Below are 72,089 nucleotides of genomic sequence, written 5' to 3'. Positions count from 1 at the left end.
AATAAAAACACACTGCTGTGCAATCGGTTATGGTGAGCGAATCAATGATTCTTCAAGCTGCGAGAAAGAGCCAATGGAAAATTACCTTCCCAGGCCTCCCACTACAAAGTCACCTCTGAATTTAATCTTTATTAGCTGAGTCAGATGAGGAGATGCTGAGGAGGCAGAGAGGGAATTCAAGGCTCGTCTTCCTCGGCTGCATCTCCAGCAAACACACCCTTTCACTCTGTGCCAGTTGTGGGGTACTTAAGTCTTTAAGGCATCTATAAAAGGTTTAAAAAGCAGCGTGTGGTAGTAGTTTCCCCTTTTTTTTTATTTCTACGATGTTCTACTTAATAGTATTGTGTAGTAAAGCCGGTGGCTCAGGACTCACGATGTAAGTAACTTTCAGAACGAGGGGAGATCGGTTTTAATTGACCCGATGAAATGAAGCGTGAATTCTTGGCATTTGACTAATCAATTAAACTATCATTTAGCTCTAAAATAATATTCTATACAGTATACCGCACATCACACTGTGCACGCAGGATAGAGCATGACTAACAGCTTTCACACAACAGGTATTTTGTAATATATTGCAGGAAAATCACAGGTGTAACAGATTACATTTATGACGGCTCTGTTCCATGAAGCCAGCAAGAAAATGTCTTTATACGTTGAATAAGAGTGAACATCTTGTATAAGGGAAGTGTGTGTTTGGAGGTTAATCTCAGGAGGTAATGATGTGCAAAAGAGTAATCTGAAGGTTTATATTATCCAATTAAAATGCCTTAATGTTGTATTATTTGATTGTTTTTAAACATGTCCTTTTGGTGGATATGTTGTTTGTATTAAATATTAACATAGATACAGCTTTCATTGCGTCTTTAAAGGGAATTCATTTGGAGAACCACCGATGTGTAATTATTCCATCATTCTTCAATCTGTCTCTTTCAGTTGTTAAGTTTTCATCAGAAAGACAACTACAATCGTGGGAGAAGTTTAATAAATCTTTACTTTTATCAGCATCTTAAATCTGCACAGACGCCGTATTCCCCATAACGCCATAACGTGTTTATTTAATATTTTCTCAGGTCACTTGCAGCCCAGACATGACCGTAGTCTGAACCGACGCTTGAGGAGTCCCATCTGCAGCGACGTTCAGGTCACGCGTTCAATCCCCCATGCCACTCTGAGGAGGAATCGCTCACCCGGAGTACGAGTTCGGCCCCCTTGTGTTTCCCCTTCTCTTTCTCGCCATGGGGGGAGCCGTGAGCGCCGGGGAGGACAACGACGACCTCATTGATAATCTGAAGGAGGCCCAGTATATTCGCACGGAGAAAGTCGAGCAGGCTTTCCGGGCCATAGACCGCGGCGACTACTACCTGGACGGCTACCGGGACAGTGCATACAAAGACTTGGCGTGGAAGCACGGAAACATCCACCTGTCTGCTCCGTGTATATACTCTGAGGTGATGGAGGCTCTCAAGCTGCAGCCTGGACTCTCTTTCCTCAATCTGGGCAGTGGGACTGGCTACCTGAGCACAATGGTTGGCCTTATCATAGGTAAGCATAGTGGGCCCAGCTGGGCTTTGTCTCATGTGTGGGAAGTGCTCAGATGTTCTGTAAAATCTAGGTTGAACAAATGTACTACAAAAATACACCGTGTGCCTGAAAAATCAGTACATCAGTGATAATAGGACTGCAGTTTTTATTTTCTGTTATTTGAATTTTTATTTGGTTAAAGATGTACACCAGTTTCCTAAAGCCTCAGGGAGCCTCTACAAACTGCTTGTTTAAAACTCAATATTCAGTTTATTTTCACATAAGACAAAGAAAACAAGCAAATTTTGTATTTTTGGAAGAAAAAAAACTATGAGATTATCAAAAGAGGTGCAGATTAATGTAATGTTTCCATCACTAAAAAACAGTTAACTTTTTTAACATGAAGTTACAATAGGTAGTAGGTAATTCTGTGTTTATGATTGTTTTAAAGATAATATTGTTCCTTTTGTGTTTTGTTTTTTTCGCTAAGGGCCATTTGGTGTGAACCATGGAGTTGAGCTCCATAAGGACGTGGTTGAATATGCCAGAGAGAAACTGGATGATTTCATAAAGAATAGTGACAGCTTTGATAGGTAAGTTCTTGCTTTTAAAAAGGGAACATTTCATTTTGGCAAATACGCCAATTTGATTTCTTGCAGAGAATAAGAAGAAAAGATTGATTTCACTCTTTAATCTGAAGGTAAATTCCTCGGGTTCTGAAAAGCGAAGCCAATGTGGAAGTGACTTAAACTTGCATTCTCTTTAATGTCCAGCAGGGGCGACTCCTCTGGTTGCAAAAATAAGTCTGACGTATAGAAGGCCATGAGAAAATGACCCTACTCCTCACTTTTATTACCTCAGTAAACATGAGTTTATTAAGAATGTCTTGTTCAGCGTTTTGTTGTACTTAGCTCCACCTCCTTTTGTCACTTCTGGTTGCAAAAAATCCAAGATGGCGACAGCCAAAAACCAAGACTATAACAGCCAAAAAACCACTTAAAGCTTTTTATTGGCAGTCCAATAACCAATTGTTGACGTCGCAGGGATACTATAACATGTTAATCAGTAAGCGTGTGATTAGATTATGATCCTTTTAACAAAAACTTTGTTTGTTGAAACCAAAAGGCACTGGTATCAGTTTTACATGCCAGTTCTGCTCCCATTAGACTTTGTCTTGCAAATCTTCTAATCTGCAGCATTCTGTCAGAGCTCACACATGAGATGAGCCATTGTTTTTTTTTATGTATTTTATCCACTAAACTTGTCATTATTTTTTCACAGGTTTGAGTTCTGTGAACCCGTCTTCGTGGTGGGGAATTGCCTCGAAATCTCAACAGACAGTCACCAATACGATCGCATCTACTGCGGCGCCGGAGTGCAGAAAGACCATGAAAATTACATGAAAGTACTGCTGAAAATTGGAGGCATTCTGGTGATGCCTATAGAGGATCAGGTAAGTGCTACAAGCCTTCTGATACTGAAGCAACACATAATGATTGCTATTCAAATCGCTAGCTCATGAGGGAAAACAGGTAAAATAGCTTTGACCTACAAGACTGGTTATGCAATTTTTTACATGCATTATTGAGCAGCGACCGCCCCTGGATTAAGGAGCACACACACGGCTGTATTAATAAATGTTTTATTTAAAAGGTGGATGTGTGAGTGTGGACAGACTGTTGGGCATGTGAGAGGGCATTTCAAATATTTTTGGGTTGGTGGAGAAAATGGTTCCAGTAAGGAGGGGGAACGCTTGACTAACATTAGATATTGTGACCTGAGATTGTATGTTGTCCGATATTTAAGGCATGAGTTCAGAGAGTGCAATATACTTATAAGAAATCAATCAGATGTCATGCTGTGTTTTTAAAGAAGGTAGAAGGCTTTAGAGAGAACGGAAACAGCCTCCAAAGGCTTATGAATCATGATGGGGAAAATAATTACACATCATTTTGATCATCTAACCAGCATAAAACCACTACAACCCATGTCTGCTCAGAACAGGTCCACACTAATGCCAATCATTTTCAAAACATCTCCTTTTTTTTTTTTTTTTTTCCCCCTCTCTTTGTTGCAGTGCTTTAATCAGATCCAAGTGGCCTCTTTCCTCCCTCCAAAATAAAAACACAAAAAATACTCTCCACAGTGGACAGCTATGAAACACGTAGCATTAGAAGAACTGAGCTTTTTTGCAAATGCTGTGGTATTGTATGATTTGAGTATCTTCAAAGACATGGCGGGGCACTTATGTGACGAAGCTTTTCCCCCCCTCATCTTGTATGTCATAGTTGAATATAATGAACTGTACGCTATAGAGGACATCTCAAACATAATCTATATTAATGTTTATGTTGCTAGGCGCTCTCAAAAGCATGAAGGGATCTCAATGCATATGCTCAGGAATAACTGTCATTTATGAGCATTCATCAATCAATCAATCTGAATCTAAATCGCCTTTTAAGTATGTTAACATTTGCATGGCTCTGAATGTATACAGAAAAAGACATAACCGTTAGGATCTAAGACAACAAAGCCTGATAAATAAGTTAAAGAGGTAAAGAATAGACAGGACTAATGTGCACACTTAATATATATAAAAATAATTAGAATAAAACATCTACGCACAAGTCAAGTAACTCAGCAGTTGGCGGGTGTAGTTCATTTGAAAGAAAATAGTCCCTACAGGAAACCGCTCAAAACAAGGTCTGTGGATTATCTTGAATAACCGGGTCATCATTTGTGGAAAGAGACACTGCTGTTAAGTTTTTCAAATATATTTTTGGGCCGCTTTGTAAACCAAAAGCGGAGCGTAAAGTCCCATAATATTGGTGAGAGGGCAGAATTCTCTACAGCTGATGTCTGAAAAAACTAGACAACTCACAGTAAAAAAAATAATTCTAGATTGATAAATAACTCTTAAAGTGAAAGGAAAAATATATATATATATATATATATATATATCTCATAGAGAGCTGCACTCTGACAGTGAGCATTATTGTGTTGAATGAAGTACATTAAAAATGTCTCTGAATGAATGAAACATACATTTGCCTTCAGGGCATCTTCAGCATCTGCTGGAGTTAATGGACCTGTATGTTCCCCTGAAACCATTACAGCTCCCATTAAGCTATACCCTCCTTTATTATCATGCATGAGGAGTCCTCACGGGGCGGCTGTGGCACATGAGGTAGAGCGCTTGTCCCGTAACCACAAGGTTGGTGGTTCAAGCCCCTCTACCGGCAACATGCCGAGGTGTCCTTGAGCAAGACACCTAACCCCAAGTTGCTCCCCGGGCGCTTCATTGCAGCCCGCTGCTCCTCCGGGATGGGTTAAATGCAGAGAAATAATTTCCCCATTGTGGGACTAATAAAGGATTGATTATTATTATTATTATTAATAGGTGTTTTGATAACTGTCAATACTGTGGACTGGTAATTACTTGTTATGAACTGAGCCACTGTCTAACTCCTCACACCAACAGATATTCTAATAATGTGTCTGATAGGTGTGATGTAGACATATTTATACAATAACTGCAGCAATCAGACAAATAATTATTCAGTGATAGACTAAATGAATTGGCTACTCTTTTTGATTGAAGTATCTTTCAAGCAAAAATGACAAACATTCGGTATCTCCAGCTTCTCAGATGTCAGTGCTTTTCTTTGTTTTATATTATAGTAAAGTAAATATCTTTGAAGTTTGGGCTCTTGGTCTGACAGAAACAAGACATTTGAAGGAAATGTGAAGTTTATTGATCAAACAATCCATCAATTCAATTGAGAACATCATTTTGCAGATTGTTTATGGAAAAAATCATTAGCAGCAGCTACTGTTTATACCACGTTAGCTACTCTTTTAATACATGTGTTAGTTCTTCCCAATTGTGGTCAGTATTGCATATATTATGATTTTAAAAAGGACTTAACCCATCCCATTGGATACATTTTTAACTATTCATTTGGAGCCTTTTTAAAGATTAAAAACTGATTAAATAAAGATAATCTTCATAATTATCTTGTGCGATCTGGCATCAGTTTGATAAAGTATTTCAATTTGTCCAAAACAGATGTCTCTGTTCTATGCTGTTACAATTTCTCAATTGATTTTCTGAAAAATAAAGACACATAACAGTATTGAGATCATTGCCTTTGAAAAACAACTTCACTATCTTATTGATGTTCAGGTCTGATCGTTCTTTAAGCCCACTGGCAGTAATTTGCTCACGCACAAACCAAGTGTGTTTAATTTTTCATGCACCTATTTGTTACAGCAGCATGTATGCAAATGGGGGAAAAAGGAGCTCATCTCTTCTCCTGGGGCAAAGCTGATCTTTGGTTACACCGTGTATGTACATCTGCCAAACCATAACGAACAGGTTCAATTTGGAGTGAGATCATTAGATGTGTGAATGTTTAATAAGCAAACACTGTATTTTACAGAGATGATTGCAGACGTGTATCCGTAGAGAATCAAACGGAGAGACATGAATCTTCTATATTCAGGTGGCAAACCAACAATAAGCAAAAAAGTAATTTTGCAGAAACTGTGCTTCTTGCTCCCTGGTGTCACACAACATTTTCTATATTTTATAAGTGTTGAGTTCAGGTTTTTGCCTCTTTATGAAGCTGACCCAGATAACCAGGACTGGCCAGTGCACATGGGACAGCAAAAACATCTTGGCGGTGTCCTTTGCCCCCTTGGTCCAGCAGAGCATAGCTGATGGAGAGAAGCCCGACGCTGTCCAGCTGCGTAAGTTCTCCAGCCTCACAAAAAAGAAATAAAAAAAACAAAACTCCTTTTTGTGTTTTATTATGCCTAACTGGTCTTGAAGTGTAAAACAGGCGATGTTTCAAAGTCAGACAGTGCATTCAAAGTGATGTGACGCTCGCCCTGCAGCTGCTCCGTTCAGCCAGTAGAAAATCCTTTTCCTTGAAAAAAATAAATAAATACTCGACACAGTTCTCTCTTGTTGATGCTGGCCCAGTTGAAGGACCAGTGCTAGTTGTATGGATGTATTGTGGTCCACTGCCCCCTGAAGGTCTGTCATCTCTGTTTGTCCTCAGCCCCGGTGACCGTCCGCAGCCTCCAGGATCTGTCTCGGATCTACATACGCCGCACTCTGAGGAACCTGACCAACGAGGACAGTCTGGGGAAGGGAACCGTGCAGAGGGTTCCCCAGAAACGCAAACGCAGGCGTTGCCGCCGGCGACGCATCAACACCTACGTGTTCGTGGGCAATCAGCTGATCCCACAGATGGTGGAGAGCGAGGAGGAGGAGCACGCCGAGGAGGAGCACAAGGAAGTGGAGGAGGAGGAGGAAAGAGACATTGGCGACATTGAAATCCTCAAGCAAGTGAACGTGTTGAGAGACCAAATAATGTCTTTACCGCTGCCGGAGTCACTGAAGGCATATTTGCTGTATTACAGAGAGAAATGACTGATTTAATAACATCCACTCTTTGTGGGTGCAGCGCCTGCTGAAATTCTTTTTTCTCCACCCTTTTTTTCAGTACAAATGTAGCATTATTTCCATTAAATCGTAATGGCAAAAACTGTAATAGAAAGAGATGTCATAGATATTGGATAATAATGTTACCATTGTAAGCAATTGTATGAATTTGTATATCAAAAACAAAAAATGTATAAAGTAGACTAAATGGACAGTTTTCAGAAAACCCATTTTGAGATTCAGATTTTATCACAACGGCAGGATTTCTGCAGAAATGTGCAGATTAAAAAAAAATAATTGTATATGAGAAAAAAAAAGTTCTTATTATATTTGTCCAAATATGATCATGCTATGATGAAAGACTTTTATTGCAGCTTTTATAGAAGCTTTAACTTACTGTCAGGGTCTGGTGATTTATTGATCTCCAGAAAAAGAGAAAGCTAAAGACACTGAAAGTTAGAATGAGGCCACATACTCCCCTTTTTTTGAGTTTCTTTCATAATCATGAATGGGGAACTTGTGTCATTACTCGTATTGAGATTTCGTGTTTTGTACCTTCCTGTTCCAAGAGATCATTGAGAGACTTTATGGGTTTCATCATTTTTTCTACAGGGCACCTTTTTGATGTAACTTTTTCTACCGGGTGCTTGTGTTTCCTCACTTTGCATTTGAATAGCCGACATCCTACTTGATATGATAAGGTGTCGTCGGCCGCTCTCCTCTCCATGGTTTCCCCATTGGTGATGCAAATAGTATCATTAATCATATCAGAGGTTGGGAATAATTATAAACTGATGACGGGTGTTCAGTGGTGGTTGTTCACATTTTTAGCTTTGTTTTCAAGGGGTCTGGTAAAGGGGAGATGATATTCAATAATGCATGAATATACTGTCAACGTGTTGGGTGTTCCTGACTTTACTTCACATCTTACGATTGGTCACTGGAGGTGATGTCCCAAGTGATCAAGACTGGAAATGAGTTTAAAAAAAAAAAAAAAAAAAAAAAAAAAGGATTTAAAGAATATTAATCAATTAGATGGCCTTGAGACAAATCTCAAATCCTGTATAGTAATGCTTTTTTTTTGGTTTTGTTTTTTAAAATCGACAGCAATGCAAATCAGAATCGCTGAGGATTTTGAAGCCTTTTGTATCCTGGACTGTAGACGCGTCCTACGAAGCACCTTTAGTCTGCCGCCCTCAAGTGAGAAAGAAATGAATCATTTGTATTGCGGACTGGACTTGTTGTGATGTAAATCCTGTTTAATCAAAGTACAATTCGCTTGCAGAACTTCCCTGATAGTGGTGGCTTCATAAGTGCCAACATGCTGCATCACTTTAGGACTTCTGTGAGTTTTCTGGCACAGGAAATTAACCTTAAAAAAAAAATATATATATATAAAAAGGTATATTTCTACAAAAAAACATTCCACGGTGAAAAAAATATGAAGACAACCACACATCACTGATTGATGTCACACTTTTTTCTTCATGCTTTACAGTCAGACTTTGGAGATTTGGTTCATCTTACTTTGAATGCATCGTTTAGTATTCCAAAAGCTGAGTTGAATGTTGTTGATATTAATTCTATTCAATATAAAAAAAAAAGTGATGTATGTGTGTATTGTTATCATATGATTCTGCATAAAGTTTGATTTGGTTTGTCGTAGCGCCCTTTTGCTGTACTGTATCTTGACACTGGGAACTCTGTAGATCAAAACTCCACTGCTGTCTGTTTCAATAGATAAGATATAATAGTGCTTTAGATATTCATTTTTGTTCTGGTGTAATGAAAAATATTTTGTTTGAAAAAAAACGGGAGTGATTATTCTATTAGTAGTTTGTGTGTGCAGAGGTAACAATTATTTTCTGTAAGGTTTTTTTTTTTTTTTTTTTTTTATACATTCATTGAAAAAGCTTTGCAAGTAAGCAATAATGGAATAATTTCTCATCTTATAATTACCAATAACATCATAGTCCCATTTTGATTTGCATAGTGTCCATTAAAATCCTCATGACCAATTACTGGCATGCAATGGTTTATATACCATTATCTAAAACATAATTGCTAATCAGAGAGCACATTACGTATTGAAAGCAGGGGACCTACAACCTCGACTCTCAGGTCACGCCTTGCACCAAAGTTAATGGGACTGCTGTGATCACGTCTGATGTGGACGACATTCGACTACAAAAAAAGAAAAGCACCCGGTAAAAGAGCCAGTCATAACCAATTCTGTGCTTTTATATTAAGTTCATTTGTTAAGAGCCAAAAACAGTTGTGTCGCTGTTTATCAGGCCCAGGTTGATTTTATCATAGTGCGTGCAGTTCATTTTTTGAAAATGTGATGTTTCTCCGTAAATGTTTGGCACAAAAATAAAAAGGTCACAATCACGTTATGCCTCTTCTGCTCATTGAAACTGCTCCTTTTGTTTCTCATTTGTTTGATTTGTTAGATGTTTTTCTAGAGTGTGTCTGATGTTTTCAAGGAGTCAATTAGTTGCAAGCAGATATGAAGTAGAAATAAGTGCCAAACAGAATCCTTGAAAAGCTTGTGATAATATTTACATTTTTTTTATTTTTTTGCACAACAGATTTTTAGTAAAAATGTACTTGATGTTTTGCAGAAGTCGCCTAACTTTCTCTGGAGGAAACAGAGGTAAAGCGCAAGATGAACGAATTCTTGGACCTCACTGTACATAGGCTTAAAAATGTAATTCCATTTGCTAGAGTATGACACAAATAGAAAACTTAAAGCTTGTGTTGATCCAACAATAAGAAGAGTTAATAGAATTAGTGACAGGCAGTGGCAGTGTAATGTCAAATAAACAATTACAATTACTTCTGTTGTTACTTGATGCAGTGCAAGAACATTTAACAGGCTCTTGTCTTAAAAAACCCAACACAGTGTATGTGATACAAATCTATAGTGGAATATTATGGTGACATTAAGTTAATATACAGTCTGTATGATATACATCCCTGCTTTGCATGTAGGAAAAGTAAAGTTAACATGAGTGCAAGATGTATGTTTCCATAGAGACTAGTTGGATTGTAAAATCACCTTTTGAACCTTTAATTCATTGTAAAATATTAACATTTCTTAAATACTACTTTGCTTAATGCAAAGAGGTACTCAAAATTGGAACAGCAGAGATATGTCTTGATTGTAATCTCTAGAATGGGTCAAACTACACAGGAGTTGGGTACTCTTATTCTTATAAAGCATAGCAACTTTAATAAAATTCAAGTTTCCTGCTTAAAACTCTCCAAAGTCCCATGCAGGCTGAGATAACTACATGTGTAAATGATCAACTGTTAGGCAGGAATGGAAAGAGTTATAGAGTATTTTACACAAGGAAAAGATTTCTACTTCAAAAAAGATATTTTATTCATGTTTCTGTAAAAAAATGTACTTGAGTTACATTTAAAAAAAGGAAGAAGATCAGAGGAAGGGTAAAGAAAAAATTGTTTATGATGATGATGCTTTATGATTGTCTATTAAATTAAAGAATGTCTTTATAAAATAAAATAGAGTACATTAACAAAACAACCAGGCTACACATCACACCACAGAGCCTCTCTGACCAAACCAAAAAATGTACTCCTTTAAAGACGAAACTTGCAAACAACTGATGACCAGAAAAGAGGACAAAAATAAAAATGGACACCACGGCGGGTGCAACGAAAATATTCAGCCAAAGCAACATCGGACCAGACACGTGCAACTTTAACTACAGAGCGACAGCAGCCACAAAAACACACTGCATGCACACGACACCACGTTGCCTAGCGACAACCATGACAACCATCGCGATGGGTGCGTTGATGATGTACTCACCTGTCTGATGACGATCGTGCACCAGGAAGTTCTCCACAACTCGTCTGCTCCTTCACTCTCAATGCAGAACATAACCAGTCCACACAGTCTCTCTGTCCCAGTATAACCAGTCCACTCAAGTCTCTCTGTCCCAGTATAACCAGTCCACTCAAGTCTCTCTGTCCCAGTATAACCAGTCCACTCAAGTCTCTCTGTCCCAGTATAACCAGTCCACTCAGTCTCTCTGTCCCAGTATAACCAGTCCACTCAGTCTCTCTGTCCCAGTATAACCAGTCCACTCAGTCTCTCTGTCCCAGTATAACCAGTCCACTCAAGTCTCTCTGTCCCAGTATAACCAGTCCACTCAAGTCTCTCTGTCCCAGTATAACCAGTCCACTCAAGTCTCTCTGTCCCAGTATAACCAGTCCACTCAAGTCTCTCTGTCCCAGTATAACCAGTCCACACAGTCTCTCTGTCCCAGTATAACCAGTCCACTCAAGTCTCTCTGTCCCAGTATAACCAGTCCACACAGTCTCTCTGTCCCAGTATAACCAGTCCACTGTCCCAGTATAACCAGTCTCTCTGTCCCAGTATAACCAGTCCACTCAGTCTCTCTGTCCCCCAGTATAAGTCAGTCTCTGTCCCAGTCCAGTCCACAAGTCTCTCTGTCCCAGTATAACCAGTCCACTCAAGTCTCTCTTGCCCACTGAGGTCTGCTGACTCAGGCTCTGCAGATAAACACCAGGAAGTCCTCACACACCTCACTGAAGGTCAAAGTTCCTCAGTACATTTTTAGAAATCCCTGCTGGAGGAACATTCTGGCATTTAGCAATTAGCAATTAGCCAGACAGACGAAGTTCACCTGTTGATGACGCAACACATGGGTGTGTTTGAGTTGGGTCGCTCAACGTGCTCGCTGGGTGGTGCATTACACTAATGACTAATTAAGGCAGATGCAACATTCTTAAGAACTATGCCAAGTTACATGTATGCTCACCATAACCCATAATGATGTAATTGACACACCTGGATCCTCAAACAGACAGGTGAACAGAACAAACACACCTGGTGGAGCTTCTTGTCTGCTGCAGCTGCTGATTCGTTTCATTTTCTTTTGTTCCATTCTCAGTGTGTCAGGACTGTTCATGTGATTTTAGTTTTTACTGTTTAACAGACTTAAAATGAAGCAAATTACATCAGAAAAAATAAACATACATAAAAATTCTAGATTAAGAAAAATACCTCAAAAACAAAAAAGGACACAAATACAACTTGGGTACAGTAACGAGAAAAAAGTTATTTGTTACTTTCATCACTGCATATAGTCGACCAAACTGAAATGCACTTAACTGTTTTCTCATTAAACCCCCTAAATTGTATTTAACCTCACTTATTTTTGCTATAACTATGGACCATTTCTTTAAATTTGTAAATATCTTGACTGAAATATCGATTTGAGTAAATTAAGATCTATTTTAAGTATTTTAATATTGAGTACAAAAGTGTTTTTCAATAGACTTCATAATTAAATGGTGTCTCAAAAGTCAGTCGAGTGCACCCAAGTGTAATCAGGTATACAGTATATTTTTAAGTTGTACTACTTACATGTCATTAAAAGAAATAGTTCAAAACTTATTCCACTTTCTTCCCAGAGTATAAATCTTCTCATCTAACTCTGTGCAAGACGTCAAAATGTCAATTTCTTTAAGTGTAGTGAAGTATATTAAAAGCTGTACTACTTACAAGAAAATAGCAACATTTAAGAACAGAAAGCATAACTCACTTTTAAATGAAATTAAATCAAATTTATTTGCAAATGAACAACTGAAAAACATGTAAAATTGTGATTTCAGTTCTCTTCACGAGATGTGAACTGAACTTCATGTGTTAAAACCGTGAAAACCCCCATTCGTGAAAAATAAAACCCAGCACAAGTGAGCCATGTTATAAAAGGTCTTATTTATTAATTTATCACACAGAATATTTGTTAATAAAACATCTGCAAAAAATAAAATAAACCTCACTCTCTAGATCCTGCGACATGAGTGTGTGCAGCCGAGATCATTTTTAAAGCACAGAAGCATCGCTCAGACTTTCTTTGCATAGACTGCACCGCCATTAGTCTCCCTCAGACACTCATGTCAGCTTAACAAGCCCCGCGCTGTGCAAAGCACTCCACTGACCCCGCTTAATTTGCTATCCTCTAGAGTTTACTTACCCATGGGCCTCTTCTGTTCGGAGTCTGCTTTGTAAATGGAAGGTAAGAGCATGACTAATTGCGCTAATTGACCTGAACTCTTCTTTCGAGTATGATAGGTTAGTTGTCACTCTGCTGCATTTATAAACAGTTTAACAAAGAGAGAAGTTTAAAGGGGCATCTCAAACCTTTTGGAGGCCACAACGCTACATATCTCTGTCCCTCACGGTGTTATTTTTTTCTTTAATAGTCAATGCAAAGTTGTCATATTTACAAGCTGGAGTTAAAAGAAAATATTCCAAAAAAGACACCATAGTGGATTTTATTCTCCTGGTCGATTGAGAAGATGATGAAAAGAGGTTTCCACCTGGTCGTCTGTCGTGCACATCAAATTAACAAATGCCATAATCCCTACACGTAATCCCAAAATTCATAATTCTTTGAGTTCATCTGAATGTCAGTGTTTATTTACATAATAGAGTTTTGTGGTCTAAATGCAAAAAAACATTATAAAAGGTGTTTTCTAATCATGTTAAGAGTCGTATTGTCGGATTATAGTTGTGTGGTCTGTGATTGTTTCATCCATACAATAAAAACTACGCCTTCATTCAGCCTTCTGACCTCAGCTTGTGGGTTTATGTCTATACATAGAGAAAAATAAAAGGAGGTTACTCGGTATATTCGCACACAAATACATGTAAAGCATTCATTTCATCTGACCAAAAGGTGCCAGCAAACATCCGTGTAAATGTATCTAAACTCTTAAATCAGATTTATGTTTTAGCTTTTAGTTGGGCTCTCATTACACTCCAGAGAAATGTAATATCTAATTAATTCAAGTATGAATGTAGGTTAAAGTTTTCACCTCAAGAACACACAAAGAAATGAAATATAGAAAGCATCATCATATCATTGTCCAGGCAAATCCTCACAGAAGTTCAAGTGATTTACTGTCCGATGTGAAACAAAAAAGGCTAAACTCTGTTTTTAACTCTCCAAATCTTGAATGAAATAACATTAAAAAAGCAGGCTACCGTGGGAAAAGAACTGCATTTTTCTTTGAGATGTGTTGCTCATAAGGACGTCCAAGGATCAAGAGGACGACTTTAAAATTTAAAAACATATTAGAATCGCACATTTTGTGTCCAAAGTCTCTTCGTGAAGCGTCTCAAAGTAGAGGTTCATGTTTAAGTCAACGAGTATTCCAGAAATCTGAAACGTCTTCCACAATATCAAGTATATCACTCTCAAAGAGGTCTTTTATAGTAATCTCATAATGTAATTTCAGTTCTCCTGTCCTCCTTTTTAGGCCACAGTCACAACTTCAATGCAGCATCCTTTTATAGTGAGTGAGGGGAGGGCGGCAGCTGGTCAGGTGGCGTATTTGAGTTTAGGAGTCTGTGAATTACACGAGATGCTGCAAAGAGAAGGAAACCCAGCGGTCGACGCGCTGCCTTGGCTCTCCACAAAAATCGGGTCAAGGCAAGCGACTTTGGCAGCAAAGAAAGCGTGAATACAATGAAGCACGGCGAAGAGGTTTGAGAACTCCAGCTCCTGAGAGACAGAGAGGAAAAAAAAGGAAAAATAAACATAAGCAAGTCATGTATTTTTTATAACTTTGTTGCTCCGATTGTCTTGTTGGATAACCGTTTCCGTGACATGCAGCATTAAAAGTTCCCTCAAAGTGAATTACCTTTGCTTCAATAGATTTGGAGTCTTGATTTTGGAATAAAAACTTGATCTTGCTTTTTCCATCATCAGACGATCCTTTTAGTTGGGAGAACTTGTATCTCCACAGGACTGCCTAAAAGAATAGAGTCAAACTTTAACTAAAACAGCAAAACAAATACTGATATCCTCTTTATTTCACTATTTTATGAATAAGATACATTTAAGCCAGTGAGAAATGGAGCATGTCAGCAGCTAGAAGCTGTTCTGAGATAGAAACTTGTTATTTCTGCCATTAGGACATTTAACAAGCCACAGCTATTCACCTGAAATAGCTTTGGCTTCAGTGATTCAATTAGTGTTGAACTGAATAAACAAAAGCTGCACAGTGAGCCAGTCAGTTTCCAGACCGACTCCTCAGGTAGACAGCCGGCTACGCTCTCACATGAATATGTATCTGTAACTGTTCCTGCCACTGTAATTACTACTGTGACACAGCAATCGGATTAATTACGGCACAAGAATTAATGTTTAACATGCCGTACACAAGAAGTCTCACTGTGATATTAGGCATAGAAAAAAGATCTTTCAAAATCAGAGCCAATATTCATGAGACGTCAGAGTGTAACAGGAAGATTGTCACCTCTCCAGTTTTCCTTTAAATCCCCACTCTGACTCTGACAGAGGTGACGATATCAAACTCCCTCATGTCAATCACAAGCACTGACTGTAATATAATATCTGTATTGTCGCCTACGGCACATGGAAATATTCTGTCTTAGTTCTGTTTCCTCATAGGATTCAATTCTCAAGAGATTCTGCTCAGATGTATTTGAGTTAAAGTAGGAGTTACGCTATCTTATATTTCTACTTTCCTATATTTTAAAAGGAGATTTTGTACTCTATATTTCACTTTATCTGACAGCTGCAGATAATTCTTATTAGGATTTCACATAAAATGATTATTGCTGAATTGCCAAGATTAAATCAGCCAACAGTATAAATGATATAATTTAGCTTGCTTCAGTCAGCTACACTAACCTCTTTAAAGTCATTTATGAAGCAGTAAGAATTCAATATAATAAGATATAATGATAGAACACTGACAGTGGTCGTCCTCCTGCATAATGAGTATGTTTTCATTAGATATCATAAGAGCTCCTTTTTTCATTTGAGTATTTGATTAGTTCGAGATATTTTACAAGTATTAAGTTAGATATTCTATGTTCTCTTGCTTGGTATATGTTTAGATTATCATGTTTTGTAAGAATTAGCAGCGCTACTATGGACACCAGGCTCAGGTTTTTATAAAGGTAGGCAGGTACAGGACCAGCATGCACCTGGGAGGGCTGATGCTTTTTTTAACCAGAGCAAGAGAGGATTTTTTTGTTCTTTGTTTGCTAAATAAAGCATAAAAATGCCGAAAATATTTGAATCAACAGTGGATATATTTGCCTGTGTTCAAAATATTACTATGATGCATAAGTGGCCTTTGCTTTCAAATTGGATTTTGATTAGAAACAAAAGCCATCCAGCAAAAATGTGAATGCTGGTCTTTTACAGGGTTCCCACTGCTTTCTAGAGATCATTTTCCAGAACGCAATACACTAATGTTCCTCTCTGCAGAAGTCTGATTTAAAAGATGTGGCTATAACGGATCTATTAAATCATCTCTTACATGCTTAGAAATTGCGCAACCATTTTAGCAACCAAATTATTAACCGTTTGAAAGTTTGGAAGAAAGCAACGTTATGTAAATGCCATCCAACCTGGAAGTGCGACCATGTGACCAGACTTGGGGATGTGTTCACAGCGTTTCCACAACACAACCAAGAGTAGCCAGTTTAAAATACTCCGGTCCATAAACTACTAATTGAACCTTGATAAGTTCTTGAACATAACTTTAGTAGTTTATTCTCAGCTAGAGGAAACTTGAATTATGTGTTCCAGGTTTTCCAGGACACGTGGGAACCCTGTTTGTTTTGTAAGTATGCATAGATTTCCAATAATGCAGTTACAGCATGGGATGATCTGTCATTTCTGAGTTTCAACATGCAACTCAACATGGAAAGACCACAGTCAGCTGGCAGGTTCAAACTGAAAGCTGTTAATATTCTAAATAACTGTGAAATACATGTCTGATAATACAGTCATCCTTGTTCTATATGGGTTTTTTTAAGTAAAGCTTTTTAAGTAAAGCTGCAGCTTTGGATTTAAAAAAAACAAACAACCAGAGCCATGGTAAAACATCTCACTGGGCATTGAGTCAGCAGATACAGCTCAACTTGTCGAACAGTTATATTCATTCTGTTTTTTTGATTGAAACTAATTCTAACATGCTCTTTGAAGTTTGCCAATAGAAGCTTTTTAATTACAAGGTAATCCCACCCAGTGCTTTGTCTGCGATTGCAGTTTACATATGGATTGTGTTTTGTGCATTTCTCTCCATAAACAATACGCTGGCAACATTTTTATTGTCCTTGGGGGACATTGTTGCTTCACATTGCAGGAACTTGGGCCAAAATCTTGGAAGAACAATATGGCAGTGCTCGTGTCCTGCTCTTCCACATAATGTGCACCAGTGGAGCAGTCTGCACAGCTCTCAGACCTGGGGAAAGGCCAAAATGAACTGCAGGAGGGAGTGAGAGGTTTGAGCCGGGGAGGGGAACCAGCCGTCAAAACAAATGTGCTCAAACTCCCAAAATGCACACAGTGCAGAATAAGTTAGTAGCACTAAAAAAAGAAAAAGAGAGGCTGAGGCATCGTGATTTCCTCACACTGTGTGCAATACAACTGTCATTCTCCCACTGAACGATTCTCTCTTCTGTATTTTTATTGATGATAAAGTCTCACACTCACCTTTGAAGCTGCATCAAAGCACACAAAGCCCATGCTGAAGTCAACGGTTAGTCCCATAAGGTGGCTCTCCATGATACAGGCGTACGTTTTACACTACAGAATAGAAGAACTAGATGTTACCCAAAAGAGCTACACAAGGACACAAAAGCCTGCTTTATTTTTTTCCTGCTGAAAATGTCATTTGAGCGTTATCAATCAACAACAGCTGAGCTGGAACCGTGCGATGGATTAAAATCGTCACAATTCCCTCCACGTTGCCTACTGTTCAGTTGCCGACCTGTATCCTCTCCACCTCCAGGAACGTGGCCATCTGAAAAGCCTTTTCCCAGATCAGCAGCTCGCACTCCAGTTCCACGCTGAAGAACATGTCCTCGCCGCTCTCCGTCTGGACGCTGAAGCAGTGCTTCCTCTTGTCCAGAAGGTCATTATCCTAAGATAAGACAGTACGGCTGCCATGCTGATCAGGTACAGATGGGCAGAGTGACGTGGAGATAAGACAAAGCAACAGCAATGCAGTTTTCCTGAAGCTGAACGGAGGTTTATTTACTCTAAAGGCTGCAGACTGTGGCTTTAAGAGCACTAGAATTATTTTAACAACGCAATGTTTGACCCTTTTGTATCTTTTATAACTATATTTTACTCAAATAGCATTGTGTAACTGGTATGGCGGAGTAGGTGAACATCTATCTGATTCAATTTGTGAATCTCTATGAATCAAATTTGCCATCCTGAGTTTCGAGATAATAAATTGCAGATACATTCTCACAATCAAATGCAGAGTGACCTCCAACCTGCAGAGAATGAACAATGAAATCTGACTCTTGAGTGTCTGTGGGATTGAAGTAGAACACATGCAAATAAATTGGTGGGTTATATAAGTGTGTTCCTCAGTTTTTCTACTTTATATTCTCTCAATGTGTGAGGGGTTTGCTTCTCTGAATGCTCAAGAAAATGAAACCAAAGCGGCTGCCTTACCTTTGAAATCTTGCACATTATTTCGTACACGGTAAAGCTTTTCTCTGCTCTGGTCCAGTCCCATGTTGTCACCTGAAAAATGTCACATACATTTTGTGTTTGATTAGAAAAAGGGCTCTGTTAAAAAGGGGAAGAAAGCAGAAAAACTGTCCCTTCAAGTGAACTGATGGAAATTCTTTTAAATGACATTACGGTTGACCATTTGCTAAACTCCACCAACCTTGTAAACTGTTGCTAAACATGTCAAGCTCTCCATCGTACAGTTCAAAACGATCATTTTGGCAGATTTCACACTTCATTTCTGCAAACATGGTTCTTCGATTTCACAAAGAAGTACATAAAAGCAGGCTCGTCATTTCTAGCAGACGACAGTTGATTTTGCTGGCTGAATAACAGGCAGCAGCTTTTGTCATCTGTAGTTAGCTTAAAGGTAAATGTTAAGGCTAAAGCTCTGTGAGTTGTGCCAGACATTGACATTTAGGAATAGCACTGTTTGTGTATTGCAGAGAAGAGAAGTAAAGTTACCACCCTCCATACAGAGTATCGCTCTCACTATAGTTTCATGCACATCCGTTCAGCATGTGCAGAAATCCAAAACGATACCAGCGTTGCCAGATGAGATTGACAGTTTCCAGCCCAATCACAACCTCTAACTCGCCCACTTCAATACAAAACTAGCCCAAATTATTACCTTGCCAGAATCATGTGGAAAACAGTTACACACAATAGAAAACACATAATAAGCATACAAATGTTTTATATCTGCATTAAATATCCAATGATTAATGGTAGATAAATAAGCTATCGCAACCCAGATGGCTGTCAGACAACCAAATACACAAAGGAATAAAACTCATGTCAAACAAATATTTCTCAAAATAAATAAATTAATAATATGAAGTTTAGTATCTGTGGTTTTTAACAATGAAATCACAGCTTGTTTAGTAATAATGTTTTCACCAAATTTGTTTTTAAAACCCCACCAAATGTACAAAAAAGCAGCCAAATTTCATTTACCATTAAGACTCTATTTTTCCCATCTAAACTTAGTCAAAAGTAGCCCAACTGGGCAAAAACCAGCTCAATCTGGCAACCTGCCAATCACTATCTGGGGGCGGGGTTTAGCCAACGGTCAACTATTGATTAATGCTATAGGTTTCAAAACTGTCCTCCTGCTATTTGAGGGGAAATATTGCTCAAACTGTAGGTAACTAGTCTTCAGTGATGAAGAATGTCGTCACATCGTCTGAACGAGCTTCTTCATTCCACCATCCACTCACATTAGCATATTCCATTTATATGAGCACATTCAAGTTGAGCAGGCAATTCTAGTTTTCTATCAATCTTTTCTCATCTCCAGCACCATCAACAGCTTATCCTTCTTGTCATAATCACTTAAGTGGCTGGCAGAATGTAAACAGATTTAATGATCATCATCAATCAGGAGGAAGATCAATGCAGCACACAAAGGACTATGAGTGAGCTGCAGGAAAACATATTCTCCTTCAACAATACATTAACGTGAAATGAAGAATCTCCCATAGAGTTGAACTACATTAAATTCAAACACGTACGTTTGATGTTTTAAAGGGGAAGTTAGTATAAAACAAATTAGTGAAACATGTGAAAACTTACAGGAGGTGCTGAAAACTTAAAGAGTGAGGAGCCACGCAGAGCGAGGAACTTTGGTGAATACATTCGGTCATGAACGGAGTCCTGCTCCTTCTCGTCGACCCAGCCCATGTAGATAATCTATCAAACAGGGAAGAAGAGACGTGAGGTCATGAGGGATGTGGAAGGTATAACAGGGTCCATATGTTCATGTCTCTTCTGCCAGTTTTGTTAAGAGGTGACTGGATCCATACCTAGAGAATCGATACAGCTGACACTAAGCTTTTCTTTTGCCAATACTGCATCAATAGGATACAATTCTTTTAATTAATCAATAATGTGAAGTTTAGGATCTGTGTTTTTTACAATAAAATGACAGCTTGTTTAGTAATGTTCTCACAAGATTTCCCAAACCCCACCAAATGTTGACAAAGGCATCCAAATTTCATCTACCAGTATAATGCTATATTTCCCATCTCAACTTAATCAAAAGTAGCCAAACTGGGCGGAAACCAGCTCAATCTGGCAACTTGCTGCTCTCTGCCATGAACGACACCAATTATAATGCATGGTGTCGCGTTGGATCAAGTATTTGGCTAATGAGTACTCTTCTTAGTTGATACATGTGGTTTTAAGCATGCATGCGTGCAGCAATCATGTCATTGGTTCAAAGGATTTACAAAAAATAAATGTATATGATTAATTAATTTACTTAATTTTTTAGCAATAACTTTTCCATATATCGTCACCCTGGGTTTTTCGTTATTTAACATGAGATTTTTGTATTTCAGTTTCTTCACGTTGCTTAGTTGGATAAAACGATAAATCATAAAATACTAAACAATGTATAAAATATTGAACAATATTTGTACATTGCAAGGATCAAACCACACTCCCAGAGTTTAATAGTTTTAAACTCTTAAAAAATAAATAAGAGAGGGGTACTTAAGACATATATAAACAGAATAAAAGTATGTTTCACAAAATTTCTTGTCATATTGCCCTCATGTAAAGCAACACTTAAGATTAAGTATTCAGGAGAAAGCAGAAGGGAAGAAAAAGAGCAAGAAAGTAAAGCAAATGTTTTGAGACATGATTTCAAAAATCAAGTGTATCTCAACATCAGCACTCATTAAATTCTGGGTGATTGCAACTAAAGTAAAATGTTTACTTGATTTTCTGTTTTGAGTTGACAGCAAAACAAGCGAGTGAAAGATTCAGGACAAGTTGTCTCGTCTCATGCCGCTTTACTTCTTAAAAGAATTGTCAAGTGAATTCACATGTTTTTGTGCAGCACAGACCAAAATAAATTAGTAACAAAAAAGAATCCCCACTGTCGCACTAACTCCCCATGTTAAGACTGAGAGATGACACTGTAAATTAACTCACTGAAGGCACTCGAGTTGTTTTCTGATCATTTCTCAGTGGAAGGGTTTTAATGATGCAAACATTCTACTTGTGTTGAAATAGTTGGCAAGATTTCACTGTGCCCTTTCTGTGACTGACTGACCTGATTATATTTACTTGTGATTTTACAAGATGAGGATAAAAATTAAAGCCAAAGCAAAAAGAAAGTCTAAACAAGCAGCAGGAGTTCAGCTGCTGCCTGGTGAAACATCTTACCTGCTGGTTAACTGGAAAATTTCGGTTAATCTTCTTCACCTGTTAAATTTAACAAGAACATCAATTAGTCATTAAAATATCTTCTGCTCACAATCAGACACCAATCACTGGCAGAATATCAAATAGTTGTGGGACCCCCGTGGGGACTCACAATCCGCAATGCGTCTAAGAAACAAATAAACTATGAATCACAGTGTCTGTGCTAACATGTTAACCACAGCGCTGAATGAATACTGTTAGAGCTACTTCATTTAGTCAATGCATGCAAATTACAAAATGAGATAGATAGTCATTTCCACAAGGACCCGAGGCTCTTCCTTAAAAAAAAAAAAAAATCCATTTAAAAAAATCCATTCTCTCTGTGATAATAAAAGCGGGGGAACTACCAGAGAGAGCAGTCAGGCTTTAAATGAAAACATTCTGCTTAGATCACAGGTATCACTCGCTGCTAATCCTATACTATACTATCAATAGAACTCTTTCTGAGGAGCACCAGTTTAAGCCGTCCAGACCTGAACCCGTCCTCCTATAGAGGCGAGTCACAGCTGCTTGTTTTGAAATGTTTGGGCTGAGGCAGGAAACACAACTCTTTATTTCAAGTGGAGGAACTGAAACGAACACAGCCAGATAACTGTCAAGATGTGAGCCAGGTTTGGTTGTATTTGAGGGCAGAGACTGTGGGTTTGTTCAGATTCAGCTGTTGGTTGTTGTGACCAGTCACAGTGACAGCAGGCCTAACTTGCCGCTGACACAAACAAGGAAAAGGCTCAGGCGACCGGTTCTTTAAGATATACAACAAATCATGCAGCTCACAGTCAGTCCAAAAATACACACGGGAGAACTTTCACTGGAGGTGAAAAGAACCTTAAGTAATTAAGGAATACACAGTTACTTGAGTCCATGTACTTTTTCTGAGTAAATTGTCAGAGTAATTCTAATGCGGTATATTTTTTATTCCGTCACATTTGGATGTATTCATCGCTTTACTTTTATCTATTTATTATTTATTGTCCATTAAGAGGCAGGTGTTCAGCCTGTTCCCTCCAGCACTGACAGAAAAACCAAGATAAACTGCTTTTATTTCATGCAGACATGGCTGATATGTTTCAGCCACAGATTGGTCTTCCTAAGGTCAAAGTTAAGAAGTGAACACGCCTGTATTTAACACATAATTAATGAGGAAACATCACAGCATTATCTCCTAATTGGCCTAACTGAGTCCTCTGACAAGAGACATTTTCAGAAAGATGAGAGACTGATTTGGCCTCTGTTATTGATGTGCTCTCTGGCTGTCTGTGATGGGAACTGGGACTTAATAACAGTCTATTATGCACATGATTTGCTGATTTATTTGCCAAATCATAATATATTATAGGTGAAAACAAGCAAAGCGTAAAATCGTGTATATCTGTGTATAATATTAATTTAATATTTTGTGATCACACTTGACAAATACAGGCTGGGAATATTGTCTGGTGTATATGTTGAAGGTTATCTAATCAGGAGACAATGACTTGTAAAGAACTACAGGTGCTGGTACGTGACTTATGTATTTCAGTTTTGATAGACTTTATATTTTGAATACACTGAATTTTAGAGATATATTGTATTTCACTCCACTACATTAATGTGAAAGCTGCAGTTATTGTGATATACATGCATCTCCTTATACAATATAATATATAATCAACATCAACCTCAATCCACTGCAGTTAACTACCATACTGTTTCATCATATGCAGGGCTCAACACTATAAAGTGGTTGCCAGGCTGGCATGTATATAGTCACCTTATATTTTGAGTAATTAAGATACAATGCAGTTAAATGTCAGCTTAATAATGATGACAGATATACATATTATATTTATAGTGTGTTGTACATGCTTTGCAGTATAACTTTCTGTCCAGCTCGATGATGCAAAGATGTCCCTACGGTTTATAATGCTAAAAAGTGGTTACTACTGATAACACTCAATGGCCAAGAACTGGTTGCCAATGGCAACCTGGCAACCAATACAATTGAGCCCTGAGATTCATACGCTACTTTCAGTGTGATGCATCTGTTATTTTAACCTTTGTTTAATATGGTCCGCCACACTTCTAATAAGATCTCATGACACATGTAAAATAATGAAAGACATAAAAACATTTAAAACAGAAGATTAAAGAAAGTTTAAAGAAAAATAGCCATTACTTAGTTGAAACAAGTACATTTCAACAATAGAGAGTGAGAGTTCCTAAAATGCCCCAAGGGTTCCATACTGAGGATTTTTAAAGGGCAATGTAAATGTAATGTATATCACAAATTTGTTATGCTAGTGATCTGTATCACTATAACACTGATGCACCTTTCTGTCCAGTGACAGTAAGAGTAACAGCAAACAGCTCAGTAAAATTGTATGAGAGCTATCAAAGAAAGATGAGCCGTCTCTTAATTATGTCCCTGGTATTCATATATTTTTAGGTGTTTGTGCTATTTTTGTCCTTTTTTACATCTCATTTGTAAGGTTTCCTATTTTAATAAGTGGGGCCCAATCATTCTATTTCTTTAAAAAAAAAAAAAAGTCTATGAATATTCATTTTGACTTTGAAAAAGAGGTGAACACTTGATAAAACAAGCCCCTGACGTTTTCTCTAGTTTATTGTTTGTTTTAAGGTCTTTGTGGGACTCAGCCTAATAAATCAATCGATAAAATCACTTTATTCGTCCCAATGGGGAGATTGGTTGTGCAGCAGGGAAATGAAAACAAAAAGCACACATAATAACCAAAAGACAGCTTATATAACAAAAACAAGAGTGCATAAGAGACAAAAATTAAAAAATAAATTAAAATTGGATTATAAAATATGAAATAATAAAAAGATATATATAATCGACCCCCCTGATTGAGGCAATTAAGTTGAATGATAGTGAATAAAAGTTATTCTTATATCTGAAGAACTTTGCAAGAAGAAATTGTTTTTTTTAGCTTTAGATCTGTCTGTTGTTCTGCCACTTTGGTTTTGACTAAATATCTCAAAAACTACTGGACATTTATGATCACAGCAAGAAAAATCCGACATTACTTTTCTTTTAATGCCACCATGAGGCTATTTTTCCAGCACACAAGGACATTCATGCATGAAATATATTAATATATTTTCATCTTGGGATAAAATCTATACTTCACCAATACTTTGGTTTATGACTAAATACCTTCAGAACTAATGACGTTCTCATCAGCCTAAGTTGCACTTTGTGTTTAATGCTAATAGGCAATTGTAAGCATGCTAAAACACTCTAACCTAAGATGGTAGTCATGGCAAACTTTACAGTATGTTAGCATGCTGACGTTAGCATTTAGCTCAAAGCACCATGGTGTCTCTGTAAGTACACAATAACCAATCTCATATTTAAAAGTAATCCAGGTCATTAATAAACGACTCCATTGATGGTTCAGCAGTATCTTAATCATTTTCAAATTAGACATCTATTTTTATTCAGCAGAGTTCTTTATGTCCTACATCCATCTAGGTTGCTAGCTCACTCACACACCTCAGTGAAAGCAAAGGCCAGAGAATGAGAAATGCACTCCAACCATTGTTGAGGCCATTCTGGCAATGAGTGATCAGTGTAATGTTCAGTATGTCCCTCCCTTCATGCACTCCAATTAACCAGCCCTCCATTATTCCCTGTAGACTCTCTCTCTCTCTATCTCACACTCAAAGCCTCGCCAGTGGACACATGATAATTACAAATCCCAGTTTTTCACTGCTGCTCACTCCGTGTTGCATTCATCATCATGTGGAGAGCCAACACTATACTGACTGGGTACATTTTTCTAGATCGCAGCTTAACAGACTCTCTACAAAATGTAACTTAAAGTATGCTGATTGGAAATACACCTAAATGTGCTAAGAAATGTGTCAAAAATTTGACATTTCTTCTCAGGTTTTATATGTGACACTGCGCATGGTGGAGCTTGTTAGCAGTATTTGTATTTGCCCCCCCATTTCGCTGAGCATCATCACCCATCCGGAAACACGCTTTGTTTTTTTCCCCCCAACAATATGCTCAGAACAAGAGAGAGAAACAACACTGTTGTTATTTCCGTGTTTCTTGCTGCCTCTTGCTATCATTATAGTTTAACGTATTATGTTGAATTATAGATAATAAGTGCACCGGTTTGGCTGGAGGGAGTTAGTGAAGTACAGCGCAACTGCTGTTTTTGTGACCTCATGCTCGTGGAAATAAGTGTGTACTTTACTCTGAGCGTTAAAACACATTCGTATGTGTTTCCATAATGCTGTGACATTTGCAAAGGGACTCTAAGACGATCCGCAAATTGAAACTCTTTTGCATTAACTCCGAACCCAACATGTAATGGTTTACATCGGGGACAGCGAGAGGCGGCAGAGCTAACAAGTGTTATTATTTCATACTCACATTGTGCTTGGTGAGACAGGAAATGTTACTCGCTATTGCCTGAAGCCAGTCCAAGCAGTCCTCAGCTGTGGAGAACTGGATGACGCCGCTGCAGACTCCGTCCACAGCTATGACCTGGAAAGCATTTTTCCTGAAAGAATTAAGAGAAAAACATAAGATTATGGTGGGATTTAGCATTGATAAGATACAAAAAACATTTTAGTTGATTTAGTATGCTCAACGAAGACGTGACTTTCCATTAACAGTATGGGATTAGAAAGTTACTTGCGATATGTAATTTCTTCAACTTTAATTTTTGGGTGGTTAAAGCATTTATTCCATTCCATTTCATCCAAGCATGTAAATCTCTGTGCAGGCTCTTTGAAAATTCACACAAAACACTTTGTTTAACTATTACTTTAAACCTCCACTTGGGGGAATTGGAAGCAAGATGTGTGAACACAACACTGACACGTTATCCCCTTTTCAGTTGTTAACGCAGACTTGTCTGCAACCTTTAGACTTCCAGCAGGTGGAGTCATGTGTGACAAATGTTAACTCTCTTTTAGCTCCGCTTTTGGTTTCTACCCTCTCCTGAGCGAAATATTTGTCTTTTTTGCTGATATATACTCTAACTGCTGTCTGGTGCAGAGCAGGTAATGTATAATAGGGCTTTTTTAAAACAGTTTAGTTGTAGCCGGACAGCTAAACAATCAACGGAAACTGGATAAAGCTCCAGAAATTCAATGGGAGCTGCAAATTCCAGTGATAATTATAAGAAGGTTCTCACTGCGACCCCTTTCACAGTGTTACTTGATACATTGTAATCATAAAGATATTGATTAAAGCTGCTTTTTACGTATTAACACGTTTTCAAAACAGCCTACTCACAATTCGATAACAAAAAATAACAAAGGAAACTATTTTCACTCTGATATGTTTTAAGCCTGATTTGCTATAAGATGTTAAGTTGATCTTCATTTTGTCCTTAAATAAAGTGAACCCATTGCCCACTACATGTCTAATCAATCTAAAAATGTATAAGACCCATATGCAATTTCAGTTAATGGGCTAAAACATGCCAAACCACAAGTGTGGTCCATTGAGAGTCAATCCACAAGATTGCCGTTTCCATCATCCACAGTGTAGCAAAATGAAAATGTATTTATTGACAGCATCATGGTTTATTAAGTCAAGCATCCACTATTCAGTATCTGTCCAACTGCAGACTATATGTTGCTTGTCTAATTGTGTTTAAAGGGAAGAGACTAAATAGCAAAAAAATAACATTTTTTTACAGATGAAGTATGGCCTTCTGCTCCGTTTGAAAACCCCCAAGCACTTAACAAGTAGGAGCTCTTCGCCCTGCGAGCCTGCAGAGCCTGCAGAGCCTAACAGGGAGATAGCAGCTCTGCAGGTGAGAACAGACACCACTGAGCCTTCAAGATGAAGTCCCGCAGCTCACCTGCAGACGTCAGAGCCCGGGTTGTACTGCGACAGGCGTGAGTGAAGCAGTGGAATAAGGCGCAGGTCCAACCATCTCTTCTCCCAGCGAAGCCCCGGGGACGTGGGCCAGGATGAGCAGGAGAGCGTGTCCTGCAGAAGTGTGAAGCGTAATTTAGAGGAGCTTGTCGTTTCCCACCTCGCACATTTCAAACAAACGACATACAAGAGGTCTGCTGCTGTTATTGTTGCTGCTGCTGCTCAGGCAGGCCCAACTGGCGCGAGCTGTAGAGGAAAGCTGATTCCCCCTCCTCCAAAGATAAAGATAGATCATCCCTGTCATTATCAGCGAGCAGTGGTAGTTGCATGGTAACAACTTTCTGGCACCAGGTCCGCTGCTGCATCGTTACAGAGGGACAGTTAAAGAATCAGTCAGTCAAATGAGAAGCTAATGAAAAAAGTACCGTGTTGTTAGGATGGTAGTTTAAGTGCAGGCCGCTATCGCACAGAGGAGAGGAAGTCCCGCTACTCTGGTCGCTGGGGATGCCTGAATGTACAGCAGAGACACACACAAAAAAAGAGCCAATAAACCATCCAAACTCAAAGCAACACCATCGAATTCAAGGTTTCCAACTGCAGTGAATCACGGATACCAACAAAAGTGTGTTACTTTGTTCTCCTCCAGTGTCGGCTCCTGCTTTGTGCCAATTTGTATTCAGTTGTCTGGTTGGATGGCCAGTCAACCTGGCCTGTTTACGCGTATGAAAGGGTTTTATGAAGGCTTTCATGTCTGATGACGAGACTGAAGCTTTGCCATACAAGAGCAATCAATTGCACCACAATGAGCGATGTCATTTCTTTCAGTTTAGTCTTCAGTCCGCCTCGCTCCATATCTAAAGCAAAGTGAAGCAACTGAATATTTGTTTTTTTTATTGTCAAAGTGGCTCTTCATTGCAGTGTATTGTCACCAAGACAACCAATCCTATCCAGAAATGAATACCAGCTATAAATACTCTTGGTTAATTATTTTGCAGTGCGGTAATGGCAATTAAAGGCCAATACTTGAATTAAAAGAGTGTGTGTAGAGGTTTCTTACATGTGCAGTCTTCACACAGGGGCAGTTTCAGAAAGGCAGGGGTCTTCTTTAGGAAAGAGACGGTAAGAGTCACTTCCTCACCAGCATTTCTCAAAACCTGGACCTGGAATGTAAAAAGCAGCGGGAGATCTTTTTTTGCAGAAGCTGTAAACCTCAAGGTTTTTCGCAGATTGCTTGCTGCAATGAAACAACGCTGCGCTAACGTCTCACTAAGAGTGGAAAGCCAAGATAAGAGATTTACACAGACTTACACACATATTTCTTGCAGTTACATTTTATAAAAAGCATGAAACAGTAACAATTGGCTTTACATGTCAAAAAGATACAAATCCTTAAGTGAGACAAGATAAGCTGTCGAAAGAGCTGTTGCAGTGCGCTGTTGTAAAATATGAGATACAAGATGACAGCTTACCACTTCCTCGTGGCGATAACTCCTAACGTTTATTCCATTTATCTGGAAACAACAGTAACAGGGTTATCAGAAAGAATATTGCATGCATCACATCACTGTAACTCTATCTTCAAAATTATTAATGAGGAAATCATAATAACTGTTATGACATCTGCGCTAAAAATTGTAAACAAGAGAGTCACATCCGCTCTGAATACAGAGCGCCTTTGGCTGGCTTGTAAATGTTTCTGCTGCATCAGATGCGCTGAGAGGGGATTTCTTTTTTTTTTTTGTGGATTACATGTAACAAATGAAAGTTTTGGGATGTGACATTTACCTGTGGGGATGCAGCTTTGTGGACATGTGGCACATGAATTATTAAAGATACAGTGTGTTATTTTGCAGGGTAGGATGAGGTGTACAAACAAGAGCTCTGGCATTTTACCTGAAGGATGCCATCTCCGATGAAAAGCAGCCCGGAGAGTTCAGCTGGAAGTAAAAAATAAATAACTTTAGTAAAAATAAACTAGGGGAAGGAAATGGATTTTTTCCAAAAACAACAATATACCTTTTTGTTCTTTTGATATCTTGGATATCACAACAGGGATTTTATGCTCTGCTCCACCCTAAGGACAAATTAAACTACATTGAATTACAAAAGAACCACAAACACTCGAGAGCAACTCAATTTTCCGCGAATCCCTCAGCTAACGCTGTTATTTCAGATTGACAAGAAAATGATCAATAACGCTTGTTCTGACTTAATTTAAAGCAGCTGGGACAAGCAGCCTAATCAGATGGGATCTAAATTACCTTGATGCTCAGGCCAAACCCTCCAATTGTCTGCCTCCTGATCGTTACAGTCCTCTCCTGGAAGAGATTCAGTTAGAGTCGAGAAATGAGTTCAGACTGATACTGAGCCTGTGGGAGCTCCTACAACAGGTTGCTTTTAATCATAATCAAATCAAACGGAGGACAATAAAAACCTAAAAAATGAAGTTATACATCTATATTTGTTTTTGTAAGGTACATAAAAAAACAGTAAAGCATATTTTCAATAATAATCGTGCATAAAGTAGGAAGCAGTGATAATGCGATATCATCATTTTTTACCTTTCTTGTTTGTTTGTACAAATTCATGAATTTGAGCAACATTTACTCACAATCATTATTAAACACAGTTCATTGATTTTGACTGAAGTTGTGTGGTTTTGCATACATTTGCAATATAATGATATATTGTGGAAAAATGCCAAGCCAGAGCTAAACAGTACAGTACATGGATGTTACTCATTACCATTAACACTATTAATATATATCCAGGAGTATGGAAGACAGTTTTGACAAAGCAGGGGTGGGTAAATGTAAAATGACAAAAAGAAAGTGGATTGTTTGTATTAAAAAGGTAATGTTTCGTTCATACAGTAGACCTTCACTAGGCAGAGAATTCCCAAAGTGTAAAAACAACATCTTTATATTTGAGCCACAGGCTTCAACAACCAGTCAAAAAAGTAAAAACTCACAAAAACCTGAAACAATAACAACATATCAAGACTTATTAATAAGTCTGGATGTGAGATTTTTACTGGTTGTTGTCCAATCCTCTTCCCCTTCTCTATTTGAACTTCTCTTATTCATGAAAGATAATTCATTTAAGTCTATGGCTCTTAAGAGAAATTGTCTCATATCAGTGATGTTTTTTTTATTTGCTGTTTTTTTACAATTATTGATTCTGTAATCGTCACAGGTGAGGTCATTTGACTCCTTTTTTTCTAGTGGTTGTTTTGGCCTGTAGCTCTATAATAAAGATGTTGTTGTATCCTTTTGGGAAGTTGGTGCCTGACCATACATTTCAACATATTTAGTGCTGACAGTGTGCAGGAAGTCAACGCTTTCCTTTAGATGTATAAGTGTAAATTGGTCACCGCGGCTAAGAAAGTCTTCACTAGGAGTACCTGATATGCTAATGTGGTATTACTGTAGCATGTGGTATTACTGTAGCGTGTCTTCTTGCTTTACGTTAATTAGTCATCATGTTTCAGAGGACATAAGCGCTTCCTCTTTAAATCTTTGAAGTCTTTTACAGTAACATTACTGAATAATAATTCCCTTTTGAGAGGGGAAATGGACTCGGGCCTCAGTGGAGTTTTTTCAAAGAGTGAATTTATTAATGCGAAGAAAAAGTTGTCAGACGTGATGACGAGCGCGGCTTAATTATTAGGCTACACTCTATACACCATGATCCAGCAGGTTAATCACTATTTAATAGCTACATTTGATTTATGAGGAATAGATTACATGACGTAGATTTGTCATTCTCAGTATCTTTGTGCTGTAACCCTCATGTATTGTGCAGTAAATGTTACTGATTTCAACATGCAAGCGCAGGGCCTAGTTTCTCAAATGAGCCTGTTTTGATACTTGCAGCTTTCTAAAGAACCGCGAAACAATGCACCTGCCATGACACTATTAATCTAGTATATGCGACATCATTTGGGTGAATGAGCTCACTCAATCATTTTTTGGCCTCAAAAAGTAATAAATATCTCCCATGGATTTCCAGTCTCTCTTTTTTCATCTGTTCCTTGAATGTACTGTAGCCACGTATCCTCATGCAACAGTTCGAATATTGTATTGCAAAAAAGTTATTCCTTATTTTTGTGCGTTCTCCTAAGAAAACCAGCAACATGTGTCCATTTTCGCTTGTTACATGCATTCAGTCTCTTCAAAATTAAATCCCTTCTTTACCGGAAATAACTTACTTAGGTTAAGTCAACTAAACGACTTAGTTAGGTTTAGCAAAGCCAGCCCCATTTCAAAATGACAGTACATTATTTTTTTAGGTATAACTACAATTGGTGGATGAGCACAGCCTGGGTGTAGCTAGGACGGTGGTGTAACACTTAATGGGGGTCCCCACTCAGTGCAATACGCAGTGTTTGTAGCTTACATAACGCAATAATAATAAATATGTCACATAGATCTCAAGGGCTCACACTCAATCCTGCACTTTGTGGGGTTCTTAGCAATTCACGCCAAGTGTGAAGTGGATCGGATGAACGGTTGTTGAGAAAATCAAAGAACAGACACACAGACAGACAGAGAGTCCTTACAGTTTAGTTAGATGAGCATGTGAAGTGTGGCACAGCGGCATTTAGTGATTATGAGACGGACTGGGTTACTTACACTTGAATAAAAAGGCTCTCCTGACACACAGATGACATCTTGTTCTTGAATGGTCAGAATATCTTTGGCCAAGTGCAGTCGAATATTAAACGGCTCCTCATTACCTTCTTGCATCAAATAAATCCCAGTCTTTGTCTGCGAACAGTCAGAGAGATAAAATCATTCATCATCCCTCCATGACTAAATTAACTGGCCATGAAATGAAATGTTGTTGAGAATACTCACTGCAGGAGGAACATGGAAATTAGGATATAGAGCTTTGGTTATTTTCTTTTTTTACTACTTTCCTTGTTAATGCTAATGTTGGAACAAATAACCAGTTTCAGCACTCTGAGTAATACACACACATTTATTTATATAAATACATATATAAAAACATAGGACAACTTCTGATTTATGTTGTTATGCCCTCTGAGAAGCAGCTTTTTGTGAGTCGTGTGCTTTGAATACATACACGCTGAGAGAAAAAAAATTATATCATCTAATTTGTTCTACGTGTAACGCTGATGAGGATGATGGCAAATTAAGAACCTGTGAAATTAAGTGGCTGGAACCAAGCTCGCCCTCCACATTTGAATTTCCCTGCTTCACACAAGCAACTGTTTCCAATGATCCATTTAAAACGTGCTAATCCGCATAAATTTGCATTCTGCGTATCCTTCCTCCTCCCTGGCTAATTGCAATGCCTGCCCTGTCCTTGACTTAAAAAAGGTCTAAATAAAAGAAGCACCTTCACCTGACAAGACTACTAATCGAAAATAAAAAGACACCAGTGTCAGCGTCCTTGTCACCTGGGATACGCCGCTCATCAGTTAACAAGACAGTTGGTTGCTATTCTTAGACAGAGTATCTCAACCGCGGGTCAAGTTTGAATCAAAGCCAGTTTATAGAGCATATTATCTTACGCCCGTAATTAGGAATGTGAAGAAATTAGCCTCAGTCTGCAGCTGCAGCGCTAGAAACTAAATGAGGGGCACATTAATTCACATTATTTTAAGTAATGTGTGTGCGAGAGTCATTAGCCGAGCAAAATGAGGGCAGTAGTGCCATAATTGTATATAGGGTCAGACTGCATCTCACGTGGTTGAGCGTTGTTTGACCTGTTGTAGCACTTGCATTGCACATAATTAGCCTTATCTGTGATCCTAATGTATGTTCATCTATCACTCTCCCCTCCAAACCCCCCACCCCCAATTATTATCTGCACTATCGTCTCTAATCTGATAGCGTGCACATGAGAATTTCCAATGCAGGATATGCAACAAGGACATCGCTTTCTAACACAGGGGTGTAGAAGTGAGGGGGGTAGTGGAACTAATTGCCAAGGGCCACAAATGGGGTGGCCCCTAAAATAAAGCCAGATGTTAAAAGTTTACAGTTTTTAGTTATGAGCATTTTTAGAAAACGATTGCTTTTTGCTATCTAAGAAGTCTGTCAGATTATTTTTTTGGTATATACCGTATTTTCCGCACTATAAGGCGCACTTAAAAGCCTTTAATTTTCTCAAAAAACGACAGTGCGCCTTATAATCCGGAGCGCTTTATATATGGATTAATTCTGGTTGTGCTTACTGACCTCGAAGCGATTTTGTGTGGTACACGGCGCTCTGTCAACATGTTTTAGTAGACTTAGACAAAGCCGCACCGCAGCAGCATCACGGCCACCGTAGTCAGGAGCGTCGCGGAGTAATACATACTGTGCTTCACCATCATATTACAGTGTGTGTGTATAAGGACCCAACATGGCTCCGGTCAAGAGACACGCTTACGACGCGGACTTCAAACTCAAGGCTGTCAGTCACGCAGGAGAACATGGGAATAGAGCAGCTGCGAGAGAATTCAACGTTAATGAATCAATGGTACGGAAGTGGAGGAAGTTTGACTGACTGACTGTTTTGTTTCGCTTAATGCGCCTTATAGTCCGGTGCGCCTTATATATGAAAAAAGATCGAAAATAGACCATTCATTGACAGTGCGCCTTATAATCCAGTGCGCCCTATAGTGCGGAAAATACGGTAAATCAATATTCGACCTTGGTAGTTTTGCTGATGCTTAGGACTTAGGTGAACTTTGAAGCCGTTATGTCTTTTAAAAACAAAATTGAAAGTTTAAAATCTGGATACCAAAAGACAAAAATGAGCCAGGAGCAAGAAAGAAAAGAATCAAAGAGGGGAGCAACTTGCTGGCAGTGTTCTCTTGCTGATAAATGAAGCAGCACTGGCCTCAGTTTGACAAACAGCCACAAAAAGTGGATCAATTGCAGGTCCATCATCCTCCCGTTACTGAGAACTTGAGTTCATAAAGCGGCTACTAAAAGTCGCTTCAATCTCTAAATTACTGCATTTTATACTGATAGGAGACAAGTAGTAAGAAAGTTTCATCAAGAAGCCTGTTTTTTTTTGTTTTTTTACATGGTGATTTTTAACAAGTGGTAAAATACTGTAGACATATTATGAACACAAAAAAAGTGGCAATCCAAAATAAAGAAAAGAAAAGATCAAAAAGGATTTTTTTTTTTTTTTTAAATAGCACGCTATTTGATGTGCGTTTGTAAAAATAAAAAACTAACTTGCAGGACAAAGAGCTTTATCAAACAAGAATGGCTAATTATGACTTTTTCCTTTTTACGGCGCAGCGGGTAATTGGATTTTCCCTTTAATAAGCCTGTTTCATTGTATGTGTTTGCTTGTTGATTGAGTTATTTAGCAGGTGTAACAATGGATGTATTAAAAGGGGAGCTGGAGCCTCTGAGGCTACTTATGCACAGGGCCCCAGATTTATGTGCTGTCTAGCCGCATGCTTTCAGGCACTTGAAAATGCCAAGGCTGTTTCTATAATCAGTCAATTTACTGTCAAAATATTACATTGATTGAATCGTACCAACCTCTTCATTTGAAGTCTTGAAATCCATGTGCTACTACGCAGTGAGGGATACTGCAACCGTGAAAAACAAGATGAGTTAGTACGTGGAGAAAAATGCTTTAACAACACTTCCAACTCGCTGCAGCAAAAACGTACAGCGGATTCAAACTAGCATTCTTAGCAGGACATCTACTTTCATTAAAGTTCTGCCTTTCTCATGTGGAACTCCTAGATATGTGCCTTTTTCTAACTCAACTTTAAAAAATCCCCATTGAGCAATCCCCGGGGAATACCGGAAACCATTAAGCGTTAATGAATAATTCATTAGCAAAAAGGTGAGAACCCAGGTATCCTAATAAATGTTTCAATATTGAATCCAGCGCTCCCAGAAATGAACTGTGTTGCTCTATCTGAAGCCTTGTCAGAGAGAAAACTGGGCCACTGCAGGAGAAAATACCACAGTTTAAGTACTACAACCTGACACCTATGCTGTTTTTAAAGAAAAGAGCGACAGAACCATTACCTGCCACATACTTCTTAAATTATCCTACCTGCTATATACAGAGAAATACACAAGTATACAGCCTTGAAGAAATGTTATGCCTCATTTAAATAAACCAGTTCCACTCAGTTTTAATCAGACACGACTGCCACTTGACTCAACAAAATGAGTATAGAACAAAAATGGCTCACATTTGAATTATAGAACCTGTGCCGCAGAGGGAGTTGGAGACGTACCTCAGTAGAAAGGCCCCCAGTGCTTTGTATGGTGAGATCTAGCCATCAAGCGGTGAGTTGATCCCTGATCTGAGCCGCAGCAGAGGGCCTCCCCGGATCATGGCTGTCAGACTCGGAGAGCAGTGCTGTCAGCTCTCCTGGCCGGCTGTGGGTGTTGAACAGCAGAATGAGGGCTACAGTGTGGGGAGGTTTCACTCTTAGCGGTCCCTGATCGGTGGTCGTGCTGCAGTAACAGAAGGAAGATGTAGTTAAAGTATCAATTTGATACTAAACAATGTTTAGTATCAAAAACAGTCTTAAAAGAAAACTCAAAAAGAAAACTGAATATTGTTGATTGAATGCTTCTGGCTATGACTGAATAGATGTAATCTTCGGTTGCCAGCAACACAGATGAGTGTGATGTCAATATAGCATAACTGCATGCATTTGAGATGTTGAATCAGAAGCATCTCAAAGCTTTGTTCCCTAAAAAAGCATCTGGTGCAACAAAAGGAGATTCAAAAGCAAACTCAGAACTGCAAATTCCCATTCGTCATCCTATCATGAAGGATCCTCGTAAACACCTCACTCGTAAAGAAAAAAAACACCTGTGGATTTCGTGTGCACGAATGCCAAAACGCAATTAACTCATGGTTTTCCATCTTTTTTATGACAAGCACAAATTACTGTGTTTATTTATCTCCAATATCACAGCCTTGAGCAATCCTTAGTTTGTGTTGTTGGCTCAATGCCACCTTTTAGTTGAGCCGCTGCATTGTTCTACAGCAGGGATCTTCAACCTTTTTTTACTCTAAAAGCTCATTGAACAAAATCAAAGTGGCCGAGGGCTATTTATAACACCAAGTTGTACATCGCCAACAGCAGACATCTTTTTTCGTCTGACTTTTATGGGTCTTTAATAACGATTTTCAGCCCCCACAGTCATCGCCTCGATTATAATCCAGCCATAGACGAAGAGCAGTTTGTGGTCCGTTAGGATATGCGCCACAAAACGAAACCTCTGTTGCTAGCTTGGTTTTCTTTGTCAGTTTGTTAAACAGAGACTGTTGTCTTTTAAATTATGTCATGCATGTACATTTGTTTGCCAGGCTGGTTTTTGCGGTCATTGTAAAGTCTGCTATGCACTTGCTAATACGCTAACGGCTGACATTCTAGTAGGCTAACGGCCGACAGCGTCAAAGCGGCAAAGCGGGTTCAAAGCTTTGACAGCTGATTGGCTGATTGTGTCAGAAGGGGGCGGGATGTCTGTGATTTTGATTGGATATACATTTTATCACGTTTGCAAAGCATTCAGCATCTGCTGAGTGTGTAAGGAGTAAATGAGAAACTGTTAGCTAACAAGTAACTAGACAAACATATTAAGGAGCAATATTCATAACAGATGAAAGACTGTTTCTGTGCATTCCATTTTTCAAAAGAGCCTTTATTTTGCTCGCGAGCTACTTGTTAAAAACCCAAGTTTAAATCCACAGGATTCAAAAACTTCCAAGAGGCTTTTTTCATTTCAAGATACATTTCATGCATAAATCATTGACTCTTGGTTATACAGAAACAGAAATCTTCTAGATGATGTGATAAAAGATTAATTTAGTATATTTCCTTCATGTAAAATTTGAAAAATACATTTTGACTCTTTATTAGTGCTTTTCAAACTTACATTCTAATTAAATGAGTTATTTTATTAATTTTAATGTTTAAGATGTATCCTTTGGCACTTTAAGTTACATTATAGGTTTTATTTATGTGATATATTATTATAATTAAGGCTGTCTTGAATGTTGTTCTGTCACCCGGGCTCTATAAGGTCTAAACAACATTGTTCATAATAGCAAAAAGTAAATCAAGTCAACACAGGATCTAATTATGTACATGACGTATTCTGCTTATTATAATAACAACAGTTCAATTAATTCTACCCTCATGAGGGTTTTAATGTTTAGTTTGTGATAGATGTTGATTCAACTTCATAATCATTGTGGAGGCCGTAGTTTTATGGTGCTGTTGAACTCTATTGTGTTATACAGAGAGATATTTCTAATAGTTTGTCCACCCCATATACACTGGTGAAATAAGATGCAACAGACTGCATTCATTACACCTAATAAACTGGCAGCCGAGTCCACATTTAATGTTATTTTCAATGTAGTGAGGAATATATCATATTAAAGAAATGATACAAAAGATGATAATAGAGCTGTGGCAATTACTTGATTCATGATTCATTGATTGACAGACAGTTAATGTGATTGATAATCAATTTATAGTTCAAGCCATCTTGAGAAAAATGCCAAAAAACTGTCCACCTCCATTGGAGTTCAGACAAAACAATCAACAAGCGCTGGATGAATGTGGTGACATGTTATAGATCAAACAACTCACCCATCAATCAACTTATTGGCAAAAAAATGTTTAATCCATAATTAAAACGATCATTAGTTGTGGCTCCAGTTTATATTTACATGTATATGAATAAAAAAGATTATGCACATTCTGCAATATTACTGAAGAAACTATGGGATATGCATTTCAAAATAAATGTAGAGTCGTTCCATGTGTTTTTAATTGATAATATTTTTTTCTATAAATGTAAACGATCGCGTGTTGCACAGATGTATGACTGAAGATTTATTGACTTTAGACGTTCAATCTGAAATACAAGATCACAGGGTTTTTTCCCGCCTGCCACCACACGCCCCTCATCGAGCTGTCGGAGACAAGCCAGCTCTGTAATGGATGTAAGTAGAAATCCTGACATCATTTGCGAACCTGCTTTTAAAATGAATGTCTTCACGTGGTGAAAAATGAGGTTTGCGGCTCTGAGACGAGCACTTTGTCTTAGCAGGTGCCCTCCTGTACACCCTGCCAGGCTCCAGCCCTTCTTTCTCCTTTAATGTTTTTCTGTAAGAATCCACAGATTAAATAAACCGAACCTTTTGTGCCTTTAAGTCGAGTCAGCGTCAGTCCTTTTTTTTACAACCACGCCATCAGATATTTCCTGTCCCACCAATTTGCAGAGCAATGTTTTTCAAATAATGCTCTTGTCTTTGACACAAAGGCGAGAGGAGCCGAGTTAGATTGCCTGGATGATGTGGAGATTGCAGCGTGACATCTCCGTCTCTTAAAACCTGAGGACAGCTGTGGCCCTTTTGCGAGATGATGAACGGCCGTTTGTGAACGCAGGAGAAGCAGCTGCCCGCAGAGTGCTCCAGCAAATGTGGTTTTATTACCGGAGATGGGCTTCACTTACTGTACCGTTCACCTGCTCTGTGACCCGACACATGCGGCGCCTGAGAGTGCAGCTTTTTAATTTGACGATGATAATAGATATCATGTTCTTCAAATTGTATGGCATCATAAAAACAGTCATGCTCAACATCAACGGCGTTGCGCTGACAACATTTCACAGAATCTGCTTGTTTTATGTCAGAAAATATGACGACTTTTATGTTGCAAGCTTCCAGCCTCCTCTGATGTTAATGATCACCTTCCTGTGTCGAGTCTGTACCTCTTAAATCTTCAATATTTTACACACAATGAAGAATTATGATTATTATCTATTTTTTTTTACTTCTTTTTGTTATCTTGAGAGGAACAAACTCACTCAACATTTGAGTTATTTCTTGATTAATTATCAGGATTGTTGCCATCCAAGAAATTAACTCTTGGGAGACAGAACTGTGTGATTATTTTTGAAAATTTTTGGGCTACTTTTCATTCGTATTTATGAGGACTGGTAGATTTTTCTAAATCTGGAGGGGGTGCAGACTGGTTTGAAAGATTTTGTTTAAGGTTCCAGATCTAGTTGGTTTCTGCTCTCGGTGTGACAACAGAATTATTTTTAGCGTGTTTGCGTGTCATGTTATCTACTGTTACTGTGGTTTCTTTATACTTATTTTGAAAAGAGTGTTGCTGAACTGTTGTGGGGCCTTGTAGAAACGTTATGGAAGTGTGAAGGCTTGTTTGTGTCTCAAACTTGAGAGCTGTAGCTTTGTTTGTCTGGTGGGTTTGTTTTAGGTACAGTAGGTGTATAATTGGAACAGATAGAAGTAAAAGTTTTATATGACATATACTCCAAAATGGTTCAAAGACAATTAATATACCATCGTAGAATAAAAACAGCAAATATTTACATTTTACAGTGAATTTTTTGGCATTTCTGTCTTTAAAAAGTACATTTCTGTAGGGCTTTCAGGAAATTATAGGGCTCAAATGATAAAGATTATTTTCATTTTTAATTAAATTGTCTGTTATTTTCTCCCTTAATTGTTTGGTCTGTAAAATGTTGGAAAATGCCGCAAAAAAGTCCACCAAAAAGCGAAGCAACATCTTTAAATGTGGCGTTTTGTCTGAGCTGCGCTCCTAAACCCAACAATATTCTATTAACAGGGAAATATTCTCATATTTAAGCAGCTGGAACCAAAGTATGTTTAATGTTTTTACTTAAAAAGAATGACTTTTTTCCTATGGTCGACTATTCATTTCAGCTCTCCATGACTTTAGTCTGAGGAACAGTGTGTTAACTTGTGTGTGCAGGCTCCTCCTCACCTGACACATTAATAAACTGAACTGTCTCCCACAGTGAAAGGCTCGTGTAAAGAAGCAGCTGTTTGAACAGTTTTGTATTTACAGAGCACATCTCGTTTTCATCTGGGCCTGTTTTGTGAGCCGCTAGAGGTGCTACATCTCCTTCTTTGCTTTCAGATTAAATTCAAGATGGATCATTCACACAAGATAGAAAAGAGTATCTCGATGTGCTTTCAGTTCATTTCGAGCATTTGTCAAAAAAAATAGAGTCTGTAATTTCCTCATAAGTCAACACCTGAGCCCCGGCAACAGCCAGTTGGAGCTCTGTGGACCAGATGCTCATGAATGATAGGCAGAGGGGTAAATTAGTGATGGACACATTTATAGACCGAGCTCTTGACCTTCCTGACTATGATGTATGTTTTTTGGCAACAGGGAGCCTCCAGATATCGGATGGGTGCCATCTTAAATCAGTAAGAATCATTTTAACTGTGATATCGCCGGATATCAGAGCGGAACATACTCAGGATATTAAACTGTGCAGTTAGAAGACACTGTTCCTGCAGCATGCTTGATACTGATGGGCTGTTTAATTGGATAGGATTTTTAATTTTTTTATTTAACATGTGATTAGTGGTGCAACGTCTGTGGATAAATGGATTGGGGCAAGTCAAGCATGTTATCTTACATGAAGGTCTTAATTAGGCTCAACAAGCAACCTTTATACTACACTGAATAACCTAATTCAATCTTTTAATTACACTATGTATGTATAGATGTATAGCTGTTTCCTATATTTCAACCATCGAGGACCGAGCAGCCTTGGAGGGGGGGAGACTCGGGGGCCTGGAAATGGCAACATGCTGTGTGTGGAGTACATGAAAGGATTAAAAAGCTCAGCATATTGCCGAAGGCCGGGCTACGTCGAAAGGCAGCCACACAGTCGAGGGACACATCTGCTCATTTACTAAATATAAAGTAAGGAAATACAGACGTGTCTCTCAATTGCTCAGGCAAATTATTTATGGATTCAAACTGCCTGACATGAAACTAATGACTGTCTGAGGGATATAAATTAAGTTATGTAGGATTAAATAGTAGTAAGCTTAACTGGAGATAAAAGCATCCATTAGAAACTAATGAAGATCGTGTGTTTACTTTACTTCCTGGAAGAGTTGCACGATTCACTTAAGGGTATTTTACAGAGGCGAAACCTTACGTAAATCTGAAAACTGCCTCAGATATGACTACATATACGAAGGACTGCACTTTTCTCATTAAAGGTTGAATAATTAAGTCTATATAATATGAAAAGAATATTGACAAATGCCCAGCACATTTTTCAAGAGCCCAAAGCAAAGTCTTCAAAATGACTTTTTTTCTTGAATCCAAAGATCAAAATGCAAATTTGAATCAACCTATGATACAAAACAGAGAAAAAAGGATAAATTGAAGATATCAGCCATAGAGTCTACAGCCAATACCTCCAACAACTACACTGATTTATAGCACTACATGCAATAGGGGAAATATGTATTTTACATATTTCCGGGTATACTTTCCCTTTAAATAATATTTCTGTTGCTCTGCTACTTGTTTCAACCACTAAATGCTTAACTGCTGGTGGTGTGTTCACAACTGTTAAGTAAACAGAAACTGTGACAGCCATGCAGTCTGTTTTTGCCATCATAAGCAAAAACTGTGAAGTGGGTTAATTGCTGCTCTGGGCTATTTTACTATTCGCAGGTTGAATGAATTGCAAATGTTCCGAGGAAACACAATAATTCAATTTACAGTGTACACGAAGCCCGAGCTGCCACTGCTCGTCAAGGCAGCAGAGCTTAACCAATAAGACTCTCCACATTAATCAAATGTGACCTAAAATTGTCCAGGCTGGGCTATTTACATGCTTACAAAGCATACAGGAATGAAGAGAAATGCAGTGTTGGAGGTATAGATATTATCTCTGCAGGGTTTTTTTTGTCACTTGTATGTGAAGCAGCGCGCTGGTATCGTAAATCATTATGTGTAATCTCACCCCTTATTGCTTTACTTCGGGCAGTTATCACTTTCGTGTGGCTCTCAGTGCGCTGGTCTGTGTTGCAGTCCTGAACCTCTAAATCAGATGGGCTGGTATATGAGGCGCATATAAATGAGAGTTGTGTCTTCTGTCTTCCCCGCCATGAGACTTTGGTGTGCATTCGCTTCATTAGCCATCAGTCTCCGCCAAGACAGCCTAATGGTTTTCTTGTTGCATGACAGGCAGTGACTTTGTGGCACGGACCCTAGTATTTATTTTCCTGCACTCTGTCTGAGAGAGATATCTAGCGTTTCTTTTATTTGTGCTGCTCATATATCACACCGCAATAAAAAATAAACAAAAAGCATATGGCTTCTACCGGTGAATTCAACATCTGGAGCAGTTTGCACGGATGGTCGAGCAAACGGTTGCTATAAAAGCCCCACGGAAACATCAGGTGTGATACATTTTCCTCTCTGCTGCCGGGCTCTGGGGCTAGATCGTAATGAAGATGTCCAGCCTCACAGTGACATACTGTAGGCTCTGTCAGCTGCCCTTTGGATGGAACAATCGCGGCATGAAAACGTTAAAGGATTGCTCTATTTTGAAGGAACTGTTTCTGGATGAAATGCCCAGAAATCTGCAACATCATGGTTTAGTATCTTACTCCCCCCCCCCCCCCCCAAACTCCCTGCTACTTTTTCCTTTTTTTCCTTTTTCGGACAGCCTTGTCAAGTTTTTTTTTATGCATCATTTTCAGCACAGCGCTCCTTTTAACGATCAAAATAGGTCAGTGAATAAAACCACATGGCATTAAAAAAAGGAATTTATGCTCCACTCCGAGCCCTGAAAGACTAACCCCTTGAATATTCAGAACAACACTGCTACAAATCAAGCTGCTGGGGGTGGGGGGTGGGGGGGGGGGGGGAGTGTTGCAACATTTTGAATGTGTAAACACACACACAGTTGATGTCACTGTGTACATCCATCCACTGCTTCCAGTAAGGCCTTAGGACAAGCTGTCCCACTTGTATGTTTTCGAGACGTTTAACTGGTCCGGATTCTTAAACGACCCGATGGGATTCAGCTGCAGGAGAAACAGCAGATTATTGATTACTTAAGTAGGGAAGATAAAGTGTGGAGGAACTCCTTGTTGTGCACTGTAGACATTGTTTCCAGATCATGATCGATGCCGGCGTCCTTCAGATCAGGATTGTGTCCGGTAAAACTTTGTGACAGTGTCAATTTTTTCCACCCAATTATCAGCGGATCCAGACCGCGACACAGTATGAGGGATTCAAACAACTTGTCCCTTGCTCTCTTACCCTCTCTCTCTCTCTCTCTCTTTCTCCCTCTCTCCCGCCTGACATATTGACCGGACATGGCTGACACTATTTCAATCAGGCCAGATTTTCTTCCAGTGTACCTCTGTCACTTGGCCAAACTGCTTTATGATTTAGGACATAAGCAGAAATAGAGGGGGAGGGGGGGTGGGTGTGCACTGTCTGTAGGAAGTGAGACCTCCAGTACATCAAACAGATTGCTCCTGACCTATGACCAGCCAATGGACCGGCTCTGCTCAGCTCAGCTCAGCTCAGCATGCTTGCATAGACACAGAAACCATCCATGTGAGGTCTGATTTCTGCATCTCAGTGGGCTTCTAGCTACAAAACCTGCACTGATTGTCTGTCACTGTGCAGCCTTTAATGAGGAAAAAAAAAAGGCAAGCCTGTCTATAGTGCACACTGCCCATCAGTTTACAGTTAAAAGAAGAAGCACCATAAATTTAGTGAAACACTGGAGGATTCAGGAGGCTTTTTGTGAAGGCCAATAAAACACACTGGACCAGCAGCAGCAGAAACACTCCTCAGGTTCATCACAGATGGACGTTGCCTTGATGCTTGATTCTTTCCAAAAAAAAGCTGCAGATGAGCGATGTGTGAATAGTGACGTTTGAGAAATAAAATGGCCTATTTTGTTCAAAGAAATAAAAGTAGCTTTGTTGTCCATTATTGGCATCCAGTGCACTATGGGTGAAAAGAGGTCTGCTGCCTCTGCACTGGCTGGAGGAAACTGCGGGTGCTGCTCGTACCTGCACTGAGGCAATGTGAAGGTTTTTGGTTTTTTTTGCAAGCCCACATATCCCCCTGCAAATCATACAATAATGAAAGGGTGTTTCATCACGAGGCCCATTATAAGTGAAGTGTTCCGCTTGGTGCATCACACACACACACACACACACACACACACACACACACACACACACACACACACACACACACACACACACTCAAATGTGACTAATAAGAGCATGGGATGCTTTATTATGCATCGCATCATATAGGTGATTGGCACATAAATCTCGGTGCGCAGCATTGAGGCAGATCACATCTCGAAAAAAAGTACATTGTCAACGGATTAATGATTCGTTTCATGGGTGTTTGTCATAATAATCACACGTCCACTGTATTAGGAGACACTGTAAATGTAAAAAAAAAAAAAAAAAAAAAACCAAAAAGAAAAAAGGTCTGTGAGGCTTACCTGATTGTCTAGTAACAGGTGGTGATGTCTTATTAGATCCCTTTGGACTCCAATCCCTCTTGTGATTCCGCTTTTGCTTATTTTTTTTAATTTTTTTTTAATATATGCAATGGTTGCTAAAACATCTCAGCGAAATCACAATGTATCCCCTTGTGGCAGCATCGCCCACACGGCATCCTGGTCCACTACAGCCTGCTCTGTGGCGATGTGCGAATACAAAAAAATAATAATAAACCAGCCCGCACTCGCACATAAGAGCAGATTTCTGTCCATATTTCCTGGGCAGAGGCGGTTTCAGGGATTCCTCTTCTCCATCGACATCCTCATCATCCTCATCCTCATCCTCCAGGTCCAGGCTTCACAGCTCCGTGTCCGTCTCTCTGTCGCGCATCGTGATGCCAAAATGACTTGAAGCTGGAAAAATCACATGCGGCTGGTTTAACGCGCGCGTCGATCCACTTGTTTTACCGGGAGGCACACCGCACAACTCTGGCTCCATCAATATTACATGGCTCTACTTTTTTCACACTGTTTCTAGGTAGGCTGTACGTCTGCTGCTGATGCTGATGCTGATGCTGCTGCTGCTCTGTCCCACAGTACACCCCCCAAACCAAAGACGCACAAACATCTCACAAACCGATTTCTCACCCTTTCCCCCCCCTTTGCCAATTACATTTGCGTGCACTGCGGTCCTCTAGTGTGTGTGTGTGTGTGTGTGTGTGTGTGTGTGTGTGTGTGTGTGTGTGTGTGTGTGTGTGTGTCCCTTCAAGAGAAAGATATCTGCGTCAAAGAGCCAAAAGCCAAAGATGAAGAATATTTTTTATTTGCCCATACGTCAAAGTTAATTCCACATTAAAGGCCATTGTGTGAACGCATGTTTCAACTTCCCTGAGCTAAATGGCATTAAAAAGAGAAAATAAAGCAGAGGTGGGTGGATTTTTCTCAGCCTTTGCACAGTCAGATACTCGTGAATGACTCAGTTTGTGTTGTCAATGAACACACACACACATACACACACACACACACACACACACACACACACACACACACATGCAATGTTGGCCTACACATGCAGTCACTCGATAGTATTTGTTCAGCTTCCCCGAGGCCCTTGCGTGAACAGCTGCACGAGTTGACCAGGTGTACCTCATTGCTGTCATCATGCCAGCTGAGGAGTCTGTTTCCCCAACATGATGCAAGCTGACTGCTCTGACGTTTCGTGCTCCCATACCACCATAGGCAACACGCCATTGACTGTTCTTAATCAAACAAACTGAGGAGCACGTGCAGCATTTCGTTCTGAAACCAAATGCACGTCAGCTGCGCGTTCTAATACCCAAACTACCGCCATACTATTTAGTATGCGAGAAGAATTTGTAAGCTGCGTTCCGAATCTTTTGACTTTTAGTACTGCAGCTTCCCTTATGAAGTACTGACTGTGCAAGCAGTTTGCATTCAATCTGGACTCACTACTTCATCATAACATTGCACCTTTAACTTTGACCCTCTTGCTTATATGTCTTTTATTTAAGGATTGTGGGTCAGAATAGCCAAGAAATACTGTAAAATGCATCTAGATGTAGTAGAAAATCCAGGTATGTGTGACATACTGCATTTGACACACTATGCATTGGCACATACTTGATCTTTAGCTGGCATACTAAATAGTAAGACAGTATGGTTATTGGAACGCAGTATGCCAAAAAAACACCAGGATGTCCTACTGCATCCCATTGCATTTTGCAGTGTGTAAATCAGCATGTTTTTCTGGCTATTCTGACCCACAATCCTCAGCGCAGATAATATATGTAAGCAACAGGGTCAAAGTTCAAGGTGACATGTTATGGCGAAGAAGCACGCCCCAGGGCAGCTGCAGTTTGTACTATGATTGGAACAGAGAAAGCATGTGATTCAAAAACGCAGTGCAAATCTGTTATTCTGAAAGGGTTGTTTGATTTAAAAGACACCGCAGCTCCAGACCAGCCTACTGCTAACCCAAAACCATTAACTTTTCCTAAATCTGGGTTAAGGTTTAGGAAAAAGGGTTTGTTGCCTAAACCTAAGAAGATTTTTGTGGCAGACATCTCTTATATGCTGCTCAGGGTTATCTGCTGGTACGATTCGTTCTGCATCCTCCGGTTCTGAACATGAAGTCAATGCCGAAGCGCCTTAAACTTGCATTCTTTCTAATGGCCATCAGGGGGCGACTCCTCTGGTTGCAGAAAGAAGTAAATTGTACAGAAGGTCTATTAGAATATAACCCTACGTCTCACTTGATTTATTACCTAATATGATCTTCAAAAACTCGGATCATTTTTCGTTATTTCACATGAAATATTTCTCTTAGATTTTATGATATTTACACATTTGTTCAGCAAGACAAACCTCACAAATGAACTCCGCTTCTATGATTTTTGAAGTGTGGATGCAATCAGAAGACGCATAAAGCTAACGTTAGGCTATAAACAAACTACATCACGGTTGTACACAATAAAGCTCAATTGTACACAATAAAGCTGCAAAAGGCAGACTAGTCGGTTTGATGAGGTTTTGTAGTCTCATTCAGCCACTTGTTAGATTTTTTAAGACACTCAAAAGCTTAAAAATTCACAAGAGGAATATTTACTAACGTCTTCTAAATCTTGGAGCTCTTAAGCTTGTATTAACCACATTGTGATAATGTTTAAAATAAAAACAAAAACATTGACTTCGAGAAGAGGAAACCAGAGAGGCAAAATTGCTCACTCATTTCCAAGTTTTAGGACCCATTCCTGCAGTACTCTATTGATACAAAAGGTCAGATACTCGAGGGCTTTAACCAACCAGACCTCCTGTAAATTATGTAAATTTTTGCACATTCAAACTACAGCTATTATAAAAGATGTATGTACACAAAGGTATTCACATACACACACACAGCCACAGTTAATGCGTCGCCTACATATACTCAGATATGTGTGGATTAAAAGTAAACAAAAGACTGTGCAGGAGCGGTGTGGGCTAAAAGCTTATGCAAAGGCCGCTCTTTAAAAAACTCAAGGCAAGATAAGCAGGATTACATTAAATGAAAATAATGAGGAACGGAAAAGGCAATTACAAAACAAAGAAAAGAAGAAATTAAGAAAGATAGAAAAAGAAACGTCTCAGTCCAGTTGTTCATCAGTCATCACTTTAATTGGGAAGTTAACAATGTTTGTTTCAGGTGTTTTTTTTAAAAGAAGATCATAACTAATGGACAATATGCAAAATTCAATCCCACAAAACATCTTCTGTATGTATGAAAATGTACCCGCATAGAAGAAAATAAAGATGCCTATAGAGGAACCTGGATGTTGCATAGATAAGCTGCTGCTGCCTCTCATGAAAAAGCATCCTTTTTCCATGTGCTTGACCAGAAAATCCGAAATCATGTTCACGTTTTAATTGAGCACATTTTTGCTGGTGTAATATTATCCCGCAGGGCCAAGGATACACAGCTTCCACTCGCTTAATTAATTTTCAAGTTCATAAAAACTCCAGCCTTTGCTTTTCAGAAACAGTGATATGATTGGAGCCGGCGCGCCGTGCTTTCACTCCCCCCCTCATGACCGTCAGTGGAGCAGCATCCACATGCTCTGGATGCTGCGAACAGAACTGAAGCATGAAGACTGCAGGAAGGATTTCTTATTTTCTTCCTCCTGGCTGCCTCTTGGTCTGCTTCGCTTGGATACGGTTCGGTTGATGGGTTGATATTGATGTTGCTGCATTATCTCTCACAGTGCACAATGTTTTTCTGCTGGATCTCCACCAAAGCACCACCACTCCTCACACATCCTACTTGCCATGCAGCCGGCTGAATGTGTGACAGTAGCCGGGAGTTATTATGCACAGATAACCTTCCCTTCCCTTTTATAATTCCAAGCGGGCACAAAAGGGAAACTATTCATGATCTGCAATTATGTTTTCCAGATAAGATAAGCATTTCACAATTAACTTAAGGCCTGCCCCAGACATAAGGTGCTTTTCATATCTGCTGACCTAGCCAATCAAACTGCTCCAGGAGCTGCTTTTTGATATCACTAAGCCTTTACCTTTGTGTGTTTCTTTTTTCTTCTCCTGCCTTGTTACCTCTAGATGTTCGACTCTTGCCCCTTTCAGAAGAACTGAGTTGAACACAAGGGGGCGTAGGCTGCTAAGTTTGCCTCTCCTCGTCCAGTCCAGCAGCAGCAGCAGGGATAAATCTGATTATAGTATCATGTCTGACCTTGAGAGGGAACTACTCTTAAATTTACATTCCAAGGAGGACTCCTTTCTTGCATTATTGGCCAGGAAATGTGTGGCTTTCTCCATACACAACTGCATTAGGAAGGGCCATCCTCCGGCAAAGCCCCAGAATGACAATGTGGACGGCAGCATGCAGGCTGGTCCAGTTGTTTGTTTGATCATGAAACCAAAGATTTGTCTGTTCAATAGGTAGTGTATAAGGGCAATATGGCCAAAATATTCTAATCCGATATATGTCATTTCTCGATATATATATATATATATATATATATATATATAGAGAGAGAGAGAGAGAGAGAGAGAGAGAGAGAGAGCTATATTTCCAGCTATACAATGTTTACATGCATGCTGACAAAGTAATAAGATATGACAACAGCTTGACAGAATTCTTATCAATGCATATTTTCTTAAAATTTTTTGTAAGTACATGTTCATTAGTATCAAATAAGTTGACTGTATTTTGTATTACTCGATACGATTTCATCCCGATACAATTCCATTGAAAGACGACAAATAATCGTATTGAAATTACATAAATAAATCTTCCTTTTCCTTCAAATCGAGCCGTTATAATCGTGTTTAAGGGTGCTGTTGTTGGTGGGAGTATTCTCGAATTCAAATAAAAGAAAGATGTCACAGCATAATCAGTCTCCAGAGGTTTGTAGCACAACAATCATCATGAGCACCATGCACACAGTGTGCACTGATTACGTTAGCAATGGCATTTTGAATAAATAACCCTGTTTGCATCACTCTCTCGTTCTTATCTTTCTTTTCTTGCATATATATATATATATATATATATCATTTGTGCAATGCTTTGTGCTAGACTTGTGTGTGTTGCAAGGATGCAAGGATGTGCTCTTGGCAGCAGAGTAGATTAAACCAGAGTAGGTTTTAACACTTGCAGTCTTTCACAAAGCACCTGTCTGACTGGAGAACATGGCACTGACCCAGCCCCTAGAGGGGGTCATGTGCTGCTGTAGGCATGAAGCGTTTTTTGGGCTCCGTGGTTAGAGCGCCTTTTAATTGGTTTGGGGCAGCAGTGTATGTAAATAGAAGCGGATGGCTCCTCCCATGCACCTGATGGGGAGTATTTACAGCTCTTTACAGCTACTCACTGCACTGTTTCCAGGAGCGCAGCGCCGCACCATGACACTCCACTGGACTTAAGCAATAAGGATTTCCGTCTCCACGCCAGTCAACGCGCAGCTGTATCTTTCACGAAACAAAGTTTGGAAAAAGTTGTCCACTTGTTTTTTTTCCAAGATGCCACGCTCTTTTCTGGTCAAGAAACACATAAACTCCGCAAAGAAGCCAAATTACAGTGAGCTGGAGAGCCCAACAGGTAAAGGACCTGTCTGACTTTATCAACTTTATTTTATTTTATTATTATTATTATTATGTTTTTTATGTTTCTGACAAGCAGTCTTGTTTTTGTTTTGTTTTTAACTTTAAGAAAAGTTTTCAAACTTATTGGCCAACTTTTTTTCAAAGTTTCTGTGCGCCTCACTCCTCAATCAATACCAGCCAAGACATGACCATTCATTCTACTTTTTCTTTCTTTCCAGTGTTCTTCACGCCGCACATCTACCGGGGCATCCCCCTGCCTGTCATCCCCCAGCCGGAGATCCTGAGCCCGGGTGCGTACAGCCCCATCACCGTGTGGACTACCAGCAACCTGCCTCTGTCTCCGCTCCCCAGTGACCTCTCGCCCATCTCGGGATACCCATCATCTCTCTCCGACGCGTCCTCCAAAGACCACAGTGGCTCCGAAAGCCCGAGGAGCGATGAGGATGAGCAGATGCTGCCCAAGCTGACAGACCCACACGGGGTCGAGGCGGAGAAGTTCCAGTGCAGTCTGTGCAGCAAGTCCTACTCCACGTACTCTGGACTGCTCAAGCACAAACAGCTGCACTGCGACGCCCAAACGAGGAAATCCTTCAGTTGTAAATACTGCGAGAAGGAGTACGTGAGCCTGGGAGCTCTCAAGATGCACATCAGGACTCACACGTTGCCTTGCGTTTGCAAAATATGCGGGAAGGCTTTCTCCAGACCGTGGCTGCTCCAAGGACACATCAGGACGCACACCGGTGAGTGGATGTGGGGACTTGCAGAGGGGCCTTCAGTGTGAAGAGGCTCACATAGTTCAATAGTTTTTTTTTTTGTTGTTGTTGCAGTCAAATCAATTCAATGTAGTACTTGACTGAAGCTCACAACTGTTTTGTATTGAGGCTGACATTTCTGTGACAACTCTCAGATTGTTATTACTTCCTGCAGGTTTACTTTTGGTTTTGTGTTGAAAAAGAAAAACAAAATATTGCTTTTTTTCTATTTCGTTTGGAACAAATGTCATGTTACAATCAGTCAGCAAACAGAATGTGTTGTGCGATTCTTTGAAACACTGTATTGCAAAAACCAGCCCTGAAAATAATAGAGCAAGATGCCTCTGAAAGATTTTTATTCATGTGTCTGTGTGCTTTCTTTGACAGGAGAGAAGCCGTTCTCCTGCCCTCACTGCAACAGGGCTTTCGCGGACAGGTCCAATCTCAGGGCTCACCTACAGACCCACTCGGATGTGAAAAAATACCAATGCAAGAACTGCTCCAAAACCTTCTCCAGGATGTCTCTTCTGCACAAGCATGAGGAATCTGGTTGTTGTGTAGCACACTGAACTGGAGATACTTTTCCACCTACCAGCAGAAGAAAAAAAAAAAAAAAAAAAAAAAGCCCCTCTTGTTGCTTCTTTATTTTTCCAGGAGAACTGTCAAGGAATCACATCGAAGGGGGGTTTGTTCCCAAATATGCAGACTTTTATTTTTTTTTTCTACTTCGAGCGGTCCATTTCATTTCAAAGTGAGAAATAACTCTGTGCTCACGTGCTCCTCGTTTTCAAGCAGTGTTTCTGTGTCGAGCGTTGTCATGTCTTGTACTCACCTACCTGTGCTATTCATGCACTTTTCCCTGCATGTCTAGAATGTTTTGTATGCCTTATCAATGTTATTTTCAGTGTTTTGTATAATGTCTATCAATGGCTGTTATGCAGTCCTCCACTTTCTTTTTATACGCACCACACAAACGATACCAAAAGGCGCATTATGAATGACAGTACACATGTAACTAGAGGAATACTGAAGCCATTGTTACTTAGGGAACAAGTGCAAACTTTAGGTTTTTAGGGTGAAATTAATATAACTTTTGCACAGTCATTAGAAACAGTTTGCCAGCACTCAAAAAGCAGAACAAACCTTCTCAAGTGCCTCAGTTTTTCTTGGCAATAATATGTATTATTCAACAGTTTCCTGTTATATTTTTATATATTGAATGTAAGCGTGACTGAGATGATTGTATATTTACAGTGGAAACTGTGATGCTGAATGACTTTTGATATTTTCATATTTTCATGACACTTTAAGAAATAAAGTTTCATGACATTTTGTATAATTTTTTTTGCCATCTTTCGAGTCGCTTTTCATCCGTGAAGCGTTTGGTTGCAGAATGAGAAGCTCCATTCATCGAGACTCAGCAGCATTCACTGATTGTCACGTGCCTCAAACGGAACAAACTAGCACAAAAGTTGAATGATATTTAATCCAGCTTGCACCATCTCCTGTTATGGAGATGTAAAAATGAGGAGAGAGGTGACTCAGCTCTGGATCAGGCCTGAACCTGTTCCCTGTGAACCTGTCCAGACATCAAACAATCATGAAATTTAACACATACTAGCTATATTGATCTGCACTCACTTGTTATACCCTTTGAGGGCCCATGGCTTTCTTTACCTCAGTGTGTGTAAAGATTAAATGCGAGGGCGTTGTTCTTTTGAGAAAGTAATCCGAATCTCATGTCATTAATGTATGTAACTTGAGAAAAGAATGGTTTTTTTCATATCTTCCTGCTCAATCATAACCATCACTGCAGGGGCACAGGACACTCGGATATCTAGATTTTAATATGCTTTCACAAAAAAGCTCAAATTTGCATTTGCTTTGACAACCTCCTTGAATTTCTGGGATGCTTGCCATCAAGGATTAAATAGACTTCCTCGGGCTACGTTTTGTTGTCTTTTACCATATGCTGTCTACTTGCAGCAGATAGAGATTAGAGCTGAAAAAGTGCAACGCCTTAAGGGATGCAATCAAAGTTGAACTCTTTCTAACAAACCCCAGAGTATGTTTCTGTTTGCCCTAATGCCCAAAAGCTACTGACCTGAGTGATGTGATCTGACAGACACTTGTTTTGTTTCTGGCTGCGAGGGGGCTGAACTCCCCTGTAGGTAGATTCTCCTCGCTGTGAGTCATCGTCGAGCTATTCCAGGTGCTTTTCGCCGCCGCGCTCCGGGTCGGGCCAGGTGGCTCCGGGGGGCTCCGGGGGGCTCCTCAGCAACCTCTCTGGAAAACAGGTGCAAAACAGGGAGGAGGCTTAAAAAAAACCACAGCCACAGGTCTGCCGACACATGTGGAAACCTCAGCCCTGACCCTGATGTGGAAATATTACAAGCGGCAGTTCCTATTATTCAGATCATTTGCCTCATAAAAGTAAAGTGCCATCGAGAGGGCACTCTAAACTCTAATACTGCTGAGACAGTAAAACTGTTTGTCCTCACGCACTAATATCTTTTATTCCATAGGCAACGCTTTATCATGCAAGTGTCAGAGAGGAAAAACAATGAATGCATAATGCCAATTAGCTTCATAATCTTGCAAGATTTCCCTTTTTGACTACAACAATTAACCGCATGATTGATTTCTCAGATAACAACAACATGTTAAATGCTTCCCCCCTCCAACATGAATATTTGAGTTAGCCATTGTGATAACAGTGGGAGGAGAAGGGGAGGGGAAGGAGCCGGAGCTCATTTGTTCTAAAGCATATGACTATTAGAGGATGTGTTAAAGAATGTGAGATCAAATATTTGTTAGGTGCGGAGACTGTTAATAGTCACACTGTTGTGTTGGAGTTGTGAATCCCGCACACGCCAAATGCAGGTAGATAGCTTGTGGGTGTTTTCTCAAAAAGAATCTGCAAAAGAAATATTGTGAAGATGTGATTAAATATGATTTTCTCATTCACAAGATTCAACTAGAATGAACATATTTGAGGCTTTAATTAAGTCGTTTGTCATATTCAGTGCAAATAAAATGTGTCTTTGCCACAGCCTACTTTAGCTTTCTATCCATTTCACTTAACTGTGAAATATTATAAAAGTCAACTAAAATGAACATATTTGAGGCCAGAATTAAGTCATTTATCATATTCAGTTCAAATCAAAACAAGTAATTCGGCTGATTATTTTCTCATTCAATTGATGTAAATACTCGTCATACTTTCCTCAAGCCCCAAAGTGATGTTTAAAACTGATTGTTAAATCTGACAATCAGTGTAAACCACAAACGTTCAGTTTACTTCCATATAAAAGAAGAGAAAATAAGCAATTCCAGGAAGTTGGCCTTTTAGTTTGAAAAAAGACTAAAACAATGAATCAATAAATAATAACAGTTGCAAGTAAAATTTCTCTCATTCAAATAATTGAATAATCAACTTTTTATTGTAGCTGAAATATGATTTTTCCACTTGAGCTGTCTGTACATTTCCTGTAAAAGCCCATCCTTATGATGGTGCCTATACCATTAAAGCCTGAATTTGTGATACTTTTTGTTTTATCACTTATTTTATATCACATGTAAAATAAATGTCCCCACTCTGCACAAACGAGTGCTTGGGGGAGGCTTTAAAAATCCTGAGCGGCCTCAGCGAGCAGCCGGTTTGACGTAAAGAAGGGCCCAGCTCTCAGAAACCTGCTGACTTTATGGTGAATCAGGGAGTATGATTTCTTTATGACCATCAAGTGGAACAAATAAAGTTAAAGGACGCCCTCTGAGGTCTGATTGTCATAGCTGGGAAACTGATCCCCGACCCTCCTCTCTCACTCCGCCACATCAGAAGGGAGATGATTGTGTATTCTCTTTTTCCTCTGAACGCCCGGAGGAATGTTTCCCTGTTTATTGAGCTCCCACATCTTGTTAAAGACTATTCTCCTTTTTCGTTTCTGTTGTCTCCTCAAGTGACTGGGTAGCTACTTAGAACGCCACTGCTTTTCAGCTGGAGGTGCATATTCTCCAGATAATACGGTTTGCCTCTAATTGTGCGGCGTCCTTTGCATCGGCGCTCAATTTGTTGATAAATTGGATTCATGCAGATCGAGCGAGGAATGATTTAATCACCAGGGAAAATGGATTCCTCTGAAGCTGTGCCGCTGTCTTATAGTCTTATGTGTTTATCTCATTAAAGTAAAATGGTTCGATGTTGAAGGGCTGAAAATGAAATTGCGTTTTTTTTTAGTAAGAAAAAACAAGGTTGGTGACGTCCTGTTTGATGTGTGGCGGGCTGTAGTGGCGCACTGAGAAATGGCTGCTGACCCTCACATGTGGGTCAGAAATGATTTTTGTTCGGCGTGTCATTACGAGAGCTGGAGTGAAGAGTCCAGCGGAGACAGACGGGGCTGTGTTGTCTTAATCAATAGCTCTGTGGTCTCTTTTGGTTGCCTCCTTGTCGAGCAGAGGTCAGCTGTCAAAAGATCCTGTGATCATATTTACTTGATTGTATTTCCTCCTAAATGTTCAACCCACAAAACCCCATGACCGCAGCTGTAAAAGATCATCTCTGTGAACAACACAGCCCTTTGTGACCGCTGGAGATCTGACCTACTGAAAGTTGTCCTTTGTATAAAAAGTTTTTCACTCCAACAGTTTTATTTAATACATTTAGAGTTTATAGCTGACAAAACACACTGTATTGTAGCTGTAAGGACAATTTTATGTGCTCATTATTCAACTGGATGGCCCTACTTTTTGAAGTCCATAGCTCATTAAATGCAGGACTATCTCTCTTTTGCGAGCAAGTTTTTGTCTCTCTACTAGTTATATCAAATATAAATCAACATACTTTTAATTCATCTTCAATTTGACACATCTGAGTATGTGATTTAAAGGTAGTCTAACCACTAGAGTCCAAAGCTGAGATGGCAACAGAGACAGTTCAGAGAGGAGACGTCCAACTCAGCGTCAATTTCCTGTTTCCGTGTCACGTGGATATCGCCAATGTCCCGCCCCTTTAGGAGACCAGCAGAAGCTCCTGAGTCTATCAGCTCCAATGGGAGAAGTGAACGTGAACACAGATTATGAATGTTTACTTTTTTCTCCATAGTTATCTAAGTAGAGTAATTAGAAAAGTAGTTGGAGCCATTTTTCAAAAGCTACATATCTTTCGAACGTCTCTGACACTAAAATAGCATTTTTAAAACATACAAATCCGGAGAAAATTAAGGATGTGTTAGTGCTTAATTTGTTTGTTAGTTGTGTAAATATGAAATGTTAGCAAAAGAAAACATGAATACATTATGCAAGTATAACCCCCCTCTGCTTTCATTCATCAACACTTCCAAACAATGAATACGCCCACTTAGGAGACAGGAAGTGAACACCAATTCAAAACATTGGCACCGCTTGTAATGTGTCATTTTTGTTAGAGAGCATCTTTGATGATTCTTACAGCTACTCTGCTAAGCTAGTTAGCTTCAGTTTGGCTGGATGTTTTTTATTTCTCCATCGTGATTGGACTAGCTACTAGAACAACAAACTGGATTTTCCCCTAACTGTTACTTGCACATGACAATTTACATTTGTCATGTGCAAGTAACAGCTAGGGGAAAAATCATTAGACCAGATCGGCATCAGGTCATCAAGCTCCAGGGAAAAATAATCAAGTTGTCACATCACCGGTTTGTGAAGCAACAAACACAAGAATCCAGATCTGATTTATTTATAAACTGTTTTAAACCCGCCTGTGAATTATTTGTTCATGTTCCACTCGTCCATAAACACTTAATTCATGTTTTATGTTTTGTTCATGTATCATTCAATATGATAATGAACAATCAATAAATTATCTGTTCATACACCAATTACAGTATAAGAGGAGTTAAAGTTGACATTAACGCTTAAATGTGCTTTTATCAGTTTATAACTAGATTATGTTAATATAGTTGTTTTAAAATGTAAAGTTTGTATTTAAGTGTTAACTGATAAACCTGTGTTTCTAAACTGTTGGGAGCTTCTTTTTTTTTATCCTTCATTGTTAAATTGTGATAAATAAGAGTTGTATAGTTTGAGTCTTGTGGTTTGGTCATCTTTGCTATGGCAACGGCGGCGCATGTACATGCCGCAGCTGGTAGCTCCCATTTTTCTGGGTTTTTTTCTTGTTTATTGGTAACAGCATATGACGAAAAACATTCTTTAACATCTGAAATGGAAAAGTTGGAATTTAGTGCTGCCAACTTTGAGATGATCAAAGTCATCCACAGCCAACCAGCCAGACCTGCTGGACCAAACGCCACCAAACTGCCCCAGGGAGGAGAGAGAGAGGATGGCCCAGATGAAAGCTAAGATAACCGCACTAGGACCTGAGGGTACTCCACTACCCAGCATGCTGCAGGCTGTCTGATGCCCGGTCGCAGAATAATAAGACAGATGAAAGCAGCGGGAGGTGGGTGACTGTTGAGCCCACATCTTCACACAGATCATACAGGACCAAGCTGCTGTTGACGGGCGGACAGCAGGACAGAGTGCTCCGCTGGGACGAGAGGAGGTGGACTCTGTGTTTGAGCACCGAGCATCATGATGTTAACAAAGTCAAAGCTGATGGACAATGTTTTGCTCATGTTGAATTTTTAATGTTAAGATGTCGGCCATGATATCTGCCCAAAGAATTGCTTTTTGTTGCTGCTGTTTACACTTATGAGGCAAATTCAATAAATGCACTATAGGAATGTCTATAGTGAATTTGGTTTTGCATCCCTGTGTTGCATAATGACAAGAATTTTTTCTTGAATCGCTTTCCATTTGAATTCAATATAACCCCTTTGAACTTTCAGTGCATTTTTCCATAACTACATATTCAGTACAATCTCAAAATATGTAAGATGAGCTGTGATATGCATACGCACATTTTTCAAAAATGACCAGCATGAAGTCTCATGAGTCGATTCATTTGGATTTCTCCTTCAACATGCAGCTCTCCAGAGTTTGGAGTCCTTTTTACGTCTCAATAGCGACCATCCGGGTGACATCAGAGTTTTTCAAATAATGTCCTTACAGGCCCCTCTGAATGGTTGTCATTTTCACAAAGTGGTGCAGGAGAGAGAGTTTGATGTGAAGCCACTGTCACACTAAGTGGGGAGAACCTGCTTTTAATTTGAATAATGATGATGGCATTCTTTGAAAAGTGGATGTAGCAAATTGCTCATTTTTTTAATCCTTTTTAGACCTCAGAGCTGCCTTTGACACCGTTGATCATCCAATTTAAAATTGAACGCCGTGAGCACTGGGTGTTATTACCTGCCCTGCGCTTGACTGATTCATCTCCCTCCACTCAAACAGAAACTTTTTACTTTGCCAGTGGAATCGCATCCTTCTCTTGAGCAAACATCGATGTGGAGTTCCTCAGGGCTCAATTTCTGAGCCAACCCTCTTTGCATATCTCCCCCTGGGCAGCATCATTTGTAAACACAATGCTTCATTTTTTTCGATATGGCTATGATTTGGAACCGCACTTTCTCTTAAATCCTAATAAATCATTAGCATCTTTTAACAGCCTTGTTACACTAAAACAACTGCCCTTTGTTGATCTCCTGACTATTCCTCTAGCGCCATCACAAGTTTTTGAGTGAAATGTTGCGATAACATTGGGTGGATTACCATGAAATATATTACAGACATTCATGCTTTCCTCAGAATGAATTGTAAAAATGTAAGTGATCCCCTGACTTTTCAGCATCATCTTCATCATGGCCATCATCAGGGCCATCACCAGGTAAAAAATTGCATTGCAATTGCACACATTGTTAAATCAACTTACCAGAAGAATCATTGAGTAGCTGATCACAACCTTCAGACAGTCTGACGTCTGCTGCAGCTATATTTTTTCAATAAGCTCTCTAAAGTGGATGAACATGAAAACACTGAGTCTGTATTGTAGTGTGAAAGGGGAAAAGTCAGCTTTGCAAAAGTTTTCTTTGCACGTTATCTGGTTTATGGCATCAGAAACTTTCAGAAAATAAAGTATTCAGGGTTAACTCTTCTGGTTAAACGAACTCAAACAAGACAGATTTCCTGAAAAGATCATGCGGAGGCATTTCATTTCATTTTGCATTCACGTCAAGAAGGATGTTTTGATCTTTATTTTCAGCAGCAGAGCTTTCAATAACATGAAATATTAATATTTTCCTCATTTAGTAAGACAATGCAGAACTTGCTTTGCCTCGTTCAGGGGATGTTTTGACAGCCATCAGAAGCTACGATTAAATGGATCCCACTGGAGCTTCACATACACTGTCAGTGTTTAAACAGCGTGGTGGCTTGTCAGTAATTGGTTATCATTTATTAATTTTAGGCACCAATAGTTCCTTTGTCTTTTACCAAATAAAAAAAGAAACTCACATTATCAGTTAATGGCAGAGATATAAGATAATTAAAGACAAATCTGGTCAACAATGAAAATTTAGAGACGTAACAACCATCATAAACTCTTAATGTTGTTTTGTAAATGTTTACTTCTACACCTCTATAAGGTAACTCCATCTAGCTTGTGTGTGCTAAAGGCTGAGCAGAGTCACCACATCCTCTCACTGGATCTCCACTTTTAGAGTTCATTATGTTATTTCACAGTCGCATTCGGCTCTGAGCAGCAAATTAACAGCGGGGTAGGTCTACACCGACTGCATATTTACCAGCCGTTTGGGTCCAATCACGACTGTGGCTGTGTTCATTCACGTCCAGATTAGGAGGAGAAATTACAAAACAGAATGCACCGGACTTTTAAAGACAAACAATCATCATGGAAATGGGATTTACTTTCTAATTGTACAGCTGTGTCCAAAGTCATTTATTCAAATTGATTTTGTCATTGTTTACCTGTTGTGGGATGCGCTGGGCATCTTAATGTACCTTTTTTTTCTTTAAGTTTTAACAATCCATTACATATTCTGAATATAGAAAAATGTTACAGGGCACTTTTCATGACATCCACTGATGAGGCTATTATCCATAATTGATTTCACCCAATGAATCTACTGCAAACACACAGTAGGAGACAGATAAAGAGCCGCAGACGAGTTTGAGAAGGATTTACAAGACAATAATTAGACATGGATTGTGCAAAAAAAAGGAGGGCTGCATATTACTGTAAATATGAAAAACGTTGCTGAACGTTCACGCCGTGTTATTTCGATCACTGATTATCACTGAGCGGCGTTGGCAGTGCACTGTGGTGTGAGCGTACAAGTGTGAGATGATCCCTGAGAGGCCAGCCGACCGAGCCAGTGACCTAATTATGATGAATCAGAGCTGGGAAAAGCTGTCTAGCCACCAGCCGTTTCTAAGTGCTTTTACACTCCACAGCAGCAGCATGCACAGCCTCAACAGAGCAGGAAAAACACAACAGTGATGCTCTCATCCCATCAGAGGCTGTAGGCATGTTGCTCAACATGTACTCTGCTGGAAATAAAGGACGAGGGATCACTGAATATTAAAAAAGACTGGATATTTTGTGTGGCTCTTTTATAAAAAAGGACTACTTCGACACATGCTTCTTGTCGACAGTTAGATGAGAAGATTGCTACCTCTCTCAGATAAGAGTGACTTCTAGTAACTTAAAGGGATGGTTTGGGTATTTTCAAGTGGGGCTGTATGAGGTACTTATCCATAGTCAGTCTATGACAGTTGACATGTCCCCAGTTCGGATAAGCAGACCGGTACAGCAGCAAAGTAATGTACTTCTGTGGACGGGGATGTCAGTATAACTTATTTCAGCCACCTAAAACAAAGGTCGACCTAACACAAATATATCTATACAAGTGTACGCTATATCTTGGTTATTTTCATTGGTTTACTTTGCCATGAGACAGCCATTCCAACAGGGAACTGAATTATTGTATCCCTCAATGCTCTCACCAAAGACACCAGACTCTATTGAAAAAAAAGCAATTTTACCTCGCAGAAAACAGAAATTGCTGATCCACCCCTGCCTTGTTCGGTTAGTGTTATTGTGTGCCTTTTGTGAAACATGTCACACAATAAGCAACAAACAAAATGTATTTTTTCCATGGAGTCTGGTAGTTTGGGCGAAAGTATAGATCATGACTTCAGTTGCCCGTTGGAAACATAAGACTGTATAGCTGTCTGGTATTGATATCTTTTTATGTCAACCTTTTTAGGTGGCTTAAATTCATTTTACAGAAATCCCAGTACATTGCTTTGCTGCTGTGCTGGTATGTCTGTGTTTTTCTCCAAACTGGAGGCGTGTAGAGCGCCGTCTACTTCAGGTAATACACTGACAATGAATGAGTACCTCATACAACTATCCCTTTAACATCTAATGCCGTAATACTCCTTTAAGGAAAAAAGACTTGATCTAAATTGTGTGAGTTTGTCATTGAAATATGCGTATCCCTGCTGAGTCCCAGGTACCGACATCAAAGAGCAGCTGTTCGGGGACACACACATACTGCATGACCTCTCCTAACTTATGGGTAAATAGTGAAACAGAATACTCTGGGGGCTTGAGAAAAGGCTCGGCCTGTAGTTTGGCATGACATTGGGCCTCAGAGTGGTATTAGGTGCCATCTCCACAACACATTTAAGTTCTGAATATGCTGCTTTGAGGGATTTGGGGGGATTTCTTAGATGGATGTGTTGCGCCAAAACCATGACGTGGTATGAAATCATTTGACAATATCCACTGGGACACATTCAAAGAGCCAGTGGCAGCTCGGGCATCTGTAGAGATAGTTTTTTTGGGGGTTTTTTTCTTCTGTCTCGTGGTTATCTGATCATCAGCCGAGGGAAAAGGTGAGTATGCTGCGCAAACAAAAGGTGCTTGAATAAACTAGCTCCCGGCCACATTATTCAGACTGTGGGTATTGTACTCTGCTGACAAGCCTCAACAGGAAGTCCACCTCCAGAGAAGCTTCTCCGGGGATGGGTAGGACTTCTTCTCTTGACTCAGCGGATTAAAAAGAAAAAAGTTATGTAGATTATCCGTGTCTCTGCTGCTGCTGCTGCTGCTGCATGATCCATATAAATAACACATCATAAGGGTTTTACCACATAAAATACCACAAGTAAAAAAATAGAAACACCTGCAAGATGTTATGCAACTCAGCAGCAGCCCTGAGGGAAATACTACCACATTTGTTTTTTGGACCACATTAGTTGATCTGTGTTTTGACGCAGTTCTTCGGTACTCTAAGAGACTGTACTTTTGACATATATATGTAATGCAGTTTATACAACAGCAAGGCAAACTACAACTCAGAGTTGAACAAGTTGAATCAACACCATTGACATCATGTACACAGCAATTAAAAAAGCATTTAAGTTTCACAAGAGGAGAAATCATTACAAAAATGTTGGATCAATAAAGAATGCACACCTTTGTATTTTTTCTCATTGCTTATTGTATTCTGTATTTTCTGGGGTCATACTTTGACTATACTATTTGAAAGTGTGAAAGGGAACTTTTTGTTAAAATGGCCAATTATAAATATTCTGCTCTTGACAAAACTTCCATGTGTAGATGTCCCACTAAATGATGACCATGATCCTTCAGTGCTTTATGTTATCAGTTTGATGAGCCAAGAAGGTATGGAGGAGTCTGTACCGGAGCCAAAGATACAAAACGTTTATCATGCAATAAAACATTTTATAAATGGGAATCCTTTCTAGATGTTTTTATCTAAAGAATGCAGTGTGTGAAGAGTGTCTTAATTGCCTGAGAAAGATTTTATGAGCTACTTTCACTTAAACAGATTCTACTTTGATTCAAGATCTGGAAAAGTAACTGTAGTCGTAGTGTTTTAATGCTTTTTTTCCACAAAAGAATGAATCAAGTCTTGCATTTGGACATGATATGCAAAATAAAATACCATCTGCATACAGAGCCAAAATGACTGAATGTCATCAGTCATTTAAAGAAAAAAATATTCATAGTATAACTAGTTTTTTGGCTTGAATTGTATTTTTCTGTTATGACTGGAACAGAATAGATACAGAAATGTTTACAACAGTATCCAACAAAAGTGTCCACTGTGAAGTGGAAACTCCTCTGGGACCGCTGGATTTTATTTATGTTGAACAGAATTTATTGCTATTTTCCTGTTTTTCAAGAGGAGTCGGAAATATTTCAGCACTCTAGGATTTCTAACGTGACCCACCAGGCAGCCGAATACTTGTGTGATATTTTGCAATTATGAGTCTTATAAACATAGCATCAATAATACAATCCCCCTCCGAGAAACAGATTGTTTGTCTTTCCAAGCTAGTAGTCACAGTCTTTCCCCCACCATAAATATCCTCTGTCAATGGTGCATTCCTCTGCCTTCACCACAGCCTTTGAGTATTTTTTGCGGAGATTGTCTGGTCTGCACCGATGCTTTCATTCCAGTGGACTGATCACAGGAGACCTGATCCAGCTGTGTCATGAGCCGCAGAGAAAAAACCCACGGCTGATAACAGACCGGGGAGACACTCTGTGATGTGGGATGAGGCGTGACTTTAAAGGCAACAAGCAACATTTGGATTGTATTAGGAGGCCGTGCTAGTGATATATTAACACTAATTTAGGCCTCTGTGATTGCAGTGACACTCTGGCTTGAGATCACTGTTGGTAGCGTCACTATGAGACATGCCACTGAGCACCGGAATGGATATGACTCGACACGTCATCGCCCCACAACAGCACTGTTAGTTGCCACAGACAGCTGGAATGTTCCACTGGGATGACAGAGGGTGTGTCTCCTCCCCCCCCACCCCACCCCACCACCACCACCTCTCTCTCAACACCACCCTTCCCCATATCAACATGCCTCCTGGTTGAACCCCCACCCCTCCTTCCAGCTCTAATCCCCTCGGTCCGCGCTAACCGGTCACTCGAGACAAATGGCAAAGTCTCAGCCTGGCAGTGAAGATGCAGCAGGTGCTATACTGTCAAAAGCCACTTCACACCTCCTCTCCCCCGCTCTCTCTCTCTCTCTTTCTCACACCACCACCACCACTGTCAACCACCACCACCACCACCACCCCCCACCCCCTTTGAGCCCCAACAACCCTCTCTGTGGGAGGCGAGAAGGGGGACTCTCCAGGGTGTGCTTTGTTATCAGCATGCTCCAGCTTTGAAGTGAGCTGGGCCAGAATCTGGACTGTGTTTACTTGAAGGCATCCCCCTTGTTGTGCGTGTCAGTCCGAGGTAATTACGGCTCAGCAAGTAGCCCCGACCGTGATGACACGGTGGGGTAGGTGTGGAGAAGTAGGCAGGGCCCCGGAGCACATCAGCGTCTCGGCCTGCTCTTACTCACTAGGATGTGGTAAGACAAGCAGAGATCCCAAGGGGGCTCTACTTGCACGGACATGATTGTTAAAAGAGGCGACCATGTCCAAAAATGTCCTTAAATTGCATTGTTATCACGAAGTACAGGCCTGTTGTGCTTTTTTCTCAGTGGGGCGTCACATCAAAGACTTGTTAAGCAAAGCAAAACATTTCCAAGTCGAATTTTCATTGCATGATTCAAAGGGGACTGTGCGCTTAAGATGTTATTGTGTCATTATAATGTATGGAAATACATTTTCTTAGTCATTGTGGTTCAAGAGTTTGAGGTAAAGTTTGTGACTTGAAGAAATAGTTTTGGGACATCAGCTCATTTTTCTTTCTTGCCGAGAGTGAAATGAGGAGAGACTGAAATCATGTTTGTATGGTAAGTATAAAGATACAGCTGGTTAGCTTAGCTTAGCATAAAGACTGGAAACAGAGGGAAACAGGTAGCCTGGCTCTGTCTAAAGATAACATATACAGATATAACATATTCCGCATACCATCATCTCAAAGGCTTTCTAGATAATATCTCTTCTATAGTGTCACCATAACAACTTTCAAATCAAATATCAGATGACAATGGCTGTTCTAATCTCATTAATGGTGCCATGTCTTTTTATTGGCACAACTTCTGTTTCTAGATATACGTCCAGACTTTCCATTTAGCCCCGAACCTAGAAGAAGTAAAAGATGTGAATTTTATAATAAAAAGTGATTTCCTTAAGTATCTGGGCACTGTAGTTTTTAATATACATTACTAAAAAATAAGTAAAAAGTATATTTGTTGGGGACGATTTAGTTGCAGATTAAAACGCATCTTGTGCTCTAGTGAGTGTTCATGGCAGCAGAACACTGTTTGTTTAGGTTTAAAAATAAACTGCAGTGCTCATGCTCATCATATTGAAGAAACATGTCTCATGTACGTGTTTTAATAGTTTTTGGAGGTCTATGGCACAGAGGAATAATCTATAATGTTTACTACTTATCATCTTCACTTCATTGTTGGTTGGACTTTTTTTATGGGATTTGTTGACAATAACAACAATATAGAATCACCATGTATACAGTGAAGTCTCATTATATGTCTATTTGGATAGAGCCATGTAACACTGATTACCTGTTGTCCATGAGAAATGTAAAACTTGGAAATGAATGGAGAATTTGTTGCTGGTTTTGCTCAGCTGTACATTTAATAGGGGACAGAAAAATTGGCCAAATCTATCAGCGTCATAACAAAAACACTGGTCACAAATTGCAGGAGTTTACTGGTGAGAATTTCATAATGAGATTTCCCCTCCCTTCAGCCTGCTCAGTATCCAAAACATGATTTCTGCAGCTCCTAGAATACCAATTAACTGCAGAAGCCTTCAAACAATACGAAAAAAAAAGAAGAAAACCCAGTATGTATATTCATCAGATCTAAATGTCAAAATGCATGACCTCGATCTGGTCATAGATCATGTTTTACGATCTTGTTTCTCCGGCTACAAACACGTTGATGATGTCAGTGTTAGCGTGAAGTCAAAGGTCAGAATTCGACATAATGCTGCTGGAGCCTTGTGGAGACCGGTGCATGGACTCTGTAATGTGGGACTAAAATGTTGCTGAAGGACAGTGCACTGCAAAAAGGCCAGATATTCCCCCTGCAGGTCGGCTGCAGTTGTCAAGAGAGGAAGCTTAAACTCTCTGTCAGAGTAATACCATGAAAAAAAGTCTTGCATCATGCGTTATATCTAGTGAGGTGTGTTTTATAACCGTGAGCATCACTTGAGCGTATGACAGAGTGACATGTAGGAAATCCTGTGATCTTTGTGCTGACTGAAGACTCTTGTTATTTTTTCACAGAGGCACATCTGAAATAAATCTAATCTAATCTCGGATATTTATCTTGTCACTCTCTCTTTTAACTTGCTACAATTAATTTGATCCAGATTTAATAGATGTTCTCACTTATGAAAGAGTCATCACTTTGAACGGCACTAGGGCTAATTTGAACAAATGTAAATCAATTCTCTTTAATGACTGAAAGCTTTGCTTTCTTCAAACAAACATGAGCATGAATTCCCAAACAGGCCAAGGTGACGAACCACATGTGGCAGAGAGTTAATGTGACAGGGAAAGCTTTTTTCAAAGCAAGTACACACACAGATTAGGGAGGATCTACAAAGCCTATTGCAATCTGATAAGACTTCTGCTGTTTTCATTGGTGGGTGTCTCTACTTTTATCTTCTACAACTGCTGAGCTTCTCTTATCATGTGCAGCACAGTTTGGAATTCCAGCCTCTGATAACTGTCTCATAATCTTTGGTTACCAGAGCAAATAGTTAAACTAATGTGGGCTGTTAAATATTTCATACAAACTAGCTCCAAAACTGTAAGTAAGGTTACCACAAAGTTAGTGTATCTTTCAAGTAGAACGCCTTGAACAACCCAGTGTTGCCAACTCTTTTCAATGAAAGTAGTTAGCAGCACTAGCTCCAAAAGTAGCTTAATCTAGCAAGAAAGTCACCAAGCCGACAACACTGACAGCACCTAAAGCTCACTAATTTACATGTTAATTATCCTTGACAGTTGGTTGAAGCCTAGCGTATAAAGAAGTGTGGAAACGATGTGTTGGTTTTACGGGGGACGTGTGAATTGCTGAGTTTTAGAGTTGCTGGTATGCGGATTCTGCTGTGGACAAGCTGGATGTTTTGCTCCGCTTCCAGTCTTTATGCTAAGCTAAGCTAAGCTAAGAGACGTGCGAGTGTAAAACGCATCTGATACGCTTGAGGTCCAGATGGGAGGGAATTGTTATTTGTATTCATTCCATCAAACATTACAGCAGTGGCACTCTTTTGAGTAAACCTTTTTAGTTTTTCTACTGTTGGACTGTCATTCTCTGTATCTTCTACTCGCTGTATTTTGTTGTGTTTTCATTTGATAACAAAACCAATTAACAGAGTTTAAAAAACGACTTTAATATGTTCAGTTTGGACTCATTTTGATGAAGCGCATCTGTAAAAAAACATATTCAGAAGGTTTGTTGGATTCATCTGCAAAATAAATCCACCGGCTTTAAGCCTGGAGGAATACAACTTGAGGGTGAGGTAAAGCTCCTCTGCCTGGATGCCAAGAGAAAGCCGAGGCAATGGTTGACCTTGTCCTTCTCTGCTGTTGGTCTGTGGGTTTGGGCCAGGGACAGGAACTCCCTGTACAGACACTGTGTCTGCGATTGCTGCAACTACTCCACAGTGGAACGCTTTGTTCACTGCCACCAAGGAAAACCTAGACAACAAAAACACACACTTTCTGGAAAAATGAACACTTGAGAAGGGTAGTTTTCTCCTCAAAAACGTCTTGCTTGGGTTTCAGCGGTAAATGATATTCCCTTCAGAGAGGGGAGGAAATTCATGAAGCTGTACAAAAAAATGCCTTGAGATAATACAAGACCTGTTGTTATCAAACCATTAATCTAAATCTACAAGAAGCAAAGGATTATGATGTTTTGTGTAGAAAAAATAGAGCACGTAATCACATTGTGACCCAAGACTTAAGTTAAATGTGAGTGTGTGTGTAAAAATAACAGCATAGGAATGTTATTTTTAGATGGAAATCACATAGATAATTTGATTTAGAAGCTTGTGCATAAACATAAGTATACATTTATTCAATTCTGGCGTCTAACGCTCAACAACTCTCGTTGTTTTGCGACAACATGCAAATAAAAGATTAATGCTACAGCAACTTATTTTTGTCCTTAGAAGCCCAAAGAGCTACTTGGCGTCTGACATTTTTCATTCATCACCAATCCAGCTGACCAAATATCACCGGCAAATAGTGTCACCTCAATCACGGTAGCCCCCCCCAAAAAACTGATAGGTTATCCAATTATGTGCGTTGATGCATTTCCTGTGAAGCTGGAACATTGCTCGTGACCTTTTTTATTCTTGATAGAAATGAAATTCACTCCCTCAGGCTGAACAAAATCTCACAGCGCTCCACCCTTCAGAGTGAGTCATGCTGGGATAGTCAAACAAGCCTACACGATGATGAATCCACAGACATTACTTTACTCCTGCAAAGGATCTGTTTAGAAATCAGCCACTGTTCATCGCCAATGTGTCACATGGCCTCTCTTTCTCTTACTCTGTATTGGCACGTCTGGTTTTAAGAGTGTGGATGAGGGGCGGAAAAGTGCTTCGCCGCTCTTTGCTCGGTTTGTCTCAAAGCAGGTTATCTCTCCCTGCAGCAAGCTGCCACGCGCCTACTGCACCTGATTGTCTCATCGGCGCATTCCAGGTGAGAGGGCCCGACATGCCGGGACAGAGCAGCCAGACAGTGATACACTTGTTCGGCAGCCGCAGGTGTAGCTGCCCTCTTTTTCCTGCGCTCTCTCTCCCCAGAGGTATTAGGCATCGCGGAGGAGCGAGAGTAATCTGAAGGCGAGGCGGGCAACAAAAAAAATAAAAATAAATCAATGACAAATGACTTGGCTTCTTTTTCATGAAGCACAGGAAGAAAAAAGCACAGCCTTTTTTATGTTTATGTGTCATCTTATTGACCTATATTCCCTTCCATCATTCAAAGTAGACCTGGGAGGTAAAAATACGATAAAGTAATAGACTGCACGTTGACAACACCTGACTCAAGTCATTATAAAAAGGATTTTTTTTTTCAATACTTACATTGATTTTCCTCAACTGGGCCAAACATTGTGAATGTACTCAGTCTGCAGTGGTCTGACAGTAGGGTGTAAAGACAGGTGTATACAGGTGTTGGACGAAATAACAGGAACACCTTGAAGAGTAGTTTAATCTATTTTAATGCAACTAAACGTCCTTATTCCTCACAAATGTTGATGTCCCCTATATTCAGTATGGCCGACTCTCTCCGGCTTACAAGACACCACACATGTATGCATATAAAAGGCAGGGTTGATAATCTTCTTCAAAAACATTTTTTGATTAATTTTGTTGAAATTCTCATTAAATCATAAAATCAATAAAGTTAGTGATGCGACAAACAAAAAATAATTAAACATCTGTGTAAGTCGGGGGACTGTAATAATCCTGTGAAATCATTTATTTCTGCCTGAATGTAATGATGTATTAACGACTTTTGGAGCTGGTGGTACAGTTACTGTTATTGGAAAAGAGTTGGAAACACTTGACTGGGTTTTTAGGCTGCATAATTATTAAATTTGCTAGTTTCTCTAGATTACCAACCATGGTTTTAATAATACAGCATACAATATCAGACTTTAAGACTTTATTTGTGTCTATGGATTTTTTTTTGTTAATCACTGATGCATAAATTAATAAAAAGTCCATTGTGCCCTTTTTTCCAGTTAGTCATCTTAAAACATAAAAAAATAAAAGCCAGCCAGCCATCCCAGGCAAATTTGGACTTTGTGAATTAGGTCTGCAATTTATTCGGTCTTTGAAATGTTTTGTATCGCTTTTTAAAATTGATTTTTAATGAGTCACTTCTGTTGCTTTTTAAACTTCAAAGTCTTGGTTTCTGCGGATCATTCCTCTGAGGTTTTTTATTGAAAAATATATATATATATACATGTGTGTTTATTTTCTTGATTTATTGTCTGGTCCAATAAAAAAAGTCCAAAAGTTTACATTCCTGTTATTTTGTCCACCACCTGTACATATTAAGTGACTTAGTGAATATGCTTTACGCAGTTCCTCATTATGAATTTAATTCAGCCCTCAATAGCCAGAATAGTGCTCATTTGCTCTAATACCCTATCTCCCTCACATTAATAAGTCCCCTTCATCCATTCAGACACCAACTAATACATTCACCTTCTAAATGTATTCCTAGATGGGTCCGTTTGACTGCCACTTTGGGGCGATCAGCCATTCAGGAGAGGGAGGAAACAGGAAACTAAAGCATTTTGATGATGTAATTGGCAGCAGATGCGAAGCAAGATGGAGATAAGCGAGGAGGAATTCAAAATAATATCTGTTTGGGCATGCACCGGGGGTTTATCATGAGCACGGAAGATTCATGTTTTGACTTTTGTCTCACTCACCGTTTTGGAGTGCTTTCGTTTTACAGTCTAAGCTATGGAAATCTGACATTTCAATGCAAACAACGGGGGTGATATTGTGAAGGAATACTGTATCATCTCTGAAAGAAGCCTTTAATAAAACATAGCTATCCCCACCTGATCTGAGCGCACACAGGGCCCGAACAGAGGACAAATTGAATATGCTAATATACAAGGCACATTGTGAGCTGCCTGTAAACAACATTATTATCATCAGCTAGAGGGAGGATTTCAAATTCTCCGGCCGAGCTTCATAATGCTGGAAACAATCCAACATTTACAGCAGAATAAAAGTTATTGAAAGTCATGGAAAAGAAATCGAGAAAAGAAGGTCAAGTAGGCACTTTTTTTTTTTTTTTTTGCCTTCCTTGTGGTCTGACAATAAGGCGGTGAGAACAACAAGGCAGGGCTTGGTAAGAGGATGCAGGGTGGAGGTGGTGGTGGGGCGGCGGGGATGCAGGCTGGGACCTGCTTCAGCATTAAGTTATGCCTTTGTGAGGCAGAAGCACTTGCCTGTGGCAGGTGCAGGTAGCAGACGTGACGCTGCCGAGGTGTTTCTATTGAGGAGCACCCAACCTGCCGAGTTGTCAGGACAAGTCGGCAGGACTCAGTCACCACCCTGCGCTGAAAGGCTACCAAGATCCGCATACTATGACTTGCACTTCTAAAGACGTGATGGAGGAACTGGAAAATCCCAGGGCTCCAACATAAAATTATAGGATTGTTGTGATGCTTGTCATGGTGGCTAATGTGGAAGATAATACATCATAACAGCAATTACAATCCTGGGGATCTCTTTTATGTTCCGCCCTAAAGAAAGAAGCCCTGAAAGCATCTACAGACTTTAAAATAAAGTCCTGTATCATTGACAGAGTGCTCGGCAGTTATATTTTACAAACTGGAAAGGTTATTTTTTATGGGTAGTGGACTAATCCTGAAGCTGGAGTATAAAAGGGTATAAAATAATTGGGGCACTTGTGAAGCTTTATATCAGAGGACTCTCATTTTCCACTGAAGACTTCCACACAAATTTGGCTGTGTTTCTCAATAATAATAATATCCCCCTTTCTATTCATTAAGCCCTCACTGATTTCAGCCTTCTGTCCCACTGTTTACACCACAGAAGCACCTGTAGCTGCCTACAGCACAGCGAATCACCAACAAAATGTAAGCTTGCAAGTCTGGCCATGTCATGGGATTCCTGCCATCAGAGTGCAACAGTGATCATCTGCACAGAAGGGTCCGAGTGAGAAAAAAAAAAAGAAAAAACGAATGAAAAAAGGGTTCAGTGTGCGAAATGCGAAGAGAAATCTTCTGAAGGAGACGTGACTCACCATGTGCCACACTCGCTCACAACATTTTCTTATTGTAGGAGTGGCGATGAAAGGCCCAGAGCAATCATTTTTCAGGTTCAAAGATTCCATAC

The 72,089-nt window shown here is 39.5% G+C and overlaps 3 protein-coding genes across 3 annotated transcripts in view; 2 read left to right on the top strand and 1 right to left on the bottom strand.

Moving 5' to 3' along the window:
• Positions 1–9,361, top strand: part of pcmtd1 (protein-L-isoaspartate (D-aspartate) O-methyltransferase domain containing 1) — a 14,768-nt gene extending 5,407 nt beyond the window's left edge. Inside the window, exons 2-6 of the mRNA XM_054596207.1 lie at positions 1,074–1,545; positions 2,015–2,117; positions 2,806–2,977; positions 6,153–6,276; positions 6,591–9,361. Of these exons, the coding sequence (XP_054452182.1) occupies positions 1,239–1,545; positions 2,015–2,117; positions 2,806–2,977; positions 6,153–6,276; positions 6,591–6,964 (1,080 nt within the window). The 5' untranslated portion in view covers positions 1,074–1,238 and the 3' untranslated portion in view covers positions 6,965–9,361. The remainder of the gene's footprint in view (positions 1–1,073; positions 1,546–2,014; positions 2,118–2,805; positions 2,978–6,152; positions 6,277–6,590) is intronic.
• A 5,000-nt stretch (positions 9,362–14,361) lies between these two features.
• Positions 14,362–35,157, bottom strand: sntg1 (syntrophin, gamma 1). Its single transcript, XM_054596509.1, has 17 exons — positions 35,131–35,157; positions 32,248–32,382; positions 29,875–29,931; positions 29,630–29,687; positions 29,507–29,550; positions 29,083–29,124; positions 28,671–28,773; positions 28,039–28,121; positions 27,597–27,727; positions 26,153–26,282; positions 21,727–21,765; positions 20,128–20,244; positions 18,493–18,564; positions 17,795–17,947; positions 17,518–17,610; positions 14,684–14,794; positions 14,362–14,544 (listed from the first exon to the last, which is right to left on the bottom strand). Exons 1-17 carry the CDS (start codon positions 35,155–35,157, stop codon positions 14,362–14,364), a joined length of 1,578 nt encoding a protein of 525 aa, XP_054452484.1.
• Positions 35,158–50,335: 15,178 nt separating this feature from the next.
• On the top strand, positions 50,336–52,592 carry snai2 (snail family zinc finger 2). The gene is made up of 3 exons (XM_054596415.1): positions 50,336–50,542; positions 50,766–51,287; positions 51,687–52,592. The coding sequence occupies exons 1-3, from the start codon at positions 50,464–50,466 to the stop codon at positions 51,866–51,868; spliced, it is 783 nt and encodes a 260-aa protein (XP_054452390.1). The 5' UTR covers positions 50,336–50,463; the 3' UTR covers positions 51,869–52,592.
• The last annotated feature ends 19,497 nt before the right edge of the window (positions 52,593–72,089 follow it).

Source organism: Anoplopoma fimbria, chromosome 3, assembly GCF_027596085.1.
Source record: "Anoplopoma fimbria isolate UVic2021 breed Golden Eagle Sablefish chromosome 3, Afim_UVic_2022, whole genome shotgun sequence".
NCBI classification, from domain to species: domain Eukaryota; kingdom Metazoa; phylum Chordata; class Actinopteri; order Perciformes; family Anoplopomatidae; genus Anoplopoma; species Anoplopoma fimbria.
Note: the sequence above shows the minus strand (reverse complement) of the source record. Positions and strands in the feature narration are given on the sequence as shown.

Bases quoted from the DNA above. Each gene is read 5' to 3' on its own strand.
- sntg1 (XM_054596509.1), bottom strand. From the start codon at position 35,157: ATGGATTTCAAGACTTCAAATGAAGAG. The intron at 28,122-28,670 runs GTAAGAAACCTC...CTGTACATTCAG, and splicing joins CCTGTGTGAAGACTGCACAT to GCATCCCCAGCGACCAGAGT. The intron at 20,245-21,726 runs GTAAGATGTTTC...CCTGTTTGATAG, and splicing joins ATTTTCCAGTTAACCAGCAG to ATTATCTACATGGGCTGGGT.
- snai2 (XM_054596415.1), top strand. From the start codon at position 50,464: ATGCCACGCTCTTTTCTGGTCAAGAAACACATAAACTCCGCAAAGAAG. The intron at 50,543-50,765 runs GTAAAGGACCTG...CTTTCTTTCCAG, and splicing joins TGAGCTGGAGAGCCCAACAG to TGTTCTTCACGCCGCACATC. The intron at 51,288-51,686 runs GTGAGTGGATGT...TTTCTTTGACAG, and splicing joins ACACATCAGGACGCACACCG to GAGAGAAGCCGTTCTCCTGC.